We start from the raw sequence: 72,089 nt of genomic DNA on the forward strand, positions 1-72,089 counted from the left end.
TTTTTTTAAGATTTATTTATTTATTTGAAAGTTAGAGTTACACAGAGAGAGGAGAGGGGGAGAGAGAGAGAAAGAGAGGGGTCTTCCATCGGCTGGTTTACTCCTTAAGTGGCTGCAATGGACGGAGCTGCGCTGATCTGAAGCCAGTAGCCTCTTCCAGGTCTCCCATTTGGGTGCAGGGCCCCAAGGACTTGGGCCATCTTCTACTGCTTTCCCAGGCCATAGCAGAGAGCTGGATTGGTGGAGCAGCCGGGACTAGAACCGGTGCCCATATGGGGTGTCGGCGCTTAAGGCCAGGGTGTTAACCTGTTGTGCCACAGCGCTGGCCCTGGGGCACTTTTTCAAATACTTGTTGGTCATTTGTATGTCTTTCTGAGAGTTGTCTATTCAGATAATTTACACATTTTAAAATTATTTCAGTTTTGTGCTATTGTTTGAGCTCTTACATAGTCTGGATATTAATCCCATCAGATGAATAGCTTCCAAATATGTTCTCCTATTCTGTCTGTTGTCTCTCTTTTTTTTTTTGACAGGCAGAGTGGACAGTGAGAGAGAGACAGAGAGAAAGGTCTTCCTTTGGCCGTTGGTTCACCCTCCAATGGCCGCCGTGGCCGGCACGCTGTGGCCGGCGCATCGCACTGATCCGGTGGCAGGAGCCAGGTGCTTCTCCTGGTCTCCCATGGGGTGCAGGGCCCAAGCACTTGGGCCATCCTCCACTGCACTCCCTGGCCACAGCAGAGAGCTGGCCTGGAAGAGGGGCAACCGGGACAGAATCCGGAGCCCCGACCGGGACTAGAACCCAGTGTGCCGGCGCCGCTAGGCGGAGGATTAGCCTATTGAGCCGTGGCACCAGCCCTGTCTGCTGTCTCTTAATTCTTGATTTTTTCCTTTGCTGCGCAGAAGCTTTTCAGTTTGATATAATCCAATTTGTCTATTACTGCTTTTATTGACTGTGCTTCTGGGGTCTTATACAAAGATATATTTGCCTATACCAATGCCTTAAAGTGTTTTTCCTAATTTCTTCTAGTAACTTCATGTCCTATGCTTAGGTCTTTGATCCATTTTGAGTTGAATTTTGTGTATTTTATAAAATTTTTACCTCCCTTTTTTGGTTTGAAATATAATAAACATAAAAAGTATAACATGTCCCCTTATTTGTATAGCTCAGTTATTTTTATTTATTTATTCTCATTTTAATTTGAAAGGCAGAATCCTCCAAACACCCAAGACAGCCAAGGCTGGGTCAGGCCAAAGCTGGGAGTCTGGAACTAGTGTAGGTCTTCCAGGAACACAATTACTTAAGCCAACACCTGCTGCTTCCCAAGGTGCACCTGCTGGAGAGAGTACTGGCAGTGAGACTGAAACCCAGGCACTCTGATAGGGGATGTGGGAGTCCCAGGTGGCATCTTAAACACTGTGCCAAATAATCATCCCGCTCAGTGAGTTTCAAACATTTCTGTCTGTGAATCATCACCCAGGTAGATGTGAAACATGTCAAGCAACCCGGAAGTTTATGTCTTTCCAGTCAGTGCTTGCTCACTCTTACCCAGAGGCAACCACTAGAGGGACTTCTGCAGTAGTCACTTAGCTTTGCTAGATTTCAAGTTGCAGATGTAATTTTACAGTGCCCATTCTATCTGGCTTTGTTTACTCAACATGAAATTTTTGAGATCCATGTGCTGTGTGTAGTTTTGCTATCACTGTTATACAGTCCATTGTTTTTAGTGCGTCGTCCATACTTAGTGTTGTAATCTTTCATTTCATAGACTATTAAGAGTGCAAAGGATGTTAAGGAGTTATCCAGCCTCTGCTTACCAACATGTGACAGTCCAAGGGATGTGTAGACCCCTCAAGGCCTCCTCACTTCCAGATCTGTACTCACTTCCCTTCTCTTAGGGATTGAATGTATCCCCTTTAAGACTTCCTATATTGTATCCTAAACTCAAATGTAATGATGTCCAGAGGTGGGGCCATTGGGAGGTAATTAGACCAGGAGGGTGGAATTAGTGCCCTTTTAAGGAGATATGACACAATCTCTGTTCTCAACATGTGAGGGAAGGGCAAAGTGGTCCTCTGCACACCAGAAAGGGAGCCCTCACCAGGAACTGAATCTGTCAGGACTCTTATCTTGGAATCCCAGACTCCAGAACGCCAAGAAATAAACGTCTGTTGTTTGAGTCACTCAGTCTATGACATTGTTACAGCAGCTTAAATGGAAAAACCTTCTAATTCTCACTTTCCTAAATCTCACCAGGCATGTATTCCTAGTAGTGTTTATAGGGAAAGTTAAATATTTACACAAAGGCATAATGGAGAGAACAGCTGGCAGAATTCTGTGGCTTCTCTTCAGGGGAAGCAGGTGAGTCTTAACCTTCAACGGGAAGTTCATGAGCAGAACCCCTGAAAACCACGCCACCAAGCTGAGTATTTGCAGCCATGGCAAGGGACTCTCATCTAGCCAGGCTTTGAAAGGCCCTGGCTTCACAGGCCTACTTCCCTGTGGCTTCCTCCCCCATGTCAAACACTACAAGTTACCTGAAGGATATTTCTACCTTTTCTGTTTCAGGTCTCCAAGAAACATCCCATCAGCTCGTCAGAACTTTGGCTAATTTTTGGCATCATGTGGTGGTTTCCCAGAAGATCAAGCGAAGTTCCTTCCCCCACTCCCCACCTCCAACCTCAGAGACATGCTAAGTGGCAAAAGCATCATGGGACTAAGGAAACTTTATTTTTAGATGTATTTTATTTACTTGAAAGGCAATTACTGAGAGAGGGAGAGACAGAGAAGTCTTGCATCTGCTGGCTTGCTCCCCAAGTAGCTGCAATGGCCAGGACTGGGCCAGGCAGAAGCCAGGAGCCAGAAGCTTGTTCTGGGTCTCCCACACTGGTGAAGGGGCCCAAGCACTTACACTGTCTTCCACTGCTTTCCCAGGTGCATTAGCAGGGAGCTGAATCAGAAGAGGAGCAGCCGGGACTCGCTCGAACGTGTCGAAATGGGATGCTGATGCTGCAGGTGGCAGCTTTACCTGCTCCACCACAAAGCTGATCCCTGGAAACCTTATCAATGCAGGGGACCTGATAGGAAGTTGGACTTTGGGTTAAAAGCAGGACACTTGTGTTCCCAGTGAGGTTCCGAGTATCTGGGCTCAGCTACAGGAATTTCTAATGAGGAAAAAAATACTTTTTGCGCATTTCAGTGGTGATAATTCTGTCCCTCAGCCTCTGACTTCTCAGGTTCTGGCGGTAAAGCTCTTGATCGGCTTACTTTCTCTGGGAAGGAGCAGTATTACCCGATTTCAGTAAGACACAGACACATGAGTCTGAAGGCAAGTGATTTGAAATGGATTTGTTTATAGCCTGGGTACAAAATAATCTGAGTTCTTGTTCTCCATGGGGTAAGCAACAGTGTCAGCACTATCCAGGAGCCTGTTACATGTGCAGAAATGCTCGCTCCCCAATCTAAGCCACAAGAAGACTCCTGAGAAATCGTAGGCAGGTTAGTTTGACAGCACTGCCCTGGGAGCATCTAGATAAAGTCAGCGCTCTGAGCAACTGTATTGCCCAGAGGAAGCCCACTGTTTCACCAACTCTGCCCATGGAGGTGGACAGGGTGGGTTAACACTGCAGCACTTGCTGATTCACAGCATGTCCAGCACCCAAGTTCCATCAACACTCCCCGTGTCACCCCAACCCAGCATAGTAGGCTATGTAGTCAAGACAAAGTCACTTCTAGGGGCATAGCAGTCACACTCAAGTCCTTCTGCTATCCTCATAGCTACTTAGGGAGTCGGGGTATCTGGTGTCTTTCTAGAAACATCTGAAGATTGAACACTAACTTCATGGACTCTAAGCTAATCAACTCTACTATTCATTTAGTTGTAGGATTCAACATTTAAGTTTCCTGAAAGCTAATTTCACTCTATTTTTTTATACGTCAAACACTTTATCTACCTTTATAAAATTTGACTCACACAAGAAAAGTTGTAAACCAAAAATAGGCATTCTTTAATCCTCCAGAATACAAATGTGAAACACAGAATGCTGGGGCCGGTGCTGTGGCATAGCGGGTAAAGCTGTGCCTGCAGTGCCAGCATCTCACACGGGCACTGGTTCAAGTCCCAACTGTTCCACTTCCCATCCAGCCCTCTGCTATTGCCTGGGAAGGCAGTAGGAGATGGCCCAAGTCTTTGGGCTTTGCACCTGTGTGAGAGCTGGAAGAGGCTCCTGGCTCCGGATCGGCTTAGCCTCGGCTGTTGCAGCCATTTGGAGAGTGAACCAACGGATGGAAGACCTCTCTCTCTCTCTCACTCTCTCTGCCTCTCCTTCTCTCTGCAACTGTGACTTTCAAGTAAAAATAAATAAATCTTTTAAAAAATAATGTTGGTCTTTAAACACATAAACAGGTTTAGCTGAAGCAGCTTTATTGCAATCTTTTAAAATTAGCATTACAGTTTAAATATTTATGCCTTAAAGGTTTGCATAATGTATAATACAGTTATTTTTAGAAGCAGTTAAGACTCTAATTGAGAAAAACAAAACTTCAACACAAAGCTGTAACAATTATTTGAAATAAAATTATTTACAATTAAACATCTAGGGTCCTGATTCACAACACTTAGTGCATTTCATGATTTATGAGTTTCATAGAGAAAGGTAAGCAGTATACAGAACGTTCTCCAAGATTGGAGTGAATGGCTTTTAAAAGAAGTCCATATCAATATGCTCAAGGGAAATGAGAGAAGAGAGTAAAAAAAAAAAAAAAAAAAAATCCGAGCACTTCAGTAACTGCTTTAGGTTTGAGGATTTAAGAATAAAGCAGCAATCTGAATCAGAAGAACTGATGTCATTTTTGACAGTACGTACAGGAAGAAAAATAATTGATAATCATTACAGGTGAACTCTGGGTAAGTCTCCTTTCCTCCTACAAAGTTATCTTTTAAGGACTGAATTAGCAAGTGTAATAGTGGAGATGCCCTTTCACAACAAGCCATCAGCGGTCAGTGGGTTTTATTCAGTCCCATGGTCAGTTATTCCAACTGCAGAAGAAGCACCACAGATAAGGTGCTGGGAAGCCAAGCTCAGCCCTGACGCACCTCCCATGAATCATAAGTGATTTTATGTACACAACAAAGGAGATGACTCAAAGCTAGAGCAAGTATTTTTAAAGTGATACATTTCAATGAATCAGGTCCCGCGTAGTCTTCAAAGGAACAAAAATTTACAACAAACATTTTAAACTCTGGAATGAAGGTATTGTACAGCTGCTAGTACACTGCATTTACAAGACTGCTTAAACAGCATTCTCTCCAGAGTAAGAATTCAAAATGTACAAGCCAGTTCACATTGACTGTAGGTACAATGTTATTAAAATACATTGTTAATCATAAAAATACTTTACTTTGTACATGTATACTGTATAAACTGTAGATCTGCCTACTGAAGAAAAGCCTCTAATCCATTTCTGGCCCACTGGCCCAGGAACAGTACAGTTCTATTATTTGGTCTTCACACCATACACGTGGGCTCGGAGTCCCAGTCCCACAGTCACTTCTTCAATGAAACAGCAATGTGTTGTTCTTTCTAGAGAATGTCTAGTTGGAAGAGTCAGTTTTACTTCCACTATATTTTACTTTCCTAAGGGCTGAGCCTAGTAACTCTGGGCATTCACATAATTCGTTTGCAATTTGGTTACACTTCAAAATAAGGCTATAGTTCATTTCATCGGTGATTACACTGTCTTGCTTGTAGTCAGGATGGTTTGCAATAAACTCCCTCATCCATCGGGCAACTGTCATTAGTTCTCCTGGAAAAACAAAGTTTTTTAACAATGGAAAATTAATAGAATTAAAATAAGTTGACACTTAGTGCCTAGCATAAGTACCATTTTGAAAAGATATTGGCCGGCGCTGTGGTTCACTTGGCTAATCCTCCGCCTGCGGTGCCGGCATCCTGGGTTCTAGTCCCAGTTGGGGAGCCGGGTACTAGTCCCGGTTGCTCCTCTTCCAGTCCAGCTCTCTACTGTGGCCCGGGAAGGCAGTGGAGGATGGCCCAAGTGTTTGGGTCCCTTCACCTGCATGGGAGACCGGGAGGAAGCATCCGGCTCCTGGCTTTGGATTGGCGCAGTGCCGGCTGTGGTGGCCATTAGGGGAGTGAACCAATGGAAGGAAGACCTTTCTCTCTCTCTCTCTCTCTCTCTCTCTCTCTCTCTCTCTCTTTCTCTGTCTATAACTTTGCCTGTCAAATAAAAATTAAAAAAGAAAAAGGAAAGGAAAGATATCAACATGACTTTTCAGTGCAGACACACGGCAGGAGTTGGGAGCAATCTACCTTTCACAGAATTCCCCCTGGGGGTCGGTGCTGTGGCATAGTAGTTAAGCTGCCGCCGGCAGTGTTGGCATCCCATTTGGGCACCAGTTCATGTTCTGAACTCCTGCACCCACATGGGAGATCTGGAAGAAGCTCCTGGCTTCAGATTGGCTCAGCTCCAGCCGCTGCAGCCATCTGGGGAGTGAACCAGTGGATGGAAGACCTTTCTCTCTGTCTCTCCCTCTGTCTGGAACTCTGCCTCTCAAATAAAATCTTTAAAAAAAAAAAAAAAATCCCCTGGGGAATAATTTTATTTAAGATTTATTTTATTTATTTGAAAGGGAGAGTGACTGAGGGAAGAAGAGATAGATCTTCCATCCGCTGATTCACTCCCCAAATGGCTACAACAACCAGGCCTGGGCCAGGCTGAAGCCAGGAGTTCAAAATTCCGTCCAGGTCTCCCATGTGGCTGGCAGCGGCCCAAGCACTTGGGCCATCCTCTGCTGCTTTCCCAGGTGCATCAGCAGGGAGCTGAATTGGTAGCAAGGCAGCCGGGGACTCAAACCAGCACTCCTGTGGGATGCCGGCATCACAGGCGGTGGGTAGCTTAACCCACTGTGCCACAACAATGGCCCCTGGGGAAGAATTTTAGTTTGCAGGTGGGCAACGAGAACATACACATTTGGTTCCTGTAAGATGCCACCTGTATGCCAACACAGCCAGTTCTTAAGGGACAGGAGTTCAGCACATCTGTACAAAAGCACGTGTCCTCTATTTGGCCAGAGGGCTGAGACGACAGGTGTCCTGAGACTACCTCAGAGAACAAGGGTACCTAGAGCAAACACTGGTCAGGAGAAATGAAAGAAGAATACAGTGGAGAAAGTGAATGAAAAGAGAAACTGGCAGATAAACCCCCTGGGATGTGATGTAGGGTTGTATAGCTTTCCTGACTCCAGAAGCTTCACAAAAGGCTCAAGTGAAATACAGATAGCGCTGCTGTTATTTATTTTTTTTAAGATTTATTTAAGTACGTACATAAAGATTTAAGAGTTACAGCGAGGCAGAGAGAAAGTGAGAGAGAGAGAGATATCTTCCAGCTGCTGGTTCATCCCCCAAATGGCCGCAATGGCCAGAGTTGTGCCAATCTGAAGCTGAGAGCCAGGAGCTTCTTCCGGTTCTCCCACGCGAGTGCAGTGGACCAAGGACTTGAGCTATCCTCCACTGCTTTCCTAGGCCCTAGCAGAGAGCTGGATTGGAAGTGGAGCAGCCAGGTCTCGAACCGGTGCCCACATTGGATCCCGGCACTGCAGGCGGTGGCTTTACCTGCTTTGCCACAGCGCCAGTCCCATTACTTTTACAGAGACCTTTTTATTTGAAATTTAAAAGTTATGGGTTGGGGTGCTCTTTCTCATTATCTCTTCCTCTGAAATAAAAACATTTTTACAAAACAAACTGAATGTTTTAAGGTTGTGTAGCTCTACCTACATTAAGAGCTTAAGAAAAGAAAAGAAATGGCCACCATACCGGATGCTCTCTTCTTAATCAGCTTCAGGTAGTTCAGAATACTGCATCTGGTGTCCACATCCACTTCCATGTTCTCAAGGTAAGAGTTCAGGATGGGGATGAGCCCAGGAAACACACCTTCCTGTAGGGAGCAGGACACAGGCTGAGCACCCCACCAGTCGGCGAGCACAGCGCAGGGCCCCGCCGGGGACCTACCTTCCCGTTGATGATGGTGTCTATGCTCATGAGGGCGTACTCTTCCACCGCCAGCTCTGTGCTGTTCTGCGCCTTGCCACACCCGTCCACCACAGCATTGCCACCTGCCACAAGAGCGCGGAGGAGGAGTTTTAGTGGCCTGTTGTGGCCAAAGCGGCCCTGAGAATCCAAGAAAATGTCATACCTTTGCAAATATCTTTCCTGAAATAAAACATCTCCTTCAAGACGGCATCTCTTTTCTGTGCGACTTTCATGTTTTCATCAACCTGGGGGGAAGAAGAACCACGAGGACATAAAGATGTCTGTGAGCTGGCGCAGAAGCACCTCGCCTCGGCACCGGGCGCACTCCTTTCAGGATTCTACTTCTCCTCTCGTCCTCTCTGGTTGGAAGAACACTTCTTCCTTATGTGAGGTTACAGCCTCTGACTACAACATGCTTTTAATCACAAATGGAGAATACTAGATGTTTACCTTAAAAACAATATATTCCTGTAAGATGTCTGCATTTCAAAACAGCACTGTGACTGAACCTTGCAACAAATCTACAGTGCTGGGAAGGTGAGTGGTTGGGTCCCTTTACACAGTTCAGCAGCGTATCGGAGGTCCCGGTGTAATGAAGGTGGGGCAGGGCTGGAATCCAGTTCTTATGGTTCGTTCAAATGCTGTTCCCTCCTGCCACTGGGGGTTTGCTGCCTCACTTGCATAAGTAGAGTTAACAGGCTATCAGATCTGGAGTAAGCTTTTTAGTCCTCCAAGGGCCCAGTCACCAGTGCTGTCTGCGTACCTGGTGGCCCTGGCCACGTCAACTCATTCACAAGCCTGAAAAACTGCAAATGTCTCCATTTGTTGAATGACTTTCCAAGATCCTGAAAGTAGAGCTTTTAAACCTTTCAGTAGTCTTTTCTATACTGCAATGTGATGTGGAACCTCAGCAAACAGAAACACGAGTGAGAGGGTCAGAATGACATGGCCGGGAAGGCACAGGTTTCTCCTGATTAGCCTCCTCCCATGCTCACGGGGGAGGAGTCCTACGGTTGGTATCTGTTCTTTGAGACTCGTGGGACCTTCTGAACAGGAGTATCCAGACTACAGTCTGAAACCCCACTACGACTTGGACATCTCTCCTTTCATTCCTAAGAGTAGCTGTTCACAAAGATCACTGGTTTTACTGCCACTTCTGCTTTCGTTAACTCATTTTTGAAAGTGAATCTTACCACTGCTCTTTACATTCCTGAATGTTTAGGTTTATTTTCAACCTTTATGAAACACCGAAAGCTATGATTTTTCTTTAGAGACAAGCTCTGCCAGCATCCCACTGTCATTTGCTTTCCTGAACAATCTTCAATTATAGTTTTGATTAATCTGGACATTAGGACAGATGTTTTTAATTTCCAATAGTGAAATGTTTCTTGAATACCTTTTTGCTGAATTCTGGTGGGAATGCATCCCATATGGTCTTATTTGGACACATGAACGTGCTCCTTAATTTTCGTAAATCTTCCTCAAAGCATTTGAAAACTGTCATTTAATTCCCCTGTGGCCTTTCTCTTTCTTCCAGTACCTGACCTGTCAGTGCTGGGTAACACACAAGGTACTCTGCTGAGTGCTCCATCTCCCTTCATACTCACATGAGCTCACAACAGCCTGCTTACCTCCATCTACATGCGGCAAACAAGGCACACAAACATCAAGTAATCTGTCCAGGTTTAAAAGCCACCAAATTACTACAAGGGATTTATGTTCTTAGCTTTTCTCATGAAACCTGCATCTTATTACCCAAGCCATTACATTCTTCCCTCATTTAAGTATTGCTATACTTTAGGGCACTGACGCTTTCTTTGTCCTTTTCCCCACCCTTTTAGCCAGCAGTCTGGAAATAATATTTCTATACTACTAGTGGTTTACTTTTAAAGAAATAGTTCTGACAATATTCCTTTCTAGGTGTCAAGCATTCAACAGTCTCTACCATTCATCTCTCTCTACTATCCCCCTGCCAGCAGCCATGATCTGAACATCTGTGCCACTCCTCCCCATTCATACTTCAAAACCTAATCTTGAATGCAAGCAACAGTAGGAAGAGGCCAGGTCTTTAGAAAGTGATCAGATCCTAGGTTCTGCTCTCATGAATGAGCTGCATGCCCTTAAGAAGGACCTCGCTTGCTCTTCCCACATGGGAGGATGCAGTGAGAAGATGCCATCCGTGAACTGCAGTGGGTCCACACCAGACACAGCATCTGCCAGTGCCCTGATCTGAGACTTGCCAGCCTCCAGACCATGAGTGACACATCTCTGCTGCTTTTATTACAGCGGTCTGAACGAAGACATTCGATAAGACCCAGAATCATCTGGAAATTAAAGTTTGGTGGGGAAGAGAATTCTGTGGTTGCTAATTCTTTACCGCTCAGTATTCCTGAAAGGTTTCTTTCCACCTCCTCCCGTGGTGTATTTCCCAACTTTCTCTGTTGTGCACAAATTTTTCTCTTTATTTGACATATGTACAATTCCTAGATTTGGGTTCTTCAAATATAAAGGCACTTCAAAAACTTCCTGAAAATGTATACTATGGAGAAATTGAATGGATTTCAAAAAATTTGTTACACTACTTTCCCATGAGCTTTTTTGAAATATCCTCATATTTCTGTTTCATTCTGAAGGGACTCCTATGGTAATGGCAAATTCTATTATTTCTTTGGTTACTGTATTTTGTCTCTTTCTATACAGACCATTCTCTTCTTCTGACTGCCAAATACCGAACATTCCAGAGCAATTCTCCCTGTTTTAGTTCTCCCATGATATCCATTTGTCTGCCATTCTATTGGAATGAATCTTAATTTAGTCTCTCCTAAATCACTAACTCGACCTCAACAACACCTGCTTTGCTGGTGAGTATTCTGAGTGCTGAACGTGCTGCTACCATGTCTCGAGTCCTAGATTCCTATTTCTGCCAACACTCTTTGGCTCATCCTGATCGTTTATCTAAATGCAGCCCTTCTTGAGAACCTGAGGGCATTAGGTAGCATTTCTTTAGGAAGTCTTTCCACTTCCTTGAATTAACTCTTTCACTGAGGTTAGCCTACCCTGCAGGCCTGGCCAGGCCCTGTCTTTAAGACTCTGTTGCCTTTCAGACCTCTATTCATATTTACAAACAGGCTCAACTGTGGCTAGGTTTTGGTCTTCCCAGAAAGTACACCCCATAAGGGAAACACAGGCACACGAAATTCTACAGGTTTCCTTCAGCCTGGATGTGATGGGCAGGCAGGGCAGACTGCTCAACTTCCATGGGAGAAAATGGGAGGACGCCAGGCAGAAGCTGACAACCTCCTTGGGAAGCAGGGAGGCAGGTGTCCTGCAGGCAGGGGCTGGATCCATGCAGTTTTATTCTTCCATCCATGTTTGCTGTGCCAGGGCTGCTCTACTGCTTTCTCTGGTCCTGACCCCTCACAGTAGGAACCCACTGCAGCTGAGCAGTCAGTCTTTCCCATACAGTCTCTCTGCCTGGATGACCCAAGGGCCCCCAGAGCCCCCAGAGCTCCCAGCTCTACAGCTTCATAGCCTGGGGTTGCTCCAAAGCTGCACTGGGAAAACTCCCAGGAAGCTCCTTTGCTGGTCTCTTGTTGGGATGGGTTGAATCAGCTCCCATCTGCTCACATGTCAGGCAGGTGCTGTCTGCGTCCTCCAGCAACAACTCAACTCCAGTCCTATAGATGCGAGACCTCTCTCTCCATTCCTACAGTCCTGCTTCCCCTCATTCTGATTTTACCATTGTAATCAAAATGGGGTTTTAGGTAGATGAAATCGATGTATGGGGCTATCTCCAGCCATCAATTATCTTGAATGGAAAACCTCTAGAAATAAAGCTTAGGTTTACAATGAAAAATAGAATTGAGTGAAAAGAGAAGCACTTCATTCTAAAGGGCGAAAGATTCTAATGGTCTGATTTGAAATGAACAGTATACATATATGAGTAGACACCCTTACCTTTGACAGCGGAATGAGAAAATCCAGTTTGTATGAGAGAATCACTCTGGTGAGCAGCACCACAAACACCACATAGGCAGAATTCTCAAAGTCTGTTAACTGAACCTAGACAAGCAGGAGCCCAGAAAGTCATGGACCAAGCACACAGTAACGCTCTCCTCCCAAGAGGCCCTGCCCTCCCCTCTGTGGGTCATGTCACCCCAAGCCATCTCCAGAGCCTGAAAAGCCTCCACCCAGATCTGTTCTCAGAGATCCCCCTCCTGAGCTTGGGGACCTGCTTTCACATGCACATGCTGGATCTTCACTGCCTTACAGTGAACTTCAAAACCTTTTGATACGAGTATTGGAAGGGTGACAGACACCAAAACATATATCTCACCTCCATGGGCCGGAATTCCACTCTCCAGCCAATATCGGAGTTTGGAGGAGGTGGCTTAAACCTCATTGTCTGCCAATTTGTGGATTGAATATTCTGTAATAAGAAAGCAGAGAATAAAGCCAATTTTCTACAAGTCCAGGAGAACATTAAGATAAGCTGACATTTAATTAGGGAAGAAGGCTGCTTATTGTCCATGCCAAATACTCTTCAATTCACAAATACAAAAAGGTTGTTAAGATTTTCTTGGAAGTGTGATGTGCTCAGAAAACAAAATAGCAAGTGTTTAGCATGCCTGTGGCACTAAAATACTATGTTCAATGTGTAATTCTTCTTAGTTCTTTACAGTGCTGGGTGATGAATGAATGGTGTGTTTGATTTCTACCGCCACTACTTCTTCACGGGTTGGGAAAATGGCTTCCTTCTTGGAAATGTACTTAAGCCAGAGGAATTACCTCAAAATGGTCAGACTCATTGGCATCATCCAGGTGTATTTTCTCCTCAAACAGAGTCAGGGGGTCTCTAATAAAGAGATGAGCAACATGCTGTGCCAGGAGATGGTCGATCCCTGCAAAGACAGACCACACCGCTCACTGCAAAGTGCGGGGCACCGCCTCCTCTCAGTCCGCAGTTTGAAGGCAGGGAATCTAGGAGCTTAGGAAACAGCTGGTTTTGTTCAGTATTCTCACCTCGCCTGGGCTTTTCTCCTACGGACACTGGGGAAGAGTCAGCGTTTTAGTCGCTACTTACACAATGCCTGCTGGGGCACTGGTGTGGACCTAGATACAGGGCTCCAAAGCAAGTTCCTTTTGCTAAAAGTCAAGAAGATCTCACAAGTATTTGGAACTTGAAACTTTAGGAACAAGCAGCCTCATAAGAAAAGTTAGAGACTTCACACTAAAAACAGAAACCAGACCAGGAGTCAGCAAAAAAAATGTTGCAAAGAACTTTGAAGAACTAAAGGCGTACAATCAAACCTAGCAATAGGCATAGATGCTCACCTTCCTTCAACAGCTGCTCGTAGATTTCTTTATCTATCGTCAAGTCAATGTCATTATACTTCTCACCACACTTAGATAAGTAGCTGTCTATTGAATCATATCGAGATTTACTAATCCTATAGTTACTGTTCTTCAGTGGCTAAAATTTAAGAAAATATGAATGAATGCCATGTAAGATGATTTGGAAATAAACCAACACCCCAAATTACTGCATTAAAATGTCATATATTTGCATAGAACAATATAAAAATCTTAAAATAAGAAAAACATTAGTGAGCCCTAGGAAGTATTACTAGGAAAAATTATACTTTATAAATATCTGGAGGTAATTTAAGTATCCTTTTATTTTTTGGCATGATTTAAACATACTTTTTTTTTTTTTTGACAGGCAGAGTGGACAGCAAGAGAGAGACAGAGAGAAAGGTCTTCCTTTTGCCGTTGGTTCACCCTCCAATGGCCGCCGCGGTAGGTGCGCTGCAGCCTGCGCACCGCACTGATCCAAAGCCAGGAGACAGGTGCTTCTCCTGGTCTCCCATGGGGTGCAGGGCCCAAGCACTTGGGCCATCCTCCACTGCACTCCCTAGCCACAGCAGAGAGCTGGCCTGGAAGAGGGGCAACCAGGACAGGATCAGTGCCCCGACCGGGACTAGAACCCGGTGTGCCGGCGCCGCAAGGCGGAGGATTAGCCTAGTGAGCTGCGGCGCCAGCCTAAACATACTTTTTTCTTTGTAAGACAGATAACTTTTCAACATTATCAAAGTATGAAAACAAATGTCAAGGATGGAAGCAAAAAAATAAAAACCCATAATGTACAACAGGGCTGTCAATCAAAATCACCTATCCTTTAAAGTTTAGTTCCACTTAGAAAGCATGTTCAACAATTTATGATGGGGCCAGCACTGTGGCCCATGGGTTAAATCCCCAGTCTGTAGTGCCGGCATCCCATGTGGGCACTAGTTTGAGTCCTGGTTGTTCCACTTCTGATCCAGCTCTCTGCTATGGCCTGAGAAAGCGGCAGAAGACAGCCCAAATCCTTGGGCCCCTGCATCCATGTAGGAGACCCAGAAGAAGCTCCTGGCTCCTGGCTTCAGATTGGCGCAGCTCCAGCCATTGCGGCTAATTGGGGAGTGAACCAGCGGATGGAAGACCTCTCTCTCTCTCTGCCTATCCTTCTCTTTGTGTAACTCTGAATTTCAAATAAATAAATAAATCTTTAAAAAAGGCCTAGGTATGGTTTGGATGTGCACCCTGGTTGGAGAGAGGCAGGGTTACAGTTCCACATGAAAACATGATGTGCTAATCTATCTTTATTAGTAAAACCTAACCCTTCACATGGAAAAAAAAGAATCTGATAAGAAATTACCCTTTCACAGCAGAAAGCATTTATACAAAGCACTTAGATAGCACCTAAAAGCATTGTGATAAAAATAGCTATCAGCACTGACTTCCAAAATATAGAAAACTGGTACTACTAATGTTAAAAAAAAGTTCAAATACAGATGTCAACAAATGATAAAAATTAATTCCCCACCCAAACCAAATCACATTCCCCACATATTCACTGCAAAACAAAGTCGGGTTTACTAACCCAGTGCAAGACTTTAAAAGCCTAAGGGAGATCTCAAAATGCCAAGTATTTACAATAACCCTATTTCACTTCAAAAGGCTATTGAGGAAAAATCATTCCCACCTCCAGTCCTCTCTCCTCCCGAGTTCTATCGTCTACAGATGCAGAAATCACTCCCCAGCGACAATCAATGTCCGACACGTAGCCACGGTAAAAGGGAGATGCAGCACTCAGAGCCATCTAAAAACAAATAAAAGTCAGCTCCGCAGGTTCAAGGTATCACTTATATGCTGAAAAAGCTCTATGTAGTGACTTCTGTTTAAAAAAAAAAAAAAGTGGGTTTATGCAACTCATACAATAATTTTAACATATGTACTTTTCCTTCCTTTTTAAAAATCAGTTTCCAAGTATTTTAACTAAATTCTGGAATAAATGTCAAGAACATTTATAAGAAAAAAAAATCCAGAACACAAGTGGAAATTGACCATGTCTAGCATCCAATGATAAAATAAATGCAAAGGCATGGGCAAATTAGGAGAAAAATCAGTCAAAACTAACTCGAAAATGACACGTACTGTAATATTAGTAGACAGGGATAGAGAGATCACTAGTGTAACTATTTCGTATGCTCAGATCGTTACAGAAAACACTGCAAATGTTAAGTATAAGAAATTTGTTCCCTTTTAAAAGAAAAGATCTTGTATGTGCCTGTTTCTCACAGTGAAATACACCAGAAGCGACCCCAATCCTTGGGCCTGGGGCATTTAAGTCATCATCTCTATCATGTGCAGATGCACTATGACAGGGAAACTGGCCACACTGAAATGACGCAGATGTTTTACCAGCAACTGTGAACTTGTACAGCTTCGTTAAGTCTGCATACTATCTAGCTTGTTTCCAAATAAAATCTTAACTAGACTTAAATAGCAAATTTAAATCAGCAAATTCTGCACATGCCATCTTATTTTGTACAAAGAAGTATTTAAAGAAAGGTAGAAGTTCTACTTACAACAATTGGACAGATTGTGGCCAACTGATCATAAAGGTATCTGGCCTCCGATATGCTACAGGCTTGGAATGTCACCTGTTTAAGAATTAGAAGTTATTAATGACAAGAAACAATCATTAGCTCATACAGTCTGAGAAGGAAGATGGCTGGGGAAAAAGGGGGCAAGGTCATGGCTGCTGTTTCATAGATGACAACAGTGAATACAACAGTTTTGTTTAAAAGCTTTTGTGGGTAAAATCAAATGGTATTTAATCATGTTCCACTACATGGAGACAACTAATATAAACAAAAGTGTTCCAAAGCGAAATAAGTCAGGAAAAGAAAACAAGTTAGGAAAGAAAAGTAAAATGCAAAATACGTGGTGAAGTTCATCAGGTCATTTCCTCCTCTACTGGCCAATTTCCTTCTATAGCATACCACTACTTCAGTAAGGTAAGGGCCTCTAACACGTTGGCACAGAAGAGACCTGGAGGTGTTCATGATGGTTACCAAGTTCACCTGGTACATTACAGGGAGCAGCTAGGAGGGGCAAGACTAGAAGAAAGGGAAAGCAGTCAAGCACTGCCACCAGAAAGGAAAACACTGGGGCAGGCTGGTGGGAGTAGCCAACGCATGGGGATGACTTGGGCTTCAGTGCCGGTGTTACATACACCCAGCACACACGGGGAGACCAGGTCAGGAGAAAGGTGCTAGGTGACAGACAAAGAGGATGTGCAAAGTGGCTAGGTCTCCATGGCTGATGGGCAGAAGAAACATCTGAGCTGGAGAAATCTTTGGGGTGTGACATTCTGAAGATAGGGAGATGCCCCGGGAGGCCTGGACATGGCAGCAAGGACACTCAGGAGGCAGAGAGAGGTCACATAACTGGTGAGCACAAACTCTCCGAAACAATCACCCAGAAGAAGCCAAGTCCTGCCTTCATTTAAGGGGGGATGGAGGCGGATGGGGGGACAGGGACACAAACTGTGTTAGCACACATGTAATTAACTGCAAGCTGGGAAGAGTTAATTCCCTCTGTTATTGTTATGTACTAATGACTGGATTTAGTGACTGGCTTCTCTTGGACGAGGATACACTAGGCAATCCACAGGTGAAACCCAGAAAAGCCAACCCTAGAAAAGTAGGCTTAAGAAAATTAACAACTGAAATTTAATAGTGACTCAGCTATTTTAAATAATAAATTCAGTAACCAGCTTGCTGACTCTAGGGCGGAGATAGTGACCATCAACTCAAATATGACATCAGTATGGGTCATGACTCAGGACAAAAGAAAACTTAATACACCTTAAGAAGCTATGAATTTATGAATAGTTTTGGCTTCTGGTATCGTTTTTTAAAAGATTTATTTATCTGTTTCAAAGTCAGAGCCACAGAGAGAGGGAGAGACAGAGAGAGGTCTTCCAGCTGCTGGTTCACTCCCCAGGTGGCAGCAACCACCAGGCTGAGTCAGGCTAAAGCCAGGAGCATCACCTGAGTCTCCCACGTAGGTAGTAGGGGCCGAAGCACTGGGGCTGTCTTCAGCTGTCTTCCCAAGCCATCAGCAGGGTGGTGATTGGAAGTGGAGCAGCAGGGAAACAAACTGCCACTATACCACAATGCCAGCCCCTTGTGGGGTCCTTTAAAGCATTATATAAAGAGACATAACTAGAACATTGGTAAGACAGAAAAAGGGGCACAAGGAAAGTAAATGTTAGAAATCTAAATATCTGGGGCTAGCACTGTGGTGTAACATGTAAAGCCACTGACTGCAGTGCCAGCATCCCATATGGGCACCAGTTCGAGACCCAATTGCTCCACTTCTGATCCTGCTCTTTGCTATGGCCGGGAAAGTAGCAGATCGTGGCCCAGGTCCTTGGGCCCCTCCACCAATGTGGGAGGCCCAGAAGAAGTTCCTGGCTCCTGGCTTCAGATTGGCCCAGCTCCGGCCATTAGAGCCATTTGGGAAGTGAACCAGTGGATGGAAGATATTCTCATTCTCTCTTTCTCTCTGCCTCTCTGTAACTCTGCCTTTCAAATAAATAAACCTTAAAAAAAAAAAAATCTAAGTATCTGATCTAAAATTTATATAGAACTCAAGTTTGAAGCCACATGATTTTCTTAAGGTAAAAGCGCCACCGTAACATATCCTGAACTTACTGCTTATTAAATGATTCCCAAAAAGTCCAAAAGGTCAAAAATTTGAGTGTGGTTAAAATGCCTTTTTTATTTTGTACAGTAAGTCTTCCATTAGCCTTAAATATTACTCTGAACCATTTTTTCTGCTTTACTATATAATAAGCAGTTTCTAATGCTTCACTTACAGAGAGAGGAGTTCTGTGGCTATCTGTGGAATTCATTTGCCATACTTGTCACATTATCCAGGCTTACGACTTTTTTTTTAATGGAGTACTGGAACTAGACACATCACTGGAAAAAAGAAAACCTAATCCTAAACCCCTGACAGAACTTCAATTGGAAAGAAAACTATCTTCAGGCAACAAAAAATATTCATTCATGAGGACACATTTATTCGCATAAATACAGAGTTTCAAGGGAAAGAATATCCCTTTGGAGCTTGTATTAGGGCAACTGTGTGGTCCTTGGCAGAACATCCTGGTTTAATGTTAAACCAAGAAAAGGCAACTGGTACTGTGATAGCACTTATACAATTTCAAAGCCACGTACTGTAAGTTCCTAGAGCTTAATGGTTCTCTTTAGAAACACTTGTAATTAAGATAGGAAAGCAGATATGCAGTTAGTCAAGATTTTTTTTTTTTTTAAACGTGAAACAATGTCTAAGGAAACTTACTGGCCTATGTTTGTTTGAAAGCAGTATATTTCATGCTACTTATATATGTCAGGACAACAGGAAAAAAAGAAAAAAAGAAAAAAAAAAAAAACCAAGATCATTGGCTATGCAAATTCAGCGTAGAGAAATATGACTCCGGCATTCAATTTGGATTTTATACAGTTTTTTTGTTGTTGTTGACAGGCAGAGTGGACAGTGAGTGAGTGAGTGAGTGAGAGAGAGAGAGAGAGGGAGAAAGGTCTTCCTTTACTGTTGGTTCACCCTCCAATGGCCGCTACGGCCGGCCGGCGCACCGCACTGATCTGAAGCCAGGAGCCAGGTGCTTCTCCTGGTCTCCCATGTGGGTGCAGGGCCCAAGGACTTGGGCCATCCTCCACTGCCTTCCTGGGCCACAGCAGAGAGCTGGACTAGAAGAGGGGCAACCGGGACAGAATCCGGTGCCCCGACCCGGTGTGCCGGCGCCGCAGGTGGAGGATTAGCCTATTGAGCTGCAGCGCCGGCCTGGATTATATACAGTTTTGAAAACAGATGGGTGGGATGTATACACACGAGCCAGTGCCTGTTACACTGCAGTGGTTCGGCATGAGGGGAATGCTGGGTTTCGGAGCCTCTGTGTTGACTGCCATCAGGCAGGAGGCCCCAGACTTTGCACTGCCTCAGGTCCTTAGACGCTCCTCCTGATCAGCCTAAGTAACTGGAATTGGACAAGATCTTTTTGGACAATAATAAGCAACTGCTCTTTTCCTAACTTAAAAAAAATTTTTTTTAAAGATTTTATTAATTTATTTGAGAGGTAGAGTTACAGACAGTGAGAGGGAGAGACAGAGAGAAAGGCCTTCCTTCCGTTGGCTCACTCCCCAGTTGGCTGCAATGGCCAGAGCTGCGCCAATCCGAAGCCAGGAGCTTCTTCCTGGTCTCCCATGTGGGTGCAGGGGCCCAAGGAGTTGGGCCTTCTTCTACTTCTTTCCCAGGCCACAGCAGAGAGCTGAATTGGAAGAGGAGCAGCCGGGACTAGAACCAGCACCCATATGGGATGCCAGTGCTGCAGGCAGAGGATTAACCTACTGCGCCACGGCACCGGCCCCTTTTCCTAACTTTCAATTTAAAAAATTATGTTTTGTGAAATTCTTACTCCTTCCTAACATGACTCTAATCAAATTGTGGGTTAAAACAAACATCCCTAATAAAAGCCACAGAATAAATACGAGCTTCAAGTCAGGTCTGGAAGAAGCACTAATGCAAACCTTTGGTTTAAATCATGAGAAAACGGAGCCAAAAGCAGTGAAGGGCGTCCCCCAAGTTCCTGAGTGAAAGCCAACGCCCCGGCACAGGCCTGTGATCTCCCACTCCGGTCTGCCGGGAGCCTGGGCACAGCCACTGGCCAGCAGCACCAGGAATTTAATCAGATCCAGGAAAAATGTTAATTGAATAAATAGAGAGAGGCTATTTTACTTCCTGGGCCACCTAACCAGTACCAAGGCAAACAAACATGAGTTGCTAAATATTTATTCTTTTTTTATACCATTAGATGACTCTGCACAAAAGTAAAAATTTAAACAATCCTTCACCCTTGGATCATAAAATCACTATAGTACTTCCATCAGAGCTCATTTTCAGAAATAATCATCAAGATTTGAGTGATGTTCAACCACCTCAAACTGTCACCAGACGGCAGTAAAAATTAGGCATATGGAAAGGGGATGGTGCCAATGTTCATGGAGTATTCTGCATTTTAAGTTAATATAACAGGGGCCAGCACTGTGGCGCAACGGGTTAACACCCTGGCCTGAAGCGGCCGCATCCCATATGGGCACTGGTTCTAGTCCTGGCTGCTCCTCTTCCAATCCAGCTTTCTGCTATGGCCTAAGAATCCCAGAAGAAGCTCCTGGCTCCTGGTTTCAGATCAGCACAGCTCCGGCCATTGCGGCCATTTGGGGAGTGAACCAGCAGATGGAAGACCTCTCTGTCTCTACCTCTCTCTGTAACTCTTTCAAATAAATAAAACAGATCTTAAAAAAAAAAAAAAAAAGTTAACATAATAAATAGATGCCATTGTGGTGAGCTGTAGAATATTCTGTAGAGTACTCTGTCAAGAGATAGCTTTGGCTGGCGCTGCGGCACAGCGGGTTAAGGCTGCAGCCCGCAGCGCCGGCATCCCATATGGGTGCCGGTTCAAGTACTGGCTACTCCTCTTCCGATCCAGTCTGGTATGGCCTGGGAAAGCAGTAGAAGATGGCCCAAGTCTTTGGGCCCCTGCAACCACATGGGAGACCTGGAAGAAGCTCCTGGCTCCTGATCAGCTCACCTCTGGCCGTTGTGGTCATTTGGGGAGTGAACCAGCAGATGGATGACCTCTCTCTCTCTGGCTCTACTTCTCTCTGTTACTCTGTCTTTCAAATAATTAAATAATTTCTTTTTGAAAAAAAGATTCATTTATTTATGTGAAAGTCAGAATTACACAGAGAGAGAAGAGGCAGAGAAAGAAAGAGAGGTCTTCCATCCACTGGTTCACTCCCCAGTTGACCACAACGGCTGGAGCTGAGTTGATCAGAAGCCAGGAGCCAGGAGGTTCTTTCGGGTCTCCCATGTGGGTGCAGGGGCCCAAGGACTTGGGCCATCTTCTACTGCTTTCCCAGGCCACAGCAGAGAACTGGATCGGAAGTGGAGCAGCCAGGTCTTGAAATGATGCCCATATGGGATGCCGGCACTTCAGGACAGGGCTTTACCCACTGCGCCACAGCTCCTGCCCCATAAATAAAATAATTCTTTAAAAAAAAGATAGCTCTGCATGAATTCATAAAATAGTTTCATTGCTTTCAGAAAGTCATATCAGCTACCATTATAACCTGATTAAAACGTGGTTTTTAAAGACAGGAAACACGCAGGTATAAAGAGAAGAAGTTAAACAGAAACGGATGAGGACACTTGGTCTCTGCGTATTTGAAACAATACCTGAAGACAGCAGTTGCCCATCCCAAATCCCATGGCATCCATGTAAATATGGTCTGGCTTAGAAGCCTTTGCTGCTTCATCATCCTCAGGAAATGTTTCTATAAATGGAGATGGTGTGTTCTTGTCCTTAAATACTGTGTTATTAATTAAAGAAGGGAGAAAAAGGAAATGGTTGAGAATTAGGGATTAGACAACAACTCCACACGTCTCTCCCAGCCCCCTCGCGGCTTACTTGGTACGTTGATGACCACCTTTTCTCCTCTCCTGTGTCGTATATTTCTCGTTAGGGTACTAAAACAGACAACCAAACATGGTAAATTGGTAAAAGGATCTGATTACATGAAAGTAAGCGGGGTGAGTGTTTGGCTTAGCAGATCATTTGCCTGGGAACCACACGGGAGGGGAGGACTTCAGATACTCGCCTCCAGCTCCTGGTCCCGGCTTCCTGCTAGTGCAGGCCATGGGAGGCAGGGGTGATAACACAAACAGTTGGGTTCCTGCCACCAACATGAGAGACCTGGATTGAGTTGCTGGCTCCCAGCTTCAGCCTCGGCCCAGCCCAGGACACTGCAGCTAGGGCATGAACCAACAAATGGCAGTACTTACTCTCTGACTCAAATAAATACATGCAGAGGGAGTAAATGGAATGCAATTTATCTCAAACCAATTATTCAAGGAAGTACTACTGAGCCCATCAAAGAAGGAGGTACTTTTGTCTAAAGGGAGGAGAGAACTTCTACTTTGCGTATGGCCTTGTCTAAATACCGAGAGTTTGTGGATTTAAAAAGCTTCCATAGCCTAGGCAGCTCACGTCAAGAGCCTCTTATGTATGACATTAGTGACCAGCAGAGTGTTGTTAAATTAACAACAGGAGTCACTGTGCACTAACTCCCCATGCAGGACCCGTCCTCAATGAGTTATATTATGAGAGTTAACTGTGATGCTTGTTCTCAAGCAGTGTGTGTGTGTACAAATTGTTGAAATCTTTACTTAGTATATAGCTGGTCTTCTGTGTACAAAGTTAAACTGAAAACGAATCTTAATGGAGCATGGTACTGGGAAGGGGAGTGTGGGCAGTAGGGTGGGAATGGTGGGAGAATAACTATATTCCTAATGTTGTACATATGAAATTTGTATTCCTTAAAAAATTAATTAAAAAGAAAAAATACCACTGAAAACTTGTGTCTAGCTACTCTGAGTTACTCTCAGCCCTTGCTCCTATGGCTCCTGGTTACTTGCCACATCAAGCTCAGGTGCTCATCGCTGAATTTCAATCTAACATTTTCCATGTTAATTGCAAAGACTTCAAACATTAGTACTCACATCCCCCTCACTATGAATCCCCGGGCCTCATTCCTCCCTTCTCCCAGTCTGCAGCATTAATATTGACTCTTCAGAACTATTCTGTCTAACCTAGAGACTACCAGGTACACTGTGGCTACCAAGTGCTCATTAAAACACACTGTCAGAGTCAAGTACACACCACATTGTAGACTTAACGCAAAAAAGAAAAGTAACATTTCCTAATAATTTAAAAATATTGGCTATATGTGGAAATAGCATTTTGAACATTTTCAGTTGTTAAAACATTATAAAATTAAGCTCATCTGTTTTTACTTTAATGTAGCTACTAGAAAACATACAGCCACACGTCTGTGCCTTGATTGTGTTTGCACTGGGCACTGCACTGAGTTTGAATGCCACATCTTCTGTGAAGCTCGCTTTGATCTTCTCAGGCAGAAGCACACTCCGTTCACTAAGGAACATCTCTGGCGTTACCATCTTTTGACATCTGTCATAATCTATCTTTTCTTGTAGCTGAATATTTTCATTTTAAACACCTAACACTTGAAGTTGGAAATGATCTCTATAAATCTTTGTTCCTCCCAAAAAGACTCTGCACACAGCAAATGCGCAGGTCTTTGGAAAAATCCCAATGTCCCTAACTGAGGGTCAGGATCCCAGGCTCAGGTTGATAGGTGAGCACTCAAGGTACAAAGCCAGGGGCAGGCTGTGCAGACTTGAAGCAACTTATAGCCTAAGAACTAAACTAGAAAGCAACAGACCTAGAAGTTAATAGAATACAGGAACAATCTGCCTTTTACATACACCAGGTGGTATACATATTTTACCTTATTATCCAGGAACGAAGAGGGAGATGACTGGATCACACACACCGATGGTAACTTGGGGGGGGAGGTTAAGGGGAAATGTCCCACAATAGATGGATTGAAAAGACTGCTCATAAGGGGGAGGGTAGTGGCCAAACTATGACTTTAAGATGACCTGGAAAGTCTGGGTGCAAGCAGCAACGATCAAGCAGCCGGGGGTGTAGTGGATGTCCGCCGTCTCTTCTGGCTCAGTAGGAAAGCAGCCAGCATCAGTACAGGATAGGAAGACCGTCCTCGTGAAGGGCAACTGCATTTCAACACAGAGCAGACTCACCTGAAGCGGGGGTGCTTGTTTATGGCTTCATCTGGAAAGAAGAGGGACTTGGAAGCTCCGCCTTCGACCGGGTTAGGCTTGTACTCGGGCAGTGTGAACCCAGGACAGCCTAATCTACAACAAAGAAGAACTAAATAGATGGGATTTGTTTTCAGCAACGAACTGCATGTAGTCTTGCCATCACCGCACCTGTCAAAAAGCACTCATTCCTATTACTCCCCCTTGGTGGGGGGCGGGGCTCTAGCGCGGTTTGTGTGCTTGTAAATACTGTGCCCCCTCGCAGCCGCTCCCTCCTGTTTCCTTGTCTTGCTCAGAAGGCTCCTCCTCTGGGATTTCAGCTCCTTATGTATAGGTTTTGCCTGGGTCTCCACTCACCTGCTTTCCAGAGCACTGGCTCAGGCCCTCCCATCTCCTCCCCTAACAAGGACTGACAGCTCAGGAGCTGCTTCCCGTGGGCAGGCAAGTTGTCACAGTTTACAGGTGTCTGCCTACTCAGCTTCTGGGGTGTCCTTAGCTAGCTCTAAACTTCGATCACCTCTGACTCTTGTACACCACCACTGCCCCCAGCCTCCTGCGAGGTTTCGCTGTAATCCGGAAGGGCCACCCGCTGAGAGCGCCCCCTGCAGTCTGAAACCCAGCTCTGTTATCTTATTTGACCTGAAAGACAGCCCTAGTTTCCAACACAGAAAAATGCAGCTCCCCAGTTACTCGTGAACATAAAACTCAAATTCCACATCCCCTGCAGGGCACACCAGTTCTTCCAAGTGAGCAACTAAGGTCAATGTTAAGTGTGCAGTGAGGGAGGCAAAGACTAACCAAGTCAGAGAAAGCAAAACAAGGGAGGCTCTTGTCAGGGTGTAGACCGGTGGCAGAAGTTTTGGCTTCAGGGTCAGGCCTAGCCCATGCCTTAGTTTAACTCCTGCCTTTTACAAAATAAAGTTTCTACTGGTTGCCAGTAGTCACCTATAAACAACTGAAGTTGCTGATTTTATCTGGAAACCAGCTCCTAGCTGCTCTAAGGGCTCCCAGGAATCCCTGCAGCTATGTGGATTCTTTACACATGAAAAAAAGTCCTTTAGGAGGGTAACAGACTTAAATCCCGGGGGATTCCTAGCTAAGCAGAAGCAGGCTGGATGGCGAGAGAATCAGAACATGTGAGCACATGGCAGGTGGAGGGCCGGGTAAGAACCCAGGTTGCTAGCTTCTTTGGCCAACGCTATCCAACAGAGCTCTCTACCAGGAGGGACATGGTTCGCATCTCTGCTGGTCACGCTGAGAACATCAGTGAGGCCAGTGTGGCTGAGGACGTGAAAACTCCCTTTTCCTGCCGTGAGCCAATGAACTTCATTAAAGGCGAGTTGTGACGGGAGCACCGTTTTGGCCTACAATTCCTCACAGAGTAAGCACAGGCCTACTGTGCCTCCTCACACAGAGCACTCCATTCTCTCTCGACCCTACAATGCAAGAAAATGTTCTTTCTTATGTGCTGTGGATGTAAGGGGAGGTATCTAACAACTCACTCACTCAAAATTTCATAATTATTGTCGGGTTCACAAGGCCTAAGATATACTCCTATCCTAATAAGGCTAGACTTAAAAAAAATCATAGCTTTTTGGGCTGGTACTGTAGCACAGTGAGTTAAGCTGCCGCCTGTGACATCCCATACGAGCACAGGTTCGTGTCCCTGCTGCTTCACTTCTGATCCAGCTCCCTGCTATTAGCCTGGAAAGCAGTGGCAAATGGCCCAAGTGCATGGGCCCCTGCACCCATATGGGAGACCCAGAGGGAGTTACAGGCTCCTGGCTTCAACTTGACCCAAACCCAGCCACTGTGGCTATTTGGATAGTTAATCAACAGATGGAAGATCTTTCTGTCTGTCTCTCCCTCTAACTCTGCCTTTCAAATAAAGAAATAAATCTTAAAAAAAAAAAAATAGCTTTTTAGGCCGGCACCGTGGCTCAATAGGCTAATCCTCCACCTGCGGCGCCGGCACACCGGGTTCTAGTCCCAGTCGGGGCGCCAGATTCTGTCCCGGTTGCCCCTCTTCCAGGCCAGCTCTCTGCTATGGCCCGGGAGTGCAGTGGAGGATGGCCCAAGTGCTTGGGCCCTGCACCCGCATGGGATACCAGGAGAAGCACCTGGCTCCTGCCTTTGGATCAGCGCGGTGCGCTGGCCGCAGCGGCCACTGGAGGGTGAACCAACAGCAAAGGAAGACCTTTCTCTCTCTCTCTCTCACTGTCCACTCTGCCTGTCCAAAAAAAAAAAAAAAAAAGCTTTTTAAAAAACTTTACTTCTCTGTCTCAACTCTCTCTTCATAATGATTATAAAGCAACATTTCCAATTTATTGCTTATTATTTTCTTACAGCCAGTTGAACTCCCACTTTTAGTCTTAAAAAATTTATACACATCATACATTTTATAGGCTTCTTGTGCTCACTTTATTAACTGAAAAGTTCTACTAGTAGGCTGATCTTCCTCTGTTCTCCAGAAAGGGCCTGTTAAATATTATAATAAAAGCAAATGGACATTTGCCCTTAGTTTACAAGTTAAAAAAGACTTATAAAGCTAAATCTTTTCTAACAGGGCCAGTGTCCACACAGAGTCATTCTCAGATATTTTAAGAAGCATATGAAGTTTAATGGAAAACTATTTTGTGCCTCCCCCACCAAAAAAAAATTTCACCATTGCCTATCCATACAACTCCTAAATTTTAAAATATAAGACACAACAGTTCTCGTATGTGTTACAAGCTCCTCTTTTTTAAAACTTGCCAAGTCAAATGTATCATTCTCCCTAATGTTAAGGGGAAAAAAGGAAAACACAAAATGCTAGATTTTCCAGGTTACTGATAAGTTGTCAAAAACATGTCAAAAAACCTACTTCTCTGCCTCTGTTATTCTAAGGTTTTCATGATAATCACCCACCAACAGCTCTGCAGCAAGCTGGCTGATTTTGCCACGTTTTAACCCAGGCTGGTCCAGGCTGCTCTTGTCTTCCCAGACTGGGTCCCTTACTCCCCTCCTCAGAGGCCCCGAGACCTGTTCCCTAGCCATACCCATGCCCAGGTGAGGGCTGTGACATGAAACCATGATGTTATATACCCAACTTGACCTTCCCAAGGTCTTTTGCTTTTAAGATAAGAACCAAAATTCTCATCAGTCCAGCCCACCTAGCTTCACCTTACAACACACCTGGCTTTGTTTCGAGCCTCCTGCCCACACAGGAAGCTTGCTTGCTTCTCATTTCCATGAGGCTTGTGCTCCCCAAGGCTCTTCCTAGGACCCTGTGCTTGCTACTCCCTCTCCTGGGACATTCCTTTCCTTCACACTCCTCTTAGCTTCTCCCTAGAACTCTGAACATCATCCTCCCGGGGAGTCCACCAGACAGCCACGTGGCACCCTTTCTCTTTCTCATGGAACCACCCTGATTTTACATGCGTCAACTGACTTGTCCTACTCTGCCTTCCCCCCAGCTCCACATAGCAGGCTGTCTGTGTTCACTCATGGCAACACTGCCATGCTCCATGCACGGCGGGGAGTGGGCACTCAGTCTGCGTGAACGGGAGAGCTAATGACTTGATACCCTCTCTTTCAAACAGTAGAAAGAAGGAAGATGCCAACTTCCTCAAAACCAACCTGTCCACCCCTCACCCACCTGAGATTTTTCCTGCTTGCAGGGAGAGGGAGTGGCCTCCATCCGCGAAAGGAATGAATGTTACAGTCTACCAAATGCCGCATAGGAAGTGTACAACTGCCTGACAAGCCTGAGAATTACAGCAGGGGATGCTTGGGTCACGGCGTGCTCCATTTCTGAGAGCGCCGCTCTCTCTGCTGGGCACATCAACACAGGAACTAACCTGGGAAACGAGGTTATCGTGCAAACAGCCTGATTTTCTCCCAGCAGAGAGGTGGCCTCCTTCCGGCGTTTTCGCATGTTGTCCTCGACAGTGTTGAACTCGGACATGGTTCCTCCATAGGGCTGCCCAGGTGTCCCTTCAATCATGTAACTCCCATACTCTGGTCTCCAAAGGGTGGGATGGCTGCGGAGGAGAAATCATTGAGACCCATCTCATTCTGCTGCTGCAGTAGACTCAACTTTTAAAGCTGCCTGAAATGTTTTGAAACCATTAGGTATAAATGAAGCTAAGAATTCCTTTATAACTCCCCAAAAGTTGTTCATTTTCTACAGCTCTTCAATTATATGAGGGTTAAAAAGAACAGGGCCCAAAATATGTACAAGTAACTGGAAATGCACACAGGACACTCACTGACCAGAACAAGCTTGGCAGGAAAGAATGAGGCCTCTGAGGTGTTTCCAGATCAGTGCCGAGATGCACTTCCCAAAAACCAGGCAGTGACATGGAACTAGAGAGCACATGCCCCATGCCTCGTCTTTTTTGTCTTCTTCTCTTGAGATTTACTTATTTATTTGAGAGGGAGACACAGGGAGGAGAGATATCTTCTATCTGTTGCTTCATTCCCCAAATGCCTGCAACAGCCAGGACAGGGCCAGGCTGAAGCCAAGGTCTGGGAACTCCATCTGGGTCTCTCCTATGTGGGTAGCAGGGCCATCATCTGTTGCCTTGCAAGGCACATCAGCAGGAAGCTGGACTGGAAGTGGAGCAGCTGGGACTCAAACCAGCAACCAATGTGGGATGCAGGTGTGCCAAGCGTCAACTTAACACACTGCAGCACAACGTGCCTGTCATCCTGCTCCTGTATCCCCTTCCCCTGCTTTGTCCACATAAATAAAGGAGCATTTTTAAAAGCAACATGCCAAATAAATTCCATATGCAAGGTTTGTAGGATACCATTCTCTGTGATCCCAGTTATCCTTCAATGATGACTTTTAAAAAAAATGTTTAGGGGCCAGCGCTGTGGTATAGCAGGTAAAGCCGCTACCTGCAGTGCCAGCATCCCATATGGGTGCTGGTTCAACTCCCGGCTGCTCCACTTCCAATCCAGCTCTCTGCTATGGCCTAGAAAAGCAGTAGAAGATGGCCCAAGTCCTTGGGCCCCTGCATCTGATGAGAGACCCAGAGGAAGGTCCTGGTTTCTGGCTTTGGATTGGCCCACCTCCAGCCATTGCTGTCATTTGGGGAGTGAACCGGTGAATGGAAGACTTCTCTCTTTCTGCCTCTGCCTCTCTGTAACTCTGCCTTTCAAATAAACAAATCTTTTTAAAGAAATGTTTTAACAATTTTTTACTGTGCTGAATGCTTAAGTATATCATTGTATTTAATCTCAGCACCCTAGAGTTGGTATTATTATCTCTCCATATGAGGAAACTGAGGCACAAAGAGATTAAATTACTTGCCCAAAGTCACTCAGTTACTGAGTAGAGAAATCAGGATTTGAAACCCGGGCAGCCTGGAAACACAGACTGTGCTCTGAACTGCTATGCTGTCTTGCCCCGTCAAGCCGAGAGGACAGTTTATGTTCCAGTAGCTGTGGCAGTCCCAGAAACACCACACTGCGCTTTCAGTGCGTCAGCTTACTTTGGGTTTGTCCTTTCTCCCTTCTCTTGCAGAGTTTCAAGAACTTCCTCTCCAGACAGGACCAATTGGACTTTTTTATGTTCATGATCAAAAGATACCAACATGTATTCCACCTGTGGACAATAAACGCAAGAAAGATTAACATTTTCCCAGACTTGTGCTCAGTGTGACCTTCATAAAAGAGGATGGCAGGACAATGTGAAGGCCAGGAAGAATCCACGTGAACGGGACAGGCCCGTTTGCTTTTACACCATGGCGTGTAGCAGGCGTTCTCTGCATAATATGAAAACCTGTAAAGAGGGCCAATCAACGGTGGCATTGTTTAAGGATAAGAACTGTTCTTCTCCAATCCCTTCTCTTTCTCCTGTTCCATTTAATGTCCCAGCAAAAGGTCAAGAGGCCTATTTTGACAAATTATACTTCAAAAGAGATTAAAGCTACGATTCTGTCCATTGCAGCTGTATATTCCATCAATTGGATTACTATCAGAAAGGGCTTATCTGAGCATTCCAGCCAATGGTACATTATACTTCCTCAGTGGCAGAATCTGTAATAACCCCACTGCAAGTCCTCTTGTGGAAAATTAAACCATAATTATACATACAGTGATATGGAGATGTTATGTTAGGGGTTAACAATTTTAGTTTATCATGAGTATTTTCAGACAATTTCTCCACTCTGAAACCATATAAAATCTATAACGCAAGGAGTACCTGGTGGGAGTTTGATAAAAAGCAGGAGTTAAATATGCCATCATGAACCAATAGGGCCTGCCATTAACAGTGAATCCAAACAAACCTACTTCCTTTCTATAGTTACACTGCCTTGGCTATTTCATCATGGTAACGAAAAACTAACACAGTCACAATCTGTACTTTAAACAAAACATCCATTGTCCATATTTAAGTGAAAAGGTATGGAACTGGACCATTTAGCCAAACACTTGCAAGCGTCCTTTGCACAATGCACTAAGACAAGTCTCTGCAGGTAACAGGTGGCAGATGATGTAAACCTAGATTCCCAGCCTTGAAACACACACACCCAGAAGCCAGCACTGGGTCTGTGTCTGCACGGCTGGGGCTGAGCTGCTCCCTTCACAAGGCGCACACTCTGATGTGCAACAGCCTGTTCTCTTATTTAGGTGTACTCGCCTGGCCTTGGAAGGTATGTGAGCCATCCATCCCCATCACAAGACACAGTAACACTGAAGATTGTTTTGCTCTTCAGCTAAGAATTATAAAGAGGGAAACATGTAGCAAAAAATAAGCAAGCCTGACATATTTAAACAACCAAAAATAAATCAATTAGTTATTGCTGGTTGCCTTTTAGTTCAAGAAATGGATAATACTGCTTGCTTTAGGTAAGCAAACCAAAAATAGGAGAAATGCACCTGCACAATTACTCTGTCAACTGAAAAATGCTAGGCTGCAGGACCCAGAACTGTTCCCCAAATCAGGCACAAGTTGCTAGATAGCATCTACAGATGAGTAAGTCCTGAACGCTCAGAACCTGGTAGAACAGGACACTTTGTTAAGCTTCAGGAAGGACATGTGAAGGTCCTAGGTATGATCTTTAAATGAGCATAAAGAGAAAAGGTATGCCATAAACTTCTCATATGTGAGGAAACTTCAAAATGTGCATGAAAAGTAATTAAAAGATCAATTTATTTTGATGCAAAGAAATTAGAAATCCACGCATAGTTTTTTCATAATATGCATTTTCCAGAAACATTTTGAAGTCCCCTCACATAAGTTAAACTGCAATGAGCTTTGTTAGCATAGTTTTGAACAAAAAATTCTTCATTTTCAAAATCACTCCTTGGCCAGCACTGTGACATAGTGGGTGAAGCCCCCACCTATGGTGTCAGCATACCATATAGCCACCAGTTCAAGTCCACTTCCGACCTGGCTCCCTTCTAATGCACCTGGGAAAGCAGTGGAGGATGGCCCAAGTGCTTGGGGCCCTGCACCCATTTGGGAGACCTGGAAGAGACTCCTGGCTCCTGCCTTCAGATGGAAGATCTCTGTCTCTCAGTCTCTTCCTTTCTCTTTGTCTCTTCCTCTTTCTCTCTGCCTTTCAAATGAGTAAATAAATCTTTACAAACAACAACAGCAAAACACTCCTAGCCCACATTAGGATAAAAAGGCAACAAGCTCAAACTCATTTTGAATGTTAAACAACAGCCAAATGGATGACATTTAAATGCTAACACTCCTTAATTAAAAAAATAGTCACTGGATGATATCATTAAGCAAATAAAAACAAACAGAACATTTACCAAATGAGAAAAACAAACTTAATTTTCAATTAAAAAAAAAAATCTAAGTTCTGTTGGAAGCCTTAAGAACTTCCTAAATATTTTTCAAACTAAAATTCAAGGCCTCCCAAAGTATTCTTCCTCTGTGTCACCCAGATCTTTCTGTATCAGGGGTTCCTTGGCCTCTTGGCTCTTGTTATTCAATCTCCCCTGCCACCCCAACACATTCACATTTACTTCCTAGTCCAGTACAGGCATTCAAATAACTGAGTCTTTAACAGACAAACCACAGACAATGAATGGTAATAAGAAGTGACAACAAAGATAGGCCTTTGGCCTAGCACTTGGGATGCCAGTTCCTGTGTCCCACATCAGAATGCCTGGGTTCAACTCCTGGTGCCCAATTCCCACTTCCTGCTAATGCAGAGCACAGCAGGCAGTGGTGATGGCTCACATAACTGGATTCCTCCCCTGGATTGACTTTTCTGCCCTGAACTTTGGCCTCCTGGAACTCTGAGGGCATTTGGGAAGGGAACCAGTGGATGGATGTTCTGCCTCTCAAATAAATAAAAAATTTAAGTGATATATTAGAACAGTACTTTCCCAATATAAAACACCTAAAGCCACAATGCTATATTTTATGATTTCTGGAATTTTGTCCCCAGACTGTTTTTGCTTTTTGTATCCAAAAGGTGAGAGGAACAGACAAAAGCAAAAATAACAGAACAGGATATGGAGGTTCTTCTGTACCACCACACTGACTCTAAGGGTTACAGTACACAGTAGTTTGGTGCCCTACTTATGTTTTTGCTCTGTGATTTTGGTTACTCAAGTCCGAAAATATTTGTCTTGACGGCTTCAAAAGAGACCACGTTCCCATATCTTTTACTACAGTATACAGGGGTCTTATACAAGTTCAAGATTCTGTATTACAAAAAAGCAACATGGATTTCAAGTTTTTTTGCAACAAGAAGTTTACCTTTTAATTCCATTTTCCACAAACTTTTTGAAGTAACTGTGCATGTTATAATTGTTGTATATTAGTTTTTGTTAATCCCTTACTGAGCCTAATTTATAAATTAAACTTTATTATGGGTAAATTAGTAAATATATTGTGTCCTATCCATGGTCTCAGGCATTCACTGGGGGAGTTTAGAACAAGTGGGGGACTCTGAACCAGGTTCTGAGCTTTGATTAGCCTGTCAACCCCAACTTCTAGCACATACGCTGCACACATACAACCCTAGAAGCTTATACTCAAAGGGCATTATAATGGGGTTGCAGAGTAACTAATTTAAGTCTGTGTGGTTAATAACATCGGGAAGAAACAGGAAAACCAACCACCAGAGTTCAGTTCAGCACAAATCACAATTCCTAGGGACAATGCTGCTTAGCACGTACCATTAGCCTTTTAAGTGAGGGAGAACAGGCCCAGTAAAAACAACTGACCACTGTATAAGACATTCATATTTTAGCACGCGCCGTGGCCCAATAGGCAAATCCTCCACCTGCGGCACTGGCACACCAGGCCCTCGTCCTGGTCGGGGCACCAGATTCTGTCCCGGTTGCCCCTCTTCCAGGCCAGCTCTCTGCTGTGGCCCGGGAGTGCAGTGGAGGATGGCCCAAGTGCTTGGGCCCTGCACCCCATGGGAGACCAGGAGAAGCACCTGGCTCCTGGCTTCGGATCAGCGCGGTGCGCCGGCCGCAGCGCGCTGACCACAGCAGCCATTGGAGGGTGAACCAACGGCAAAGGAAGACCTTTCTCTCTGTCTCTCTCACTGTCCACTCTGCCTGTCCAAAAAAAAAAAAAAAAAAAGACATTCATATTTTAAACGTGCACTATCCTTTCTACAAATCAGAATTAAAATCCTCTTAGATTTCTATTCTAAAAGGTTACATTTTATCCCAATATCTGCGTTGTTGAAAACAAGGACAAAGACACATAGAAAAGACTCTTATGTACTTTATGTGTTAGTATAGTGTTGCTAAGAACCACCTGGACACAATAACCCTTAAGTCATTTGATGCAGGTCTGAACAAGAGTGAGGTGCTTTGTGTTCATCTGAAATCAGGCCAATTAAAAAAAAATCTTAATTGAGAGTGATGTAAGAACTCATTGCCCTACTGAATACATAGTAGACATCTGGCACACCTGTGGCATTAAAGTTTAAGGTAAGTTAATAGCAACTTACATCAAATTTGGGGGATGTTTGCTAAGTATTTAAATGCATTTACCACTAGTATTAAATAAAAATATTCCTGTTTAAACATTCTGAGTTTCTACTTTGAGGGTAATGATTTCAGGTACCTTAAAATTTGAGGCACAATTAGATAATTTTAATTTTTTTTTTAAGATTTATTTCTTTTACTTGAAAGGCCGAGTTACACAGAGGGAGAAACTAGATCGGACATGGAGCAGCCAGGACTTGGCACCCATATGGGATGCCAATACTGCAGGTGGCGGCTCTACCTGCTACACCACAGCATCAGCCTCTTGATTAGATACTTATTTATTTCCACTCCCTAGAGGAGAGAACTTTGTGTGATCAGGATATGGTCTAGTCCTGAGGCTAGCCCTGAGGCATAGCAGGTAATGCTGCCACCCATGACACCAGTGTCCTATATGGGTGCCGGTTCTACACCTGGCTGTGCCAATTCTGATCCAGCTCCCTGCTAATGCACCTGGGAAAGCAGAAGATGGCCCAAGTGCTTCGGTCCTGCACCCATGTGGGAGACCTGGATTAAGCTCCTGGCTTCTGGTTTTAGACTGGCCCAGCCCTGGCCATTGTGGAGTGAACTAGCAGATGAAGATTTCTCTCTGTAACTCTTTCAAATAAACCAATCTTAAAAAATAAAAGCAAAATAATTTCCCCTCTCAAAAGTATGTAAGCTACCATATGCCTGACCTCTGGGGAGAAGGACCCTATTATCCAGACCTTAAGGGACAAGGAGTCACAAGGTCCTACATGCTCCCCCAGACAGTAGATAGAGGACTTGGTACCCCAGGAAAGGGGCTGTATCCAGGTGTTCAGGTGGAAGAGGGCAAGGCAGGAAAGGGCTCCAGGACATAGTCCAGGAAAGGTGGGTGTGCAGAGCAATGGACACTTGGGGTTCAGAGCCAGCCCTTCTGCTCCACTGTTGGACCTCGTCCACTGGCCCATTTGCTAATATTGCCTTTTCTTCCTGTGAGACCCAGTTTTCTCCGTACACTCCTGAGCAAGTCCACAGCCATTCAGAGGGTTAGAGCTCCAGTTAGAGTGAACAACTAATAGGCACCAAAACATACTGTCTTGCTGTGCCTCCCCTCCTCCTACCTCCTCGGGTTCTTTCATCCCTTCAATCAAGGAGGTTCTCAAACTTACACTGGCTGGAGTGACACGAAATAATAAGACATGGCTAAGCTCTCTAGGGGAGTGCTCCAAATGACCAAAAGGAGTTATGGACAGGCAACAGCAGGGTCTCTTCCCATCCAGGAGCTCAGCTTTCCTGGAGGAAGTGTCAATTAAATCTAAGCTGATTCTTCAAGTGGGACTGGCCAGGCAAGGGTGCGGGCCCACACACCCTTGCCATGAGCACTTTCCCACAAGACACCCCCACCCAGAGGTTCAGCACCAGGGCAGCATGATCACTATCTGCCTGGGCCCAGCCCCAGAAAGCATGTTTCAGGGTTGGAGACCATGCCTTCTGTCCAGAACCGCATCCTCACAGTGAAATATCAATGACCAATGGTTTTTGAGCCCTATCAACAATCAAGTTGGATGGCCCCCATTTCCACGTCTAGCATCGTACCTGGGAGGTGCTAGCTGCAGTCATCCACTGAGTTTTTCAATACTTACAGTTACCTAAGGAAGACTGAACAGCAACACCGAAAGGGCAGCTGTGTTTACAATGATGGAAAAGTGAGTAAGAAATTCTAATACAGACAAAATGAAATTTGATATGGCACAGATTTTGGTTAATGGTGAATTCAAAGGTAGGCATGTCTAACAATGACTTTTCGAATACCCAAAACACCATTTCACAAGGCCAAAAACTGAAGAGTTTGGGGAGACCAGTAAGTGCAAAGCAGAAACTATAATGTGTGCTTTCGTGTACATATTTTTCATGTGCGGTGCTTGGTAACTGTTGATATATTCTATTAAACTGCTCTGTGTTCCAAATAAGGAAACATTTGAGTAGTTTAGTCTAAAGTTGTATCAAATTCTTAAAACATTTCATATGTTTTGAGAAAATGGGTTTTTTCTTCCTACTTTAAAATGTCAATTCAAGCCACAGAATTACTCCTGATACACTCCAGGGAAAATTTACATTTTTAGAAACCAAAATCAATGTGGCCTCACCCTGACCCAGTCTTCTGTTGGCTTCATCCACTAGGCCTTCTGCTTACAGAACAGGCTGCTTTTTATTTATGACATATAAATCCCCATTCTAACACTGCATAGAAATCCAGGGATTTGATTCCCTGAATCATCACCTTGGCCCGCATGGAGAAAGCATCCTTCACCTGCCTAAATTAGCGACCGGAGACCCAAGTGCAAAACGCCCAGACTTTATAAAGGCCGTCATGGAACTCCTTCCTTACTTTGAACCAAATGTAGCAGGAACCTAACAGTCTTCTCACTCCCTCTGAAAAGGCAGCCAACACACTGAGTTACTGACATTTGTTGTGGTCACCAACACAACACAGACACCCTGCGATTCAGAAACCTGCACCAGAAGACACTTCCTCTTACAGAAACAATACTGCAACTATGAGTAGCTCCTATTTGCACCAGAACACCTGTTTACTACCATAGCTTCTGGCTTCTAAGGACAAGTAAATTCCTTGGCTCTTTCCTTAGAACGCATTCCCCTACTAGTATCCAAGATGCTACGTGGACAAGAAAGAGGATATCCTGGTTCCCAGATAGGGTTGCTTTGGGTCAGCCACCTGCAGCAGTCACAGCTGGGATGGGGGTGGGGCAAGGGAGCTGGGGCAGTATAGGGAAGAGGACTGACCAGAATCTCTGCAGTGCCTCCTACCAGGTGCAGAAGCTGGGGCTGCAGCATGGGGCATGACTGTTACTGCAAGAAGCACCCACCCTCCCTGAGCGATGCCCAGCTCAGTGCCTGATGTACTCTTGAAGGGCTGGAGCAGGCACATTTCCTTGGAAGGCCCGGTTTACGAGCTAGCTTGTCTGAAATTCAGGGACTCACTTTGAGAAATATTAGAAATTTACAGCTGTAGTTCCTGGGAAGTGGTGTTCACTGACCCACCCAAAAAAAGAAGAGGGAAAACTAAAGTGCTTTCCAAAGTGCCTAAGTGACAGCCATTGCTAAAATAAAGGAATTTTAACTACAAAGTGACTGCTGGGCCGACCCACACCCCCCAGAGAAAGGATGACAGTGCTTCAGGATCCCCAAGTTTAACGCCATCCACCATCATCAGGCATAATCCCATGTCAGGGAGGCAGCGTCACAGATCTCACTCGGGAATTGTACCTGGATGTCACAGCAGATCTCAACTACAGAGTAATTCCAACCTGTGCAAAAAGGGATCTGGAAGATTTAGACTCATGAACATAAAATCCTTCCCTGCCCTATCTGAGACTCAAGTTCACAGGTGAAAACCTCAAGGAGGGAAGTCAAAGCTTTGACTGTGGCTAGCTACCTGGGCCCTGGGAGGAGGTGGGCACAGGCTGTAAAACCATCAAGTAAGGTCAGCCTGATTTTCTTATAAAGGGCTTGTCCTACATCTCTGCCTCTCCACAGGGCAAGATGCCAGCAGATTAGCTGGGAAGGCTGCAGTCACATTATTAAACTTGTTAGCATTTGTCTGCGGACCGAGAAATTTACCAAGCATATTCAATGGTGTCCTTTTGAAAGAGTGCTGGCACTTCAGGAGAATTATGGGCCCTCTGGGGATGAAAAGTGCTGAAGTCTGCATCTGTGGCTCTAAGACACATTCATATTTTCATCTGAGAACAAAAAGCCTGCCTGCCTCCTGCGCTGCCTCCGCCCCCTGCCCTAGCCTTTCCAGCCTGGGTCTCATCTTTGGCTGCCGCCTCTGAAAGCTGGCATGGTGTGCATGGGGGCACAGCTCAGAGTGCACCCTTTGGGGTCCATCTGCTTGAATCATGGTCACTTCTTGTGTAAAACAGGGATAAGTCACAGGGCCCCTGGGGAGGACTACATGAAATAATGCATGCAGAGTGTCTAACTCAGGATTCTTTCCTAGCTCTAGGGCAGTGATAACCCTGACTGAGACAGAACAGGGTCTTCTAAGTGCTCTTCAGATGCTGCTTACAATCCCTTTCAGGCCATGGGGGGTTGTGATCAACATTATTGCCCTCTCCCCACCCCAAAAAAAAAAAAATTTTTTTTTTTTGGTGCAGAGAACAGAAATATCGGAACATGCTACTCGTAGGAAGGAAGTGCTGTTTCAGTTTCACATACGGGGCATGTATTCTAGGTGCACAGCTCTAAGACCCAAGTGAAAGCTGCGGTGCAAAATGCTTACTGCCTACTTCTGCGGCAGGCAGACCCAGGCTCCTCAACCGAGCAGATCGAATCACTCCACTGCTTGAAACTCACATTCGGCAAAAAGCCCAACATCCCTGCCCAAGAGCCATCCAGCCAAACTTCTCGGCTTCCTTCATCCTGAATCCTGCTCCCCACCCCGCGGTGCAGCCTTTCCCGTCTTTCCAACAAGGCTCCCCTCTGCCTAAAGACAAGTGAAGTGCCACCTCTTCAGAGAGACCATGGCTGATCCCAGGACACTGTGACCCCTTCATGTCCCTGCCACCACGGAGAGCCACCCACACTAGCACCTCTTGGACTTGGGCAAAGCTGCTCTCCAGCCCCAAGTCCTCCTCATCTTCCCTAATTACAGCCACTCAGGATGTGTTTTAAGTCTCTTGGCCTTGGTTTTTATCATCTGTGAAACAAGAGAAAAACAAATATCCTTTCCATTCTTAAATGACTGTTTCTGTAGTTAAACTCGTCTAGAAATCCTGTTAATCCAAGACCCTCTGTTTTCTTTCCCTCTCACACCAAATACAGCACACAATTTACTCTGCGTTGCCAGAAGGGGTGGTTTTTGTTACCAGAGCGTTATCAAAGCGTGCCCTGTCTTAATGCTCACGTACAGTATGTGTGTTGACCTTTCCAGCATTGATCACATCCTCTTAAACCGACCGTAAGAAGCTGCTAAGCACACTTTCACTTTTTATTAGCGCTCCAGGCTTCATCAGCAAGTTCATTCCTTTACTTAGAGTCCTACAGAACAAGGTCCTTGGAAGCCCACGAGGTGCCCAGAGTGGGACCTGCTTCCTGCAGCTGCTCTCTGGACTGGTTCCTCTCATTTCTGCCCGAGTTGCTTTCTTAAAGTTTCATCCTGAGCAGAAAAACCAGATGACTAAGCACATAGGAACTGTATATAAAGGAAGTGATCCCTAGGGGAGCGTCTGAGCTATGCTTCTGGGAGTAAAGTGCATGAACTCCGTGCCCAGAAGACTCCTGTGTGCTTCCTAGTTCTTGCTCTTTGAGCCGCAGTCAACAGAGCACAACCTGGACACGGCTGCAGTGGCAGCCAGGGGGCTCCCGTGCCCAGCACAGGAAGGACTGCTGGTGACTGCGCTAGGTGACAGCAGGGCTTCTAAACACCAATGTGGGGTGCAGACGTGATCGCGTGCAGAAGGGGCCAAAAGGGAGCACACCCACATAACCTCTCGGGTTAATGGGCTGACAGGTCTCAGGAAACAGATCAAGATTTTTATTTTTAATGCTAACTCTCTGGTACGCAAGGTCACTTCTGCAACCCCTCTTTTTGAACTCTAGACAAGTCCCAGCCAGTGTCCACAGAACTTCCAGCCCCTCCTGGCCCTGGGAAGCTTTGGACTCCCTTGCCCATGAGCTCTGTGGTTAACCCAGTAGGCAGAATCACAGCCCAGGCTCTTATTACTTTCCAGGAAAAGGGTCATGGAGTCTCTCACTTCAGGGCTTTAATTCTAAATAGGCACCCCTTCAAAAAGAAAGGAGTTACCTGAATGCAAAGAACTAAAGGCAGAACCTAGGGGGAGGTGGACAAACTTGACAGTGGGTCTGCCTGGATGTTTATGCAATCAGAAACAGGTTCTGGAGATCCTTTTATAATTCTATTGCCAAAATATGATCAATCACCAAATCCTGACCACAGCAAACACAAAAATCTAGGAAAACAGATAGCTCTTTTCTAAAGAGCATCCAACAGAGTAGCAACTTGGCCATTATATCTCTGAAGAGACGCCGACCCAGATAACCAGTTTCTGTGGACCTATGAAGGTGCATCAAAAAGGCCTCTTGTGTGTGGAGGTCTGAGGCCCATTGCACGCTTCCTGTCTTGTTGAACAAAGTCTGGGAAACACAACTGTTACTGGAGATTCAGGGGCCTCATTCAAACATACCACATCCATCAACATTCAGTTTCACTATACGAGGGTGATAACTTAGTAGCCACAGAAATACCACCCAAAGGACAAAAACTCATCTGCTTTCCCAGTTCTAGTCTGCTTCCTTCGAAAAGTTGTCAGTTTCAAGGACCAGATGAGCTATAAAAATATGCACAGGCTTGAAGTACTTATTTTGGCCAGAAATTGATTTTTGCTCTTTCTTTTCTTTTCTTTTTTTTTTTTTTTTTAAAGTTTATTTATTTGAAAGGCAGAGTTACAGGGCAAGAGAGAGATCTTCCATCCTTTGGTTCAACTCCCTAGGTAGCTGCAACAGCTGAGGATGGGCTAGGCTGAAGCCAGGAGCTAGGAGCTTCATCCGGGTCACCCACATTGATACAGGGGTTCAAGGACTTGGGCCATCTTGCACTGCTTTCCCAGATGCATTACCAGGGAGCTGGATAAGAGGTGGAGCAGCCAGGACTCTAACCAGAGTACAAATGGGATACAGGTGTCACGGGCGGCAACTTAACCTGCAGCACTATTTTTTTCCTCAACTTATTTAATAAATATAAATTTCCAAAGTACAACTTTTGAATTATAGCGGCTTTTCCCCCCATAACCTCCCTCCCACCCGAAAACTATCCCATCTCCCACTCCCATCCCATTCTTCATCAAGATTCATTTTTCAATTATCTTTATATACAGAAGATCAACTTAGTATATACTAAGATTTCAACAGACTGCACCCACACAGATACACAAAGTATAGAGTACTGTTTGAGTAGTAGTTTTACTGTTAATTTGCATACAAGTAGTAGTTTTACTATTAATTCGCATAGTATAACACATTAAGGACAGAGGTCCTACATGGGAAGTAAGTGCACAGTAACTCCCATTGTTGATTTAACAATTGACACATTTATGACGTCAGTAATCACCCGAGGCTCTTGTCATGAGCTGCCAAGGCTATGGAAGCCTCTTGAGTTCACCAACTCCAATCTTATTTAAATAAGGCCATATTCAAAGTGGAAGTTCTCTCCTCCCTTCAGAGAAAGGTATCTCCCTCTTTGATGGCCAGTTCTTTCTGCTGGGATCTCAGAGATCTTTCATTTTAGGTCATTTTTCTTGCCTCAGCGTCTGAATGACTTAAGGGCTGATTCTGAGGCCAGAGTGCTGTTTAGGGCATTTGCCATTCTATGAGTTGCAGCACTACTCTTCAACATGTTGGAAATACACCATCACTAGAGCCCCCAGCAAACCAGTGCCTTTGTTTTGGTTCTCAGCCTCTGGTACCCGTTAAAAGTTTGCCATCACTAGTCCTGCTACCTCCTAAACTGTTACTTTTCAGGATCCCACACTATATTCCCATCTCCCCTTACGTGTGTTCATCAGGGTTCAGAGGCACAGTCAATGTTTTCTCTCTGGGTTATCCTGCCCACGCCCCCCACCTTGGTTTTTCACCACCACCTTTGGGCTAGCGGCCGCCTAACCTGCAGTCAGCTTAGATGTTGCCACTATCCATCCAGTATTCCTATTGCTTGTAAAGTGCTGAACTCCTCAAATGAAAGGGCTTTAAGCTAGGACAACCAAACCAGTTCCCCCAGGAAGGATCCCAGCAGGGACTCTTATACACTTGGCTCCCCAGACTAGACACCTGGGTGAGAGACACAGGTACTCCAGGGCCGGGTCCCCAGAGAACTCTTCTCAGCTTCCTTCCCATTATGCCAATTCCCTACCTCTGGAGGCTAGGCCACACCCTCCTTTCTCTTCCAGCGAGGATGATGTCCTCTGATGAGGGCTTCTTGTTTCTACTGACCTCTCGAAACCACTATCACATGATCTATAGAAAAGCTCCAAGTATCATTTCTGGACCTGTAATACTATGCCTGCCCACATGGACTATTAGAAAGTACATTCAGGGGGCCAGCACTGTGGCATAGCAGGTTAAGCCTCTGCCTGTGATGCTGGCATCCCATATAGGTGTCAACTTAAGCCCTGGCTGTCAACTTCCAATCTAGCTCCCTGCTAACACTCCTGGGAAAGCAGCAGAAGACAGTCCAAGCACTTGGGTCCCTGCACCCATGTAGGGGTCGTGGAAGCAGCTCTGGGCTCCTGACTTTGGCCTGGGCCAGCCCAAGCCATTGCAGCCATTTGAGGAGCGAACCAGCAGATGATTCTCTTTCTCTGTAACTCTGCTTTCAAGTTTAAAAAACAAACAAACAAAAAAAACCTTACGAAGAAAAAGAAAGCACCTTCAATAGCCTTAATCCCAATCCATCTTTCTAGCCTTAACCTCTAGCCCATCCCCTGATGGCTGCTTTGGTCGTGTTATAGCCACACTACCCAGCACTTCAACTCCAGGAACCTTGTAACCTCACACATGTGTACCACACCCTTTCCTTGCCTTCTCAACCTTCCTTTGAGAGCTCTGAGCTCTAAGAGACCCGAGAATCTCTGTAGAGAGAACCAACTCCTCTTCTCCCACACCTACTTCCGCTGGAACTCTGCAAGGGTAGACAGCTTTTTTTCTTTTTCTAGGTGCTTTCCAATATATAGGAGGCACTCAAACACTTCATTTGAAAGTCCTCCATCCTGGAAGCAAAGCTCTTAGCATTCTGCCATGTGTAAGTAAAGCTTAAGTCTCAGCTTTTCTGACGGAGGCATTTTGCAATACCACTCTGCTTTTCACAGAAAAGTTGAGAGGCTCAATTAGGTACTTCCGTTTTACTTAGAAAACAAAAGACAAAAATCTAGGGGCAGGTACTGTGGCTCAGTGGTTCAATTGCTGCTTGGGATGCTCACATCCCGGACCAGAGTGCCTGTTTGAGTCCTGGCTCCTCCATTGCTGAACCAGCTTCCCTAGTCAGCTTCCTGCCACCCACATGGGAGGCCAAGATGGAATTCTTGGCTCCTGGTTTTGTCCTGGCCCGGCCCAGCCCAGGCTGTTACAGGCACTGGGGAGTGAACCAGTGCATGGAAGATACTACCCGCTCTCTGTTGTTCTGCCTTTCCAGTAAATAAAAATATATAAACTTAAAAATAATAATCATTGCAATCATAAAAAAAAAAAAAAACACAACTTTCTAGAAACCTAGTATTTATGGCTTTAGAATTGGATTATTTTTCAGTTGCCAGTAAAGTATGTTACCTAATAGAAAAACTAAAACCCAGGGGATGGCACTGTGGCGTAGTGGGATAGAACTCTGCCTGCGGTCCCGGCATCCCATATGGGTGCCACTTTGCCGATTCAAGTCCCTGCTTCTCCTCTTCCGACCCAGCTCTCTGCTATGGTGTGGGAAAGCAGTAGAAGATAGCCCAAGTCATCTTGGGCCCCTGCACCCACGTGGGAGACCCGGAAGAAGCTCCTGTCTCCCGGCTTCAAATTGGCTCAGCTCAGGCCATTGAGGCCAGATGGGGAGTGAACCAGAGGATGGAAGACCACTCTCTCTCTGCCTCTGCATCTCTGTAACTCCGCCTTTCAAGTAAATAAATAAATCTTAAAAAAAAAGAAGCTAAAACCCAAGAGGGAACTGGGTGAGGAAATGGATTCTACTACTTCTCATATGCATTTCCTGATTTCCATGTTATATGTAGTTCAGAACATTCTAAAACAAAAATTGTTAATAGATACAACTGGAAATATATATATGAGCATACAATTCAAAACCAAATGATGGAGTTTTTGATTAGATATAGATAAGGAAATTGTAGTCTGAAGTAATTAAGTTCCATATCTTAGATTACACAACCATTTGGGGCTTACATTGTCATCTTTAGACACAAGCTAATTCATAAAATGTACATAAACTTTCAAATTACATGTAATTGTACTTTGAACAACTATCCCATCATAGAATGCTAACAGTAATACTAAACTATGAAACACAACCACAAAGAAAATCCTGGCTTTAAAGCTTGGCTAAATCTTGTTTGCTGGCAGGGATCTAATAACTACTAGAGCAGCCAACATTAGACAGAGTTTACAGACAATGGAGAACAGAACTGAAAAGAATATAAAAAGTGGAAAAGACTTTCATTTCTAATAAAAATTAAGTAACAGAGACCTGAAACAGCAACAACCAAAAACAACAACAAAAACGGAGAAAGAAAATTCAAGTATAACAAAGAATAGTTTTGAAGCCATTGGATATCAGCTAATAAAGAGCAGAAATACCTGAGATATGGGGGAAAAAAGTTAACTGACCCTAAAACTGCTCCAATTTCCTGCCTGGAGAGAGGCTTAGGTCAGGGTCATGGAAGTGATGCAAAGTTCAATGGACTCCCTGAATTGGAGAGATGAAGGCCAGAATCTTAGGAAATCAGTTCACGGGACAGAGTATCGGAAAGAAGAGAACCCCAGCCGTCTGCAAAGGTTTTCTCCAAAGACTCAGTAGTTCTTCAACACACATGTGTGAGGCAAGTACCCAAAGCTGGAGCAGCGTTTTTCCCATCAGCAAAAAGGAGCAACCATGATTCAGGTGCACTGGGTAGAGTACCTATGAAGGTCTTGCCTCAGTAGAAAAGAATTAGCCCTAAACTCAGAAACCTAAATTATAAAAGCAGCACCTGAAAGATCAAACTGTCCCCAAATAACTGTATTCTCACAACAAAGCTTAAGAATACTTATAGGCATATACAAATATAATAGAGCAACAAGGTAAAATTCACAATGTTTGGTATCCAGAAAGATTACCAGACATTCAAAGAATCAGAAAAACATACTCAAAAATGAAGAGAAAAATCAAAATCAATTAATTGAATCTGATTGGAAATGACAAAGATGACAGAATTAACAGCCATGGGCATTAAAAACAGTTATTAGAATTGTATTATGGGGCCGGTGCTGTGGTGTAGCAGATAAAGCCATTGCCTGCAGTGCCAGCATCCCATATAGGCCTGGGTTCAAGTCCCAGCTGCTCAACTTCCAATCCAGCTCTCTGCTATGGCCTGGGAAAGCCGTAGAATATGGCCCAAGTCCTTGGGCCCTTGCACCCACAAGGGAGACACAGAAGAAGCTCCTGGCTTCAGATCTGCCCAGCTCCAGTGTGGCAGCCACTAGGGGAGTGAACCGGAAGACGGAAGTCTTCTCTCTTTCCCCTCTCTCCCTCTCCCTTGCCCTCTCCCTCCCCCTCCCCCTCCCTGGATAGATAAACTCTACAAAAGAAGGTCTGATGTAATGTCATACATTGTACAGAATCTAAAACTTTTTTGTTTTAAATTGTGGTATATGTTTAAGAAACAGACCTAGAGGGGGCCGGCACTGTGGGATAGCGGGTAAAGCCTCCACCCGCAATGCCAGCATCCCATATGGGCACAGTTCAAGTCCCAGCTGCTCCACTTCTGATCCAGCTCCCTGCTAACATGCTTGAGAAAGCAGAAGATGGCCCAAGTGCTTGGGCCCCTGCACCCATGGGGGAGACCCCGAAGAAGCTCCTGGCTTCTGGATTCTGATGGACCCAGCTCTGGCCTTTGCAGCCATTTGAGGAATGAACTAGCAGATGGAAGATCTCTCTCTCTCTCTCTCTCTCTCTCTCTGTGTGTGTGTGTGTGTGTCTGCCTCTGCCTCTTTAACTCTGCCTTTCAAATAAAATAAATCTTTAAAAAATTAAATTAAAAAAAATAAATGGACTTAGAGTCAGGCAGATTCAATTCTGTTACCTCTTGCTACTAAGTAGCTCAAAATACCTGGCAGGCAGCTAAGTCAACTCTGGAGTGATTAGGAAAAGTCAAAGGTCATTTATTATCATATTTGCATCACAGATTTCCTCTATCTTTCAATGTGCACATAAGTTACAAACAAAATCTGTATCTGAAAAGTGTGTGTCACCTGTTAAGAAACAAGCAAGTGCTCACTTTTTTTTCACCCAGGAATATCTGGGTCACCTTTCTCCACCACTCCCTCCTCTAATTTGGGGGCAAAATGAGGTAACATCCCAGCACCTAGAAGGCAGAAACCTCTGTATCCCACAGAAAGCATAACAACTGTTGATTAGGTAGGGTTTGCACCTTCATATTAAAGTGCAAACAGGAACCTGAAGACTGACCTGGACATCTACCTATTTATGGTCCTCACAGAAAAATACTTTTGAGTTTCAACAAGTTGACAAAAACATGGCTCTATAACATAGTCTACTTTACTACCGTGATTGTCTTTATTCAGCAGTTGAAAAGGTGACCTCCAGATGAATTTCAAACAGCTAAAACATTCTGGTTTGAAATATGTACATTATTAGTAATCCTATTCAAATTGTACTTACTCAAATGGCAAAAGGTAGAAGCGATCAGATGAAAGTCCAACACACTCACTTTCCAAATGAGGAAACCCAGGCTCAAGATCACACAGGAAATTTGGCAGACCTTGGCGAGAACCCACATTGGACCCAAACCCAGGGCTCTTTCTGGCGGGAGGAGATAAGTGCTTGGCATTTCTGAAGTGGCAGACATGGGGTGCATGTTATGGCACAGCAGGTTAAGGGGCCAGTTTGAGCCCTGGCTCCTCTGCTTCTGATCCAGCTCACTGCTAATGCACCTGGGAGGCAGTGAACAATGGCAAAGTACTTGGGGTTCTTGTCACTCACAGAAGAGGCCTGGATGGAGTTCTAGGCTCTCGGTTTTGGCCTGGCCCAGTTTGTGGGCATTTGGGGAATGAACCAGTAGAAGGAAAATCAATCTCTCTCTCTCTCTCTCTGCCTTTCAAATAAGTACATCTTAAAAAAAAAAAAAAAAGGCAGGGTGGGGGAGGGCTTCCAACCATACCTATAGCCACAGTATAATGTTCTTTAAAGGTTCTGTTCTGTTCTTTTTGAAAATCAAGGCGTGGCTGTATAAGTGCAACACTGAACCACACAAAACATTATTCTGGTGTCGAGCCAATGCAGTTCAACCTATCACACTCAAAACACCACTTTCTGCTTGTCACCCTTCATCTAGGGGGGTGGGGGTGTCTACCTCGCCCACCACACCCTCCTCTACATTTATCAGCCCAGCCAGTCCTCAGTTACTTCCCACGGCTTCTGTATGCACACAAGCGTACTTGCTAGTTGGTCCTCTGGGTTTCCCAGCCAGCGTTCTGAATGCTGTGCTGTTCATACAATAGTGAGTTCCCACTATGTGCAAAGACTCATGCTGAGCAGCTAATCGTTCTCTCAAGCTCACCTCATCCACGGAGCCTTCCTTGGTAAATCAGGGACTGTGGCCTTTAAACTCTTCAAAGTCAGAAAAAATGTACATGCATCCCAAGGCACACCCCTATTCACACCTGCTCTCAAATAAATAATGCATAAGTTTGACATAATACTCTGCCTACGTACTTGGTACTCTTCTCTTTCAGTTTTTGAGAATTCTGGTTGGCATCAAGATTACCAATCTAATGTTTACAGTAACGCTATTCACAACAGCCAAGATGTGAACCGAACCTAAATGTTAACTGACAAAAAAAAAAATGGACAAAGAAAATGCAGTACACACTAATGAAGGAATATTATTCAGCCTAATAAACAGAAGGAAATCCGAAAATTTGGATGATTTTGAAGACATTACACTAAGAGAAACAAATCAAGTCACAGAAGGGCAAACTGCTAAAATAGTCAAATGCACAGAATCACAGATGCTAGGGGCTGGCAAGAAGGAGTTCTTAAGCAAAAGCATAAAGTCTCAATCATGCAAGATGAACACATTCTATCATTCCTGTAGTTAATTTTGTATTTTACGCTTAAAGATTTTGGCAACGTGGATCTCTTGTTAAGTGCTTTCACCACACCCACACCCAAAAGTCCTAACTGGAATCTTCTGTTTCTCAAACCACGAATGGATCACAACCTGCAGTCATGATCCATTAGTCCCGTAAGAGGGTCTCCCATGGGTCAATGCTTTCCCATAAGAGGGTGATTACTTGGACCTGATGCTGAGGAACAGCGGCATTAGCAAGTACATGGGCGAGAACCCAGCTGCCCCCAGAGCGGCACACCTTATCTTGAGAAAGCTCAAGGTGCACAACGGGAGCACTAGCCATCTGCATCCCACAAGTCAAGGGTGGGAAAGGACCAACTCAGCAGACACCAAGGCATCACTGACTTGCCGTTTCAAGAGCAAAAAGTTGTATGGGACTTTTTTTTTCCTTTTGGGAAGTCTTCACAATCAATTCTTCCCCTTCTGTCAGGCTGTTTGCCTACAACTGGACTGTCAATACTTATAGGCAGGAATGTTATTCTTCCTGAAACTTCTATGCCTCTACCCAGGGACAACTGAAGCAGAATGTAATAAATGAACAGAGGCCAGGGTATGGCGCTGCTGCTTAAGCTGCTGCCTGCAACGCTGGCATCCAATATGGGTACTGATTCAAGTCCTGGCAGCTCCACTTATGATCTAGCTCCCTGCTAATGGGCCTGGGAAAACTGCAGATGTTCCAAGAACTTGAGCCCCTGCAACCAACATGGGAGACACAGTTGGCGTTCTTGGCTCCTAGCTTCAACCTGGCCCAGCCCTGGACACTCGCTGCAGCCATTTAGGGACTAAACCAGTGAATGGAAGATCTCTCTCTGTACATAATCTTAATTAAAAATGAGCAGCATGTCATTTTTTACATCTTTTCTACTTTGTGTTTCTATTAAATAGTAACCTCCCCATTCCAAGGGACACGGAGGACAGGCATGGGAAGACAAATCATAAGATAAACAGTAAAACGCTGGTGAGACAGGAAGCATCTAAAATCAAGTTTCTTAAGAAAAACCAATTTGCAGCTTTGGATCTCACTCATGAAGTGTATTTGGGACAAGAAGTGTGCAGACATAGTCTCAACAGTCACAAACGAAAGCTTTCACTGAACATGTTTAACACATTTTAACATGACAGCAGTGCTATCCAGGAAACATTATTAGAGCCTTAAGACACCCTGAAGTCTCTTTATCAACAGATCTGCCCAGGTTTATCTTTTTAAGTTTTATTACCTGGTTGAAATACCAAGCCCAGTTTATAGAAGCAACACCTTTGATCTTTTGGGGTGGGGTGGGGAGGAGCACCTAATCCTAACCTTTTCTCCATAAACGCTTATCAAAGGGGAGACACTTTCCTGGGTGCTGAGCTTATAAAGACCCCGCTCTAGAGCTCCTCTCATTCAGCTATCGCAACAACTGCAAGTCACTTCATACAGGAAGTCCTCAATGTTCTTCCTACCTACAGCAAGAAGTGTCCCACAAGTACAGGACTAAGGAGTCTGGTAGGATCTTAGGTGAACACAGCAGAAAGTCTCCAGTGATGTAATTCTGCCTGGGGCAATGAGCACCGTCAACTGTCAACTGCATTCCCTTTGGTAGTCAGGTGTCAAAATGCGAACAAACAAAATTTTAATTTCTAGTTGCTCAAAGATGGCTAAATTGTCTTACAATGGAAAACTAAGTGACACTTCATACATTCCCTGTGCTACAAGCACTTGATGCCAACTGTACCAGGCACAAGACTTAAACCTTAGGACAACAATTAGTGAACAAAAGGCACAATGCACACTGTCCCTGTCTCCTTGGGCTGACATTGCCCTGTGAGTGACACACAACACAGAAATGAATACAGAAAGTGTTAGATGAACTGAAGAAAAGTGAAGAATTATCAAACACAGACTGTGCTGTTTTTCCGTACAAAGTGTGACAAATCCCTTTTGTAGAAGTGCAAATTACTAGTCATTCTTTTTCCAAGTTAGCAATTCCTACAGCTGTGGGAGGCGGAGCTACCATCCCATGTTAGAAAGCAGGAAACTTTGCAGGACCTACACACACTTACACCAAACACGTAAACACTGACAGAAGATACATTCGAAAGCAAAAACTGAAATCCAAAAACAGAGATGGACTTCTGAATAAGTTAATTATCTGTACTGCACCTTGTTTTTTAAAAACAGGAAGAGAGGGCTTAGATAGCCTTGGCAGAATGGACTAAACCTAACAGTTTTAACTGTTAAAGCTGCTTTCCACATCATTCCAATAAACAATGGTTCAACATACTGAGGATACAGCATCTGCAGGCAGAGCACATGGTGAAGCACTGATTGGTGAAGTTGAGACGCTGGACTGGGGCCATGGGAAGGCACTAACAAATCCCTATTTTGAAGCTCTAGGCACTCCCACTTAGAACTAAACAGGATCAAGGAGGGTTTCCCTCTTCAGGAAAAGGGAGCCAAAATTTGTTGCAATTTTACAGCTATCAGCGTGGGCGGAGGCGGGAGTAGGGGCTTGAGAAGAGCATTGTGAAAGACACCTGGATGAGGCAAGGCAATAAGCGAACTTCCAAGACCCGCTTTCTAACAGCAATGGGCCTACGAGGACAAATCAGTCCCTTTCTCATTAATCTCAGAGCCAGTTTCGAGACCGGTCGGGAGATACACTGGACTTTAATACATGTACACTTTCTCACGCCATCCCAGCGCCCATCGCGTCTGCCGAATGGAGACACCCAAATGAATGAATGAACGGGGGACACGAGTGTGGCTAGAGATTCAGGCAGGGGCCCCACACGGTCCGGATGGCCCTGGACGCCGGCCAGGCGGAGGCAGGCACGGCGCGCCCGGGACGGGGAGGTACCGGGGACTCTCGGGGCGCACTGCAGGACGCCGACCGCGATGGGGCCCGGAGCTCCGGTCCCGCCTGGCTGAACAAAGGCAGTGCGGGGTGGCCCGGCCGCGGGCGCTCACCTCGTCGCCCCACTTGAGCACGTCCTTGTGCCGGTCCTTGACGGCGTGGTAGATGTTCAGGAACTGGAGGATTCCGTGCCGCCGCACGTGGTCGGCGTGGCGCTTGGTCTCCTCCCAGCTCAGCGGCGAGCCCTGGGACAGCAGACCCATGGCCGCCCCCTCCTCCGGCTCCTTGGAGGTGCCCGCGACCGCGGGCTCCGGGCGCCCGCAGAAGGAGGCGGCAGCTGCGGCTCCACCCCAGGCGGGGTCCTTCGGGACGCAGCTGGCAGAGGGAGGGTCCTGTCCGCGCCGGCTTCCCGGTACGAGGATGGGTCCCCGGCGCCCAGGTGACAGATCCGGGGGTCCGGCGCACCGCGCAGAGACACAGGACGGGAAGGCAGGCTGGGCGGCTCTAGGCCTGACGGCCTCGCCCCTCGCTCGCTGCCGCCCTGCTCCTGCTCCGAGGCGGTGGCGACGGACCCCACGGCCGCGCTGCGGCTCCCGCTTCTCTTTGCCGGTGTCGTGCACTCCCTGGCTTCTTCCTACTTGTGACCAAAACCTGCGCCGCGGTGGAGCATGCCCAGTGCCGCCGCCCGCTGGCCCGCCGCTCCAGGTCGCGGTCCGCCGCTCCGGATTTTATAGACTGCGGGCGGGGGGCGGGGAAAGGAGGCGGGGCAGGAGGGAGAGGCGTGGCCAGAGCCCAGGGGGCCCCAGGCTCTCCGCCGAGGAGGGGTGCGCGGCGGCGCTGGGGCGGGGTCCAAGGGGAGGCGCTCGGCGGGGCGGGCTGCATCGCTTTAAGCCAATGCAGATGTAAAACTCCTTTTTTCCTAATCCGAAGAGATTAAACTCCAGGTCGGGAAAAGAAACAGGTGAGAGCCGCAGATTGCCCTGAAACGTAATTAACTTGAGAGTCGAGTGAGTCACATGGCTGTACCTCAGAGGCACTGGGAAACTTTGGGCAAATTATTTCCAAGCCTGAATGCGCCTAGTTTAATCCTGCCTTCAGTGGATGTTATAAGGTTGGGCATAGTACAATTTTGCATGGATCTGACGGCCAACACGTTGAGCCAGCTATTAAGAAAAATCCATTTGTCTACAGGTTTGTAGATATGTGTTGTTTGTGTTTTCTGTAAGTATTTGATAACATGCGTTCTAGATGGCCACTTTTAAAAATAAAAATACGGGGATTGATCGTCGTCTCCAAATGGACCATATGAAGGAGTTATCCTGCATTCAAACCTAAGCTTCATCCAATTAAAGTGATCAAAATGCTGTTCACGTGCGCTTACCTAGGAACAGCTGGAGTTGGCTCTCCCTTGATGGGAACTGGAAGGAAGAAGGTACCTTGCCCCCATGCACTTGCTCAGTAAATAAGCTTTGACACTGCAATGACATGACAGGTCCAGGGCAAAGTGACAGCAACCAGGTCCTTCTTGTCCTGAGGCCAGGAGGAGTGTGCATAAGACGTTCCTTTCCCTGGCACTTCAGAGTTCACTTTGCGTAAGCACTTCCTAATTGCTGAGTGCATGATTGGGGAGTGTCTTCTCTCACAGCCTCCATAGTACATGTGTCCGTCACAGGATGTGGGCACACGGATAGGGAAGGTTGGCTGTGATTTTCACAGTGGGGTGTGTGTGTGGAGGATGGGGTTTGAAGCTCAGGAGTCTGTGCCTTCGCTGCCTGCACCAGACCTTTCCGTGCCTGGCTTCCTACTTATTTTTCTGGAATAACTGCTCTCTGTGTTCCAGTTGAATTTGTGCTTGCCTCTGCACACGATATAGAATCCTTTCAAAAGCATATCCACACTAGGTAGTGATTTTCTCTGGAATCGAGATGACATGCCTTCTGTGCTTGGTGTAAGGTAAATACTTCCTTTTGAAAAGCAGGAGGCAGGGGAGAGGGAGATAGAGAAAAAAACTGCTTCACAAACAGATAAGGCATCCAAAGAAAGGGTCATTTGGTTATTCTCATGATGTCACATTTCATAGCCTGCAGTGTTCCACATAATGGTCGTTAGCCACATGTGACTATTGGGCATTTGAATGTGGCTAACCAGAAACTGAACGTTTTGTTTAACTTCAATATGAATTTAAAAATGGACATTCCATTCACTTATTGGAAAACTTTTTTTAATATTTATTTATTTGAAAGGCTGAGTGACAGAGGGACAGAGAAAATCTTCCATCTGCTGGTTCACTCCCCACGTGGCCACGATGGCTGGGGACGGGCCAGGCAGAAGCTAGGAGCCAGGAACTCCATTGTGGTCTCGCACATGGATGGCAGGGGCCCAAGTGCTTGGGGCATCATCTGCTGCTGCTGCTTTCTTAGGTTCATTAGCAGGAAGCAGGATTAGAAGCTGAGCAGCTGGGACTTGAACCAGCAGAATATGGGATGCTGGCCTAGCAACAGGGAGCAGCTTAAATACTGCAGCCCCACCACACCAGCTCCGCTTATTGGAAAACTTTTAAGTAAATTTTGGAACAAGTTGGGAATGTGACTCCATGTTTTCAACTGTACGTTTCATGAAATCTAAATAGAAATTATTTGCGGTGAAATGTAGTGGCTCAAGAAGTGTGCTGTGTGACCGACCAGCTTTGATGACTTAACACAAAAATCGAATATAAATATCTAAAATTTCGTGTTGATTGCACGTTGATGTGTAGGACAGTATTTCGGATACTGAGCTAAGACAGACGTGGTGTATTTAATTCACCTGTTTCTTTTCGATTTTCAGACTGCGTGTGAGTATGTATCTCGCATCCCAAGTTATTGAGACCGCGCTGGTGCAGACCAATAAAGGTCCAGACACTGGACAAAGCAGGCTTTTCCCTCAGAGCTGCGGGGTTTCCTAATTACCATACCGTGGAGCCAACCCTCTCGGGAGGGTCGGCTTGGCTCCGTCCAGTGAGAGACTAAGTTCTCGTCTAGTCAGACACCTGCGTAGTGAGAATTAGCTTGAGGATCCGAGTTTTTCCGCCCTAGATCTTGGGCCGCACTCACACCCTCCCCCCCCCGCCCCGATCTCCAGACCCGCACCTGAAACCACGGCGGTCATTTCGGCTCCACCGGCAGGTGAGCCAAATTGAAAAGCGGGATGTTGGCCGCATCCTCAGAAATTCCTGCTAAAAGGGAAAACATCCCGCTAAGACCGAGCGGTCACGGTCAGCAACAGCCGCTCTAACAGTAATTTGCATTTGCGGGACTCCTTCCGCGTCTCAGACCGTGGGTTTCACCCAAAGCTGCATGTCCTTGCAGAATCAGCTAGTCATGAGGAAAGGTGAGAGACTTCCTGACCGCTTCCTCCGCGGAAGAACTCAAACACCCTCCCGAACCGAACCCACCCCCGGCCAGCGGCGGACCGAGCACCGCACCGCTGGCTTCCGAGCTCCGCGGACCAATGCAAACCCGATGCCGGGAGCACCCGAAAACCCGGCCCGGAGCCCGGCGGCCAGGGACGCCGAGCGCCCGCGCCCCCGAGCTGAGCATGCTCCGAACAGCGGGCTGTCGCCGGAGGAAGCGGCGCGGGCCCCGGGCGCTGCACGCCGCGCCGTTGTTGTGGTACAGCCCCCGCCACGTGACTGCGCGGGCCCGCCTCCCGGCGCGCGCTGCCGCCTCACCGTGACTCAGCACTTTGTGCGGGCTCGGCGCCGGAGGTCAATCCTGAGGAGAGCGAGCCCCGGGGCAAAGTCTCGGCGCGGCCCTCGGGATCCGTGGGTGGCTGCTCGCGTGAGGGCAGCAGCCATTTCAGATTCTCAGGCTGTTGGGCCTGTAGGAGAGTAGGAGAAATGGGCTTATCCTTTCGCTGGGGTCGTGCGGTAGGGCTTCCCCTGAGTCAGCGGCTAGGCAGCCAGCGATGAGGAGAGCGCGGGGGATGTGGCTGCGGGCCTGGGAGGAAGGCGCTCACAGGTGCATCCCCGGAGGTTTCTCTTCCAGCTTAAACACTCTTTGTTGTCAGTGCTGCTAAATTAATAGAAAAAAAAAAAGTCTTGCATTTGGTAGCTTTTTAAACACACGGTGCGGAGATACCCTGAGACAAAAGAAAAACTTTTTTTTTTTTTAATTTATTTTTGACAGGCAGAGTGGACAGTGAGAGAGAGAGAGAGAGAGAGAGAGAGAGAAAGGTCTTCCTTTGCCGTTGGTTCACCCTCCAATGGCCGCCGCAGCTGGCGCGCTGCGGCCGGCGCACTGCGCTGATCTGACGGCAGGAGCCAGGTGCTTCTCCTGGTCTCCCATGGGGTGCAGGGAAAAGAAACTTTTTAAAAGTCAATTTTCAGTTCACGTGGATTTCGAGTTTTTACTGTTTGTTTTTTTTTTAAATATACTTACCATATGAGACAGAGTGAGATCTGTGCACTGGTTCAGTCCCCTGTATGTCCCCCAAGCCAGCACCGGAGAGCTGTAGGGACCCAATGACTTGAGCCACCACTTGCTGCCTCCCAGCGTGCACTTGAGCAGGAAGAGGGAATCCAGTGGAGCTGCGACTTGAACTCCTGTGGGATGCAGTGTTAAGTGCTGCGCCAAGAGCCCACGCCCCAGATGGATTTTTCAGGTAGGGTTACAAAAGGTTTATGCAGGCAAGCGAAGATCTGTTTTTAAGATGGGGAAGCTTGAGTGCGCTCCAGAAGATGGGTAGGAGTTCACAGGGGGCAAGATTCAAGATGTAGAGGTGAGAAAAAGGAAACTGGTAGAAGCAAGAACTCCCAGGAGACATGATGTGATGGGATCCAAAACTCACAGGAAGTGGCCTTCGTTTCTCCCTCCCCCCTTTCGGGACAGTATTCCTATGAGTATTCAGTATTCCTATTCCTTAGCAGGGAGAAGATAGGATGCTAAGATGCTATCTTGGGTTGGGAAGGGTCATATATGAGTCAGGAGACTCTTCTTCCTGGAGTATGATTAAAGCAGAAATGTTTGTTATGGGAATTTCCATGCCAACAGGAAAGTGGAGAGAACAGGGTCTGATAAGGACTTTGTTGTGTGTGATAAGGACTCTCCATCTTCAGAGTCACAACAGGGCTCTTCTTGTTACTTACCTCCTCTCATTAGTTTAAAGTAAATCTCACTGGAGCAAGATCTCTTAGCTCTAACTGAAGATTAAAGAGAAGAAGGTAAGACATTGGAACAATTAATATGGAAGGATCCATGAAAATGGAGAAGAATGTGCAATAGGCTACTCCTTTACTGGAAATCTCTTCATTCTGAAATCGGAAACAGTAGATATTGTCCAGTTATTTTTAGTCCAAATTATCTAGTTTTTGTGTAAAGTATGGAACTGCATTTAAAAAACAAAACAAAAAAGTCAAGTATGTCACATGTAGTATAAACTTGCATGAAGACTGGCATGGACAGTCATTATTTTATTATTATTATTATTATTTTGAAGTAGGCCAAGTGTCAAGGTGAGTTAACTGTTGAAAGCCTGTATTTATCCTTTCAAAGATTCCTAATCTTAGTCCCCACCCTTTTCCTCTTATTGGCTTCCTGTAGTTCATGTAAATACATGTAATCATCATCCTAGATTAGATAACAGTAAATAATGATCTTTGACACACAGCAGCCTATCATGCCTGGAGTGTGAGATGTGAAAATCAGCTAACCATAATTGCATCTATGTAGAAAGGCAGCTGTGCTGAATATGAGCATTTTTGCTTAGATAGGACTAGGTTTTTAGGAGGGAAAAAGAAAACCCTACAAGAAATAACAGAATTCTATTTCATAAAGGAATTACTCCCTATAATACCCCCTTTCCACTTATTTTAACACTTAGATTTAAAAGTAGTAGGTATATTAGAAAAAAAAAATTCAACTCACCTAAAAGGGACATACTGCAATGCCAAGGACAGCCTCAAAACATGACTTTTCACTAAAAATGGCATTAGCAGCCAGATTGAGAAAGCTAGTCTATATGGATCAAGAGAAACTTTAAGTATTACACAGGTGCTTTCCCTTAACTATTTTCAAAGGCTCCTAATGTAATCAAATTCATTTGTTGAGAAGAACTAACATACACAATGGTTAATATCACTACCTAGAGATGCCACAAACACATTATATGTATATGTATGTGCACACATCGCCATCTAGTATATTCCTAGTCTCTAGTGCACTGATGGTCCCTATAACAGGGCTTCTTTTTTTTTAACTTATTTAATATAAATTTTGAAAGTACAACTTTTGGATTATAGCAGCTTTTTCCCCAATAACCTCCCTCCAACCCACAAACTATCCCATCTCCCACTCCCTCTCCCATCTCAACCCTCATTAAGATTCATTTTTAACTATTTTTATATACAGAAGATCAACTTAGTATATTCTAAGTAAAGATTTCAACAGACTGCACCCACGCAAAGTATAGAGTAATGTTTGAATACTAATTTTACCGTTAATTTGCATAGTACAACACATTAAGGACAGAGATCCTACATGAGGAGCAAGTGTATGGTGACTCCGTTGTTGATTTAACAATTGACGCTCTTATTTATGACATCAGTAATCACCCGAGGCTCTTGTCGTGAGCTGCCAAGGCTATGGAAGCCTCTTGAGTTCACAAACTCCGACTTTATTTAGACAAGGCCATAATCAAAGTGGAAGTTCTTTCCTCCCTTCAGAGAAAGGTATCTCCCTTTTTGATGGCCCGTTCTTTCTGCTGAGATCTCACTCACAGAGATCTTTCATTTAGGTTTGTTTTGTTTTGTTTTGCCACAGTGTCTTGGCTTTCCATGCCTGAGAAACTCTCATGGGCTTTTTAGCCAGATCCGAATGCCTTAAGGGCTGATTCTGAGGTCAGAGTGCTGTTCAGGACATCTGCCATTCTATGAGTCTGCTGTGTATCCTGCTTCCCATGTTGGATCATTCTCTCCTTTTTAATTCTATCAATTTTATTAGCAGACACCTGTCTTATTATGTGATCCCTTTGACATTAAATCCTATCTTTATGATCAATTATTTGACTAGTAAGATGGCATTGGTACACGCCACCTTAATGTAATTGATTTGAAATCCCATGGCACGCTTTTAGCTCTACCATTAGTAACAGGGCCTCTTTTTTACCTTCTCTTTTCCTAGTGGCCACTTGGTCTACATGTCAAAGTGTCTATGCTTATCTTTGAGATACTTATTGTATCCTGGTACCAATATTTAGATCTGGTTGCAGTTTTTAGTATTCCATCTGAATTTAAGAAGTAAGTTTTAAGATATGATAACTCAGGGGCTGGTGCTATGTCATAGTGGGTAAAGCCACCACCTGCAGTACCAGCATCTCATATGGGTGCCGGTTTGAGTCACAACTGCCCCACTTCCGATCCAGCTCTCCATCATGGCCTGGGAAAGCAGTGGAAGATGGCCCAAATCATTGAGTCCCTGGGCCCATGTAAGACACCTAGAAGAAGCTCTAGGCTCCTGGATTCAGATAGACCCAGCTACAGCTGTTGCCACCATTTGGGGAGTGAACTAGCCTAGCTAACTCTCTGCCTCTCTATCTCTACCTTTCCAATAAATAAATCTTAAAAAAATAGAAATGAAAACTCAGTATATTTTGGAGTAGCTCTGGTGCTACTGGACAGTGAATGGAGCCTGGTGGAAAAGCCTAAGTTCGAGTGTTAGTACTCGGAATCCCACCTCTGCCTGCATCTAGCTCTGTAACCTTGGACAAGCCCCTTTGCTTAAGTTTCATCTGTTTGATGAGGGAGAGTAATAAGTTGCTGAGTGGTTGAAAAGATTGAAAGTAACATGTAGGGCACCTGGCACATATGGTAGGTGCATTAAATAGTACTTCTTTTTGCATCAATCAAGCAAAGGTAAGAATTTCAGGAAATTCAACCCTGCTACAGCCTTGGATGTTTCTACTGCTGCAATGATGGAGATTAGACTTTCCCAGAAAGGTAACTCCCTGTTACTCCAAATTTCTGCACATGTAAAAGCTAGAGTTTGGCCGGTACCATAGCTCAATAGGCTAATCCTCCACCTGCAGCGCCGGCACACCGGGTTCTAGTTCCGATCAGGGCGCCGGATTCTGTCCCGGTTGCTCCTCTTCCAGGCCAGCTCTCTGCTGTGGCCAGGGAGTGCAGTGGAGGATGGCCCAAGTCCTTGGGCCCTGCACCCACATGGGAGACCAGGAGGAGTACCTGGCTCCTGGCTTCGGATCAGCGCAGTGCACCGGCTGCAGCGCGCCAGCTGCAGTAGCCATTGGAGGGTGAACCAACGGCAAAGGAAGACCTTTCTCTCTGTCTCTCTCTCTCTCACTGTCCACTCTGCCTGTCAAAAAAAAAAAAAAAAAAAAAAAAAGCTAGAGTTTAAGGCTCTCAAATGGCCACCAAAAACCACCTTTCTGGTACTTTAGTTTTTAAAAGTTTGGTAGCTGCTGCCGGTGCTTTTTCTTGGTTTCTTTCAGGCAAACCTTCACTGGCTCCTCTTGTGCCTCTCCAGTGAAAAACCTGAGTTAATAGGAAGCAGCTTGCTAGTCACGGACAACCCACATGGCTTCAGATGTAGGCCTTGTGGAACCATGTGGCAGGGACAAGAGACCACAGCTGTCACAGCAGGGTGGGCTGATGAGTTCCTCATTAAAAGAGGCACCAAGATGCCTCACTTTCGGTGCGTAGCTCTACATTGGGACAGCCTAAGCTGTTACTCTTCAGAGGAGTGTTCAGCCAACGGCATGGACACACCGGGTAAGCAGGGTTGCTCTGTGCGTGTTTGATCTGGAGAAGAATGGCGAACTAAGAAATTATTCAGGGCCGGCGCTGTGGCTCAATAGGCTAATCCTCCACCTGCGGTGCTGGCACACCGGGTTCTAGTCCCGGTCAGGGCGCCGGATTCTGTCCCGGTTGCTCCTCTTCCTGTCCAGCTCTCTGCTGTGGCCCAGGAGCGCAGTGGAGGATGGCCCAAGTCCTTGGACCCTGCACCCGCATGGGAGACCAGGAGGAGCACCTGGCTCCTGGCTTCGGATCAGCACGATGCGCCGGCTGCAGTGGCCATTGGAGGGTGAACCAACGGCAAAAGGAAGACCTTTCTCTCTGTCTCTCTCACTGTCCACTCTGCCTGTCAAATAAAATAAAAAGGAGAAGTTATTCAATATCTATTATGATGAGGAAGGCTTACCTCTCTCCCCACAAGCCAAGTGAGGCAGAGCAGCCCAAAGAAGGTGCTGCGGAGCATAAATGAGTAGTTATGGTTGCCAAAATGCCCACTACCCATCTGCCCTTGCGATAGTAAAGAAGGATCTTGCTGTGGGTGGCAACATTCTTTGCAGTAAAAACACTAGCATTTTCTTTTTTCTTTTCTTTTTTTTGACAAGGCAGAGTGGATAGTGAGAGAGAGAGAGAGACAAAGAGAAAGGTCTTCCTTTTTGCCGTTGGTTCACCCTCCAATGGCCGCTGCGGCCAGCGCATCATGCTGATCCGAAGCCAGGAGCCAGGCGCCTCTCCCGGTCTCCCATGTGGGTGCAGGGCCCAAGCACTTGGGCCATCCTCCACTGCCTTCCCGGGCCATAGCAGAGAGCTGGCCTGGAAGAGGGGCAACCGGGATAGAATCCGGTGCCCCAACCAGGACTAGAACCCGGTGTGCTGGCGCTGCAAGACAGAGGATTAGCCTGTTAAGCCACGGCGCCAGCAACACTCGCATTTTCAAGGTATACAATGTTATGAAAAAGGTTGGGGAAGGCTATTACGATATATTGAGGAGGAAGCCGAAGCTTTCAGATGAGGAAGCACACGCAAAGAAAGGCCAAATTTGTAAACAGCAGGACCAGGATTTGATCCAAAGGCGCTCTGTTTACCTTCAAAGTCCAAGTTCATCTCACTTTCCTCACATTGCTCAACACAAAACCATACAAACAGTTGTACCTGAAATTGGAATAAGCCTTGAGGGTTTGCAGAGGGCTTTTACAAAACAAAAGGAGGAAAATCTAAGTAAGAGAAGAAACATTTCTCATACACCTGAACGAGGACAGCTGGTGCTTTGCGTTCTGAGTCTTATTTAATCTTCTTAATAGTTTTAACTTCTTACATCTAAATGTGAGGTGCATAGTCATGGTATGCTTTTTACAGATTTAATTTGCTCTTTGCCAACTGTCATTCCACACCCAACTAATTCAAAGAATGGGCTCAATTCTTAAGGAACTTTGAGAACTCCTTTCTTAGAGCAATGATGAGGGATAGAACCTGCATTGAATCCCAGATCTCTCCTTGCCAGTTGTGTACCTCCTTGCCCCAGGAACATGGGACATAGAGATTTGCAAAATAAAATAGTTATCTTATCTGTGTCAAGACTGTGTGGAAGGAACACAAACTGATATTTTTAGGTTTTTATACATTTCTATATACCCTTGATTTCTTTGCCTATGACTGTTGGATTTTAGAATGATAGCTACCTAACTTGCTGATGGAAGGCGACATAGGGAAGACCAAGAGGCAGACCTGAAGCTGAATTACTAGTCACTTGAAGTATAGGCTGAAAAGATAAAAGTTACTTGGGCATTTGTAGAGCTAGTGGTAGAGCTGGATGACCCTCAAGTGAAGATTTGTGTTTAGAGGAAAATCTTCTCTTGGTATGATCCTTGGAGTAAGTCCAAGGAAGTAAAGCTGGTCACTCTTTAGTATCAGTTCGCAACATCATTCACTAAAGTTCATAGGATCGAAAATGAGAATTCTCTATCTAGAGTTGTTTCTCAAGCACCCAGCAATTTTTTTCTCATCCAGAAAAACTAAATATAACTTTTGTGAGAGATGGTGAGCCATTTCCGTGTGCAGAGAACTGATGACTGTTCATACTGTCCTCATGAAGTTCAGGGACACTATCCTACAGTTGCTGGCATGTGCGATGAGGAAATTTGGTAGCTTTGAGTCATAATTTTATTGCAGTGGTGATGGCAACAGCTGTGTGAATTTGTCCTTGAGATTAGCTTATCATCAGAGTTACATTCGGCACTATCTTGATACTTTCATTATGAAAAACAAGTAAATCTTTTACAGACGTCTTAATATTTAATAACTTGGAGTAAGTATGTTCATAAACTAGCTGTAAAGTTACTCTCAGTGTTGGTCTGGTTACAAGGAACTTGGTTCAGAAGTTTAAACAGTATGTGAAGTAGCATGTGTATGTAACTAAGCAATTCTCTGCCAGATTAAATTTGTGCTCGTTTGCTTAAATACTAAGCACCCACTCTGTGTGGGTTCTGCTCTCTGTGCTTGGGATATTGTGTGAGTTACAGTAATACTTATTTTCTCCCAGAAGTGTCCTTTTAGAAGACAGAAAATAAACTAAATTCGATCACTGTAGATGGCATACTGAAGCAAGTAATAGAAATACATCTTTGCTAATAATTGAACTACAGGTGCTGTGATTCAGTAGTTTTCTGAGAATAAATCTGTGGAACTAAAACAGGCCACTCCTTTTCAGTTTCTGTTTGCAGTGTCACTAAGACTCACAGAATTGTAGACCCAAAGAGCAACCAGCTCTTACAGGAATTTCCTTTTTGCTCCCACTCAGGATAAAACCTGGCAAATTAAGCAGGGAATGTTTATTTCATTTTCCAGAAGGTAGGACATATAGCTTCCATCTTCAATGCAAAGTGGGATTATCGGGGTGAACTGTTACCACAGACATATTCCTTTGTTCCCTCTTAGTTCTTAGTTTCTGTTATGAATCTATAGATTCCCTAGAAATACTTTTAACCAATTTTTAAAGTCTAAAAGGGTTTATGAGACACTTATAATATTTATCTAGGAAGCCAAAATAGTATTAAAATGTCACAGAATAGGTGATTTTTTTTTTTTAAGATTTATTTGAAAGAGTTAGAGAGGTAGGGAGGGAGAGGTAGAGGTATCTCCCATCCACTGGTTTCTTCACACATGGGACAGAGCTAAGCCAATCCGAGGCCAGGTCTCCCATGTGGGTGCAGAGGCCCAAGCACCTGGGCCATCCTCTGCTGCTTTCCCAGGTGCATCTGCAGGGAGCTGGATGAGAAGTGGAGCAGCTGTGACTTGAACCAGTGCCCCTATGGGATGCCAGCATTGCAGGCCAGGGCTTTAACCCACTGCGCCACAGCGCTGGCCCTGAATAGTTGAAATTTTAACTGATTCATGTTACATGTTAATAGGGTTATATTGTTTTTTTCCCAAAATTTACTTGGGATAACAATAGTTAATGGAATCTCTTTAATAATATTACACTATGATATTCCACAGGGGAAGACCAGACTGCTAACTAGGTTTCAGGCACAGAATGGTGGAAGACACAAAAGGGGAAAAGTATAAAAAAGTCCTGATTTTAAGAAAGTTGGTACATTTGATGTCAGATTTGTGAGAAATAACTTAATCATATTACACTCAAGGTTGTGTATAAATCCTGTTTATTTTTTCTCCTCCTAAGAACATAAATTCTACTTGAAGCCAGTAGAGGGTTTCTTCATCATCAGTGAGGGTTTCTTCTCTTTATCCATTCTTGTATTTTCTAGATGTAAAAATTAGTTCAGGGTCATTACATTTTAACTACAATAATGGTTGAGGTTTCTAAGTTTTACTTTTCAAGTTAGGACTGGTTTATACGTGGAGATGTTTTACATTCAGATAGTTATAAGGTGATTTACTTAAAAGGCAAAAAGAAATGCAAACGTAAGCCTGCAAATATTTACCTTAACATTTAACGTCTGTTAACAGCTTAATTCAGAAAACATGTTGTTGCATGATTAATGAAAGCTGGACTTAGAAAGCATACTGTTGAAACAATAAAAATGACTACTGTGCTTTTTTTTTTTTTTTTTTTTGAGGCTTATAGTTTTAGCAGTCACGTTAGCATTGCATTCCAGAATTCCAGGAGGGGAAAAAACCTGTCATACAGATTGCTAAAAATTTTCATAACAAGAAAAGAACAGGAGAGAAGGGGAGACTAGGGCCTAGATGAGTGGCTTGGATTCCTTACCTACTAGCTCACTAGCTCACTCATTCTTTCACAATGGTAGCTACTACTAGTAAGACTTTGGACAAATAAGTTAATCTCTTAGCCCAAGTTCTGGGGGAAAAATAAAAGGCAAGACAATTCTGGCCCTATCTCATGATTATTGTGAGGCTTTGACAGTAGAACACATATGAAAGTGGTTGAGAAACAATCTCTACAGAAAGAAGTTCCATACAGACACTGTTAATAAAGGCCCAGGCCCATTAACCACCTTATATCTGAAACAGCACCCTGGGTACTCCAAGTGGACCCCAAGTGGGGCTCAGACTCTGTAGCACAGAGGGCAAGATGAATGACATCCTTATCTTGTGAAAAGTTTTTAGAGTGTCGCAAAACTCAAAAGTTGCATGTATGAGGTACAGTAGGAACAGAACAACATCCCTGATAAAAATAACTACTGTTTTGCATACTTAAGATATGATATCTTGTTTGGGAAGAAGTTGGGTAGACGACTCATCCTACAAGAAGGGAAAAGATAAAGGCAACTGATTCACCAAAGCCAATGAGCTACTTCTGAATATTTACAGACCTGGATCAAATAATTATCATAGCTTTGGTCTATTAACTGGGACATTAGTGTGTGTGTGTGTGTGTGTGTCTGTCTGTCAATGTCACTATATTCAAGCTCTTAAGCCTCCTGTCATTGGATTCTTACAGCCGTATTGTTGTAGGCAGGCATACAGAATAAAATTGATCAGGTTTGTGTGCTAGAAGACCACACCTTCACCATGCCCTTGTGTGACCTCATGCCCCTACCTGGCCATTCCTGTGTACCCACTGGCCAATCTGGTTAATTAACCACTCCCCTTTGGAAATGGATTAAAAGCCTGGGACATGGTGTGCCTGCCTTATCCTTTCCTTGGCCTTTTGCCAGTACGGGGCTTGCTACGGCCCTGTGCTTCCAGGGCGCATGGCCTTCTGGCCACCTGCCCCATGCTTCCTGGCCTAGATGCTCCTCCATGTGGCTGGTTCCCGGTACTCAGTATGAATCCAGATGTATTCCTTTCTTTTAGATAAAGCTCTCACTCTCCTATGCATCTTTCTCACTGAATAATGTACCATGCTGCCTTGTTCATCTATGCTGGTATTCAGAATTCTTCTCTGAATATAAGGCTAGAATCCACACAGGCTTATTAATATTGAGAATTTATTAGTGAGTATACAGTGTTATCGTATGGCGCCCTGTATTCCAATTTCTTATGGCACCCCAGATGGGACTTTTGGGGAACTTTAAAGGGGCCACATTCTGATATCATTTTAGGGGGCCAATTCCAATATCATAATAGGGTGGACAATGATTTCTCCATTTTTGCATTTGGAAGAAGTAAACCTTGAGGATTTAAGTATGCTTTGAAAAGTTTAGATATCTAGTTAGGTAGCAGAATTCCAATTCCAATCCAGGTCTTCACTCTTCCCCAACCACTAAGAGAAAGATGGCACTGGTTTTGGGTCTCCTGTAGAGTCAGCTATTGGCCCAGGAGACCCAAGTCTCAGCTTTCTCTCCCCACCATGGCAGGGACTCTCCTGTCCTTCCTCACTCTTGTGATGGTATCATCATTCTGGATGATGGTGAGAGGGAAGCTTTCTGTCTTGTCAGTTTGATCCATCTCCTGTTTCTCAGTGATGTTCTCCTAGATCCAGTGGTCAGAATATTTGGCAGGGGTTCATAGAGCAGATGGGAAGTTCAGGACTGCAATAAAGGAAAAGATGCAGGAAAACGAGGAAAGTAAGAGACTGGGGAAATGGGAACAGATTTAATGAACATTTGCTAGGTGCCTGCTGGGTATCAGGTATAGTGCTAGGTGTGTGGGATGAACTAGTGAATCAAGACAGGATAGTTCTCAGAGCTTAGCTGGGTGGGAGGAGATTAAGTACAGAAGTACATGAATTAGAGCATGACTTAAAAGAGTGCAATGACAAAGAACAGGGAAGAGAAATACAGTTTGGGGGATTTCAGAAAAGGCCTGAGAAAATGATGTTTAAAATAACATGTTTATAACTGGGGTTGAATACTGACATACCTATTTGTTTGATCCTAGAACAATACAGATATTAACTGTTGAGACTTATAGGTAATGATAAGAAATACATTATTATTTATGCATGGTTTCCATACTTTTTAAAAGTAAACAGTAAGAGCTGGTGTTGTGACATAGTAGGTAAAGCCACTGCCTGTAACACCCTTGTTCCATATAGATACTGATTCAAGTTCCAGCTGCTGCACTTCTAATCTGAGAAAACAATGGAGGATGGCCCAAGTACTTGGGCCCTGGTGCTTATGATGGCCCCAGGTGGCTCCTGGCTTTGGATCCACCCAGCTGCAGCAATTGCAACCATCTGGGGAATGAACCTGTGGATGGAAGATTCCCCCCTCCCCTCTTTCAAAGAAGTGAATGGGTTGGGGCCAGCACTGTGGTGCAGCGGGTTAATGCCCTGGCCTGTAGTGCTGGCATCCCATATGGGCACTGGTTCTAGTCCCAGCTGCTCCACTTCCGATCCAGCTCTCTGCTATGGCCTGGGAAAGCAGTAGAAGATGGCCCAAGTCTTTGGGCCCCTGCACCCGCATGGGAGACCTGGAAGAAGCTCCTGGCTATTTGGGAGTGAACCAGTGGATGGAAGACCTCTCTGTCTCTCTCTGCCTCTCCTCTCTCTGTGTAACTCTGACTTTCAAATAAATAAATCTTTAAAACAAAAAAAGTGAATGAATCTCTTTTATTTGTTAAGATTTATCGATTCTGTTTCGGTTGCTCCTCCTCCAGTCCAGCTCTCTGCTGTGGCCTGGGAAGGCAATGGAGGATGGCCCAAATGCTTGGGCCCTGCACCCACATGGGAGACCAGGAAGAAGCACCTGGCTCCTGGCTTCAAACTGGTGCAGTGTGCTGGCCGTAGTGGCCATTTTGGGGGTGAACCAACGGAAGGAAGACCTTTCTCTCTGTCTTTCTCTCTCACTGTCTAACTCTGCTTGTGAAAGAAAGGAAGGAAGGAAGGAAGGAAGGAAGGAAGGAAGGCAGGCAGAGGTAGAGGAAGGGAGGGATAGAGAGCAAGTGAGAGCTTCCATCTGCTTGTTCACTTCCCAAATGGCTGTAACAGCCTAGAGCTAGGCTGATCTGAAATCAGGAGCCAGGAGCTTCTTTTGGGTCTCCCATGCGGGTGCAGGGGATCTGAAGATTATTCCAGGTCTCCCATGCGAGTGCAGGGGCCCAGGCACTTGGGCCATCTTCCATTACTTTTCCAGGCCATTACTAGGGAGCTGGATTCAAAGTGGAGAAGCTGGAACTTGAACTGGTGCCCATATAGGATGCTGGCACTGCAGGTGGCAGCTTAACTTTCTATGCCTCACTGCCAGCCCTAGTGAATATAAGCACAGTAGTTCCTTTACATGGGATGTAAGATTCTGACGGTGATTCTGAAAGGGAATAAAATTGTTTAACATTATGTATGGAGCCCAGATTTAGAAGACCTTGCATGCCAACCTAAAGACTTAGGACTTCATTTTGTGTTTTCCTTTCATAGGCTGAAGGTTGAGTTAATTGTACTTGTTAATATATAGCATATGGCCAATGATCTGTGCTAGACTTCTGTTTCATTCATCCATTTTCATTTCCTTTCATTCCCATTATCTATTTCCATAACTTTTCACATTAATGGTGACAATTCTAATGTATTTGATACTTTTCTTTGTATGTTTTTAGAGTACCTATTATAGGAAATTTCAAACATAAAGGACCATTATTGTGAACTCTCATGTAGCTATCATCCAATTGCAATAATTATCAATTTTTCTAATTTTTAAAAACATTTATTTTGAAAGGCAGATCAACCGAGAGGGAGAGACAGAGATATCTTTCATCGACTGGTTCACTCCACAGATGACTGCAGCAACCAGTGCTGGGCCAGGCTGAAGCTGGGAGGCAGGAATCCTGGTCTCCCATATGGGTACAGGGCCCCAAATACTTGGGGCATTACTGCTGCCTTCCCAGGCACATTAGCAGGCAGCTGGGATCAGAAGCAGAGCAGCCAGGACTCGAAAGCAGTATGTGATATGGGATGCCTTTGTAAATAAGTCTTGTATGCTTCTTTTTCTTTGGAATGAAATAGCTAGATCATATGGTTGATTTATGTTTAACTTTTTAAGAAAGTACTGAACTTTTTTTTCAAAGTGGATGAACCATTTTAGATGAGGATTCCATTCAGTACTGAAAGAAGTCTCCAGTTCCACTACGTCCTTGGCAACATTTTGTGGGTTAGTTTGTGGTGGTATTTTATTGGGCTTTTTCATTTTGTGGGTTAGTGTGTGGTGGTATTTTATTGGGCCTTTTTTTTTTAAAGATTTATGCATTTGAGAGGTAGAGTTACAGACAGTGAGAGGGAAAGACAGAGAGAAAGGTCTGCCATCCACTGGTTCACTCTCCAAATGGCCGCAACGGCTGGAGCTGTGCCGATCCGAAGCAAGGAGCTTTCTCCGGGTCTCCCACATGGGTGCAGGGGCCCAAACACTTGGGCCATCTTCTACTGATTTCCCAGGCCATAGCAGAGAGCCTGACTGGAAGTTGAGCAGCTGGGACTCGAACTGGCACCCATATGGGATGCAGGCAGAGGATTAACCCACTGTGCCATGGCGCCTGCCCCTTATTGAGCTTTTAACTTGCAGTCCCCTATGACTCATGGTGAGCATATTTTCATGTGCTACTGTGCCATCTGTCAGTCTTTGAGACTTGTCCTATTGCCTAAAGTATGGTCTATCCTGAGCAGACACTTCGATCGTTTAAAAGGATTCAGATCAAGTACAGACCACAATGGAGTTAAAATAGAAATCAATAGAATGGTATCTGAAAATCCCCAAATATTTGTTTTCAGTGTTTTTGTTAAGAAATCTGATGTTGGCAGTGTGTTTAGTATCCTGGTTAGGATGTTGCTTGGGACATCTGCATCACATGCCCAGAGTATCTGAGTTCAAGTCCTGGTTCTGTATTCTGCTAATGTGTGAACTGGGAGGTGGCAGACGATGGCTCAAGTACTTGGGTCCCTGTAAGAGACCCAAACCGAGATCCAGGTTATTGGCTTCAGCCTGGCCAGGTCCCAGCTGTTTGGAATATTTGAGCAGTGACCCAGTGGATGGTGGACCTCTGTCTCTGCCTCTCTGCCTTCCAAATAATTGAAAATAAATTAATAAAAATTAAAATTCTTATACCTTTGTAGGACATAAGCTGTTTCTTTCTGGAAGCTTCCATAATTCTTTTTGCTTGGATATCTTAAAATTTGCCATATTCTTTCTAGGGCCTTAATTTCTTTTATTTGGCACACAGTTCTTTCTACATGAATTCTTTCATCTTTATCTCAGGGATATTTATTTTCACTGTTTCCTGCATTGTTTTTCCCTCCCTTTGCTCTCTCCTTTGTACTTCCCACCCTGATTTTTCTCTCCTTTTGGATTCACATTTTCATGATGTCAGTGTACCTGCTTTTATCCTCATGTTTATTTCTTTATGCTGTTCTACTCTCTGGGATGTTTCCACAATGTTTACAGTTTATTCCTTGGCATATATTTGGCTTGCCATTTGTCACATCTAGTTTTCTTTCAAGTATTTTTTTTCAATGTCTAATTTTTCTATTTGGCTCTCAGTAGCTTTTTTTCTGTTTCCATTGTTTGTGTCTTTTTGACAATATTGGTTGGTTTTTTATTTCTTTAAAGATTGGTTTATTTGAAAGGCAGAGTTATACAGAGAGAAGAGACGGAGCTTCCATCCACTGGTTCACTTCCCAAATGGCCAGAACAGCAGGAGCTGGGCCAAGCCAAAGCCAGGAGCCAGGAGCTTCTTCTGGATCTCCCATTTGCATTGCAGGGGCCCAAAGACCTAGGCCATCTTCCACTGCTTTCCCAGGCACATTAGTAAGGAGCTGGATCAGAAGTGGAATAGCCAGCTCTCAAACTGACACCAATATTTTTTTAATTTTTATTAAAGGAAAAGTTATCATCTTCTATTTTTTAAAGTTTATTTGAAAGGTAGAACACCAGACAGAAAGAGAGGAAATAGATCTTCCACCTACTGGTTCACTCCCTAAATGCCTGCCATAGCAAGGACTGAGTCAAGCTAATGCCAGGAGTCCTGAACTCCATCCAGGTCTCCCAGTTTGGTGGCTGAGACTCATGTACTCGAGTCACTGTCTACTGCTTCCCAGACAATTTAGCATGGATCTGGATCAGAAGCAGAATAGTGAGGACCCGGAACTGGCATCCCAATATGGGTTGTATACCACTGCAAGCAGTAACTTAGCCTGCTGTATCACAATGCCCATTTCTGTATGTGCTTATTTTAAACATTTGTCCAGTATTTCTGCTTGACGTGGTGTATACTGTTAACCACGTGTTTTTTTTTTTCTTTTTATAATGGTCACAACCTCAGGTATTCTAGGCTGTGAATTGCTGTTTCCCTGGAATTATCAGGTACCAGGGGAGATATCAATGGCTGAGGCTTTAGTTTATGACTTCCTTGTGATTCCAGGGAGTCCAGAATGTACCAGAAGAGCCTCAACAACCCATTTTTTTTAAAGAAAGCTTTTATTTAATGAATACAAATTTCATAGGTACAGCTTTTAGGAATATAGCAGTTCTCCCTCCCCCATATCTGTCCTCCTGTCTCACCTCCTTCTCCCTCTCCCATCCATTTTTCATTAAGATCCATTTTTAATTAACTTTGTATACAGAAGACCAACTCTATACTAAGTAAAGATTTCAACAATTTGCACCCCCCCCCATGCACAACATATAAAGTACTGTTTGAGAACAAGTTGTACAGTTAATTCTCATGGTACAACTCATTAAGGACAGAGGTCCTACGTGGGGAGTAAGTTCACAGTGACTCCTATTGTTGATTTAACAATTAACACTGTTATTTATGATGTGAGTGATCACCCGAAGCTCTTTTCATGAGCTGCCAGGGCTATGGAAGCCTTTTGAGTCCACAATATCTGTCAGTGTTTAGACAGGCCATGAGCAAAGTAGAAGTTCTGTCCTCACTTCAGAGAAAAGTACCTCTTTCTTTGATGGCCGTTCTTTCCACTGGAATCTCACTCACAGAGATCCTCCATGTAGATAATTTTTTGCTGCAGTGTCTTGGCTTTCCATGCCTGAAATGCTCTCATAGGCTTTTCAACCAGATCAGAGTGCCTTAAGGGCTGATTCTGAGATCAGAGTGCTTCAACAACCTATCAGTTGCTTCCCACAGTTGGCCCCTCCTCTTATGGGGGTGCTTTTTCAAAGTGGCAGTCCTGTAAGATGGGATCTACCATTCCTTATGTAGGCTTGGTGAAGAGAGAGTAGAGAACCTCTCCTGTGGTTTCTCCAAGGCAGATTCCCTGGGAGTGTATGACCCTTGTCTGGTCTAATCTTGTCTGTCCTTCAGAGGGTAGTAGAGTTTTGTTTGCAGAAAGCTGTTGAGCTTTCCTGTGGGGAAAATCTTGTAGGAGAGAACAATAAAAGGAGGAAAGAAGGGGCTGGTGCTGTGACACAGCAGTAAAGCTAACTCCTGCAGTGCCAGTGTTATATATGGGCACCAGTTCGACTCTTAACTGCTCTACTTCCCATACAGCTCTCTGCTAATGCACCTGGGAAAGCAGCTGAGGATGGCTCAAGTGCTTGGGCCCATGGACCCACATGGGAGACCTAGAAGAAACTCCTGGCTTTGGGCTGGCCCAGCCCTGGCCATTGTGGACATTTGGGGAATGAACTAGTAGATGGAAGACCAGTCTCTCTCTCTCTGTCTCTCTCAAATTTTTGGAGAAAAAAAAAAGGAAAGAAACCAGTTACTAGTGTAGTCATGCAGTGATGGATGGAGATTTGGATAAACAGTTTTATATGTTGAAGTGTGAAGATATTTTTCTACATAAATTATGCATTCATTAGATGAGTTCAGGTGCCTTTTACTCTGTTTTACTCCCTTAGTATGCTTATTCTTAGCTATTAAGCAAATTGCAAACTAAGCACTTGGGTAAAAGCACAGTGAAAAAGGAAGCTAAATAAGGCCAGATTAGGGAGCTAATTATTATTATTGGAAACTTTCAGACCACCTTGAATATGTCAATCTCTATTTAAGAAAGTACAGGAACATAATCTCTTCACTTAAGAGCTAACATTTTCAGAAAATACATCTCACTCTTCTGTATTTGTCCTCCAC

At 44.9% G+C, this 72,089-nt stretch overlaps 1 protein-coding gene across 1 annotated transcript; it reads right to left on the reverse strand.

The window, feature by feature from the left end:
* Positions 1 to 4,400: 4,400 nt before the first annotated feature.
* Positions 4,401 to 51,561, reverse strand: GCLC (glutamate-cysteine ligase catalytic subunit). Its single transcript, XM_062186289.1, has 16 exons — positions 50,983 to 51,561; positions 29,640 to 29,752; positions 27,999 to 28,181; positions 24,142 to 24,255; positions 21,929 to 21,987; positions 21,697 to 21,830; positions 15,957 to 16,031; positions 15,071 to 15,187; positions 13,381 to 13,519; positions 12,835 to 12,947; positions 12,383 to 12,475; positions 12,004 to 12,108; positions 8,210 to 8,291; positions 8,026 to 8,129; positions 7,831 to 7,951; positions 4,401 to 5,803 (listed from the first exon to the last, which is right to left on the reverse strand). The coding sequence occupies exons 1-16, from the start codon at positions 51,130 to 51,132 to the stop codon at positions 5,592 to 5,594; spliced, it is 1,914 nt and encodes a 637-aa protein (XP_062042273.1). The 5' UTR covers positions 51,133 to 51,561; the 3' UTR covers positions 4,401 to 5,591.
* Positions 51,562 to 72,089: the final 20,528 nt, after the last annotated feature.

This window comes from Lepus europaeus, chromosome 3 (assembly GCF_033115175.1).
Source record: "Lepus europaeus isolate LE1 chromosome 3, mLepTim1.pri, whole genome shotgun sequence".
Taxonomy (NCBI): Eukaryota; Metazoa; Chordata; class Mammalia; order Lagomorpha; family Leporidae; genus Lepus; species Lepus europaeus.

Coding starts and splice junctions, on each gene's coding strand:
- GCLC (XM_062186289.1), bottom strand. CDS start 51,132: ATGGGTCTGCTGTCCCAGGGCTCGCCGCTGAGCTGGGAGGAGACCAAG. Junction 24,256..27,998: donor ACGATAACCTCGTTTCCCAG/GTTAGTTCCTGT, acceptor TCTTTGTTGTAG/ATTAGGCTGTCCTGGGTTCA. Junction 16,032..21,696: donor TGGGCAACTGCTGTCTTCAG/GTATTGTTTCAA, acceptor ATTCTTAAACAG/GTGACATTCCAAGCCTGTAG.